We start from the raw sequence: 71,690 nt of genomic DNA, 5'->3' as shown, positions 1-71,690 counted from the left end.
GACCTAAAATTGTCACCCCCACGCCTCCTTGTCCAGTTTCTCTCTCACCACAGCACTTAACCCCAACTAACATTATACACGGTCATTTATTTATGACATGTTCTTGGTCATAAGGAGGTATGCCCCTCGATGGCATGACCTTGATTCAAAACACATCCCTACCTTTTGGAAGAGCGCTGCCCAAATAGGTGCTCAAGGAATATTTATTGGATTAGCTCACTGAATGATTTCAGCTGGGCTCATACTTGCCTCTAGGTCGTATTAACACAATTATTTAACTTATATATTGAATAAGAGCCCAAAATGCTGAAGAAACGTAAGAAGCGAATTTAGGTACCCTCTGACTTTCGCGAACACTTTTGAACGATGATTCTTCCCATCTATTCTTTGTTAGTTAAGAAAGCAACATACTAAAGAAGGTCTAACATGTGTGTAATCGTCTAATGAAATGCCACTACTAATAAAATAGCTATGCGCCATCTCCCCCAAGTAAAAATATAACCGGCAGCCTCAGTACCCCGCCCCCGCCCACCTTCCCCCTGGTAACCGTCGGTTTGTTCGTTATAGTTAAGAGTCTGGTTTTTGGTCTCTCTGTCTCTCTCTCTCTCTCTCGCCTCTGTTCGTTCTAATTGGGTTTCTGAGGTCTGTTCATGCTGATCACTTGCTGGGGTTCACTCCTCCCAAATCCCTTGTGGTATTGCATTGTCCGAATATCCCACCATGGCTCCTTCAGGGTACTTCTGAAGGAGTCGTTGCCCAAACAATTACCATTTTCTAGAGTGAAAGGGCACCGAACATCTCCAGGGGCACCACGTTAGAGCTCCACCATCCACTTGAGTGGTTGTTTAAGTTTAAAAGGATTACAGTCGAATAAAATTTAAAATTCACTTCCTGGGTGACGTGAGCCGCATTTTAAGGGCTCATCGGCCACTTGTGGCTAGTGGCTACCATATTGGAGAGGCAGATACAGAACTTTTCTGTCACAGAGTCCCATCGGACGGCGCAAGCCCAGAGTACGTGAGTAGGAACGCAAGTGGGAGACCATGAGGTAAGAAAATACCCAACCTCACTAGGAAGATCGGGCTGTCCACACCCGTTCACCCTCTGCCAACAGGACTGAAATCCCTACTGCTTCGTGATAGGTGGTTGCGAATTTAATAGCGTACTTCCAAGTTTCTGTCTTGTGTTTTTTTATCTTCCGCCTTATGTTTTGTGTCTTGTTTAATAAAACCTCCCCAAAGGTCATGAAGATATTCTCCCATGAGTTTAGTGTTTTGCCACGTATTTCTGAGACCCCCTCGGAACTGAATTTTGTCTGCGGTGTGAAATAGAGACCCCCCCATTTTTCCATATAGGAATGTGGTTGTCCCAGATCACCAAATTAAATCCTTTCTACGCTGTTTCTCAGTGTCTGCCCTATCACACATCGGGTCTGCATGTGATGTGAATAATGTCCTGGACTTTCCGTTCTGTGTCACTGGTCTGTTTGTCTGTCCCTACACCAGTATCTTGGTTGGTCTTCTATAACTTCAGGTAAGTTTTTCGGTCTGTAAGATCAAGCTTCCCCCTTTTGTTTTCTTCTTCCAAGATGTGTTGACTCTTCCTGGCCCTTTCCTCTTCCATATATGTGTTAGAATCAGGTTGTTGCCTTAAAAAAAAAAGAATCCCCTTGGTATTTTGATGGGAAATTCACCGAATCTATAGACCAGCTTGGAGAATTGCATTTTACTGTACTGACTCTTCCTCTCCACGAATATATCTTTTTGTTTTTAAGTCTACAGATTTTTTTTTAATTTTATTTTTAATTCTTTTTAATTTACATCCAAATTAGTTAGCATATGGAGCAACAATGATTTCAGGAGTAGATTCCTTAGTGCCCCTGACCCATTTAGCCCATCCCCCCTCCCACAACCCCTCCAGCAACCCTCAGTTTGTTCTCCATATTTATGCGTCTCTTCTGTTTTGTGCCCCTCCCTGTTTTTATATTGTTTTTGTTTCCCTACCCTTATGTTCATCTGTTTTGTCTCTTAAAGTCTTCACATGAGTGAAGTCGTATGATTTTTGTCTTTCTCTTACTAATTTCACTTAGCATAATACCCTCCAGTTCCATCCACATACTTGCAAATGGCAAGATTTCATTCTTTTTGATCGCCGAGTAATACTCCATTGTATACATATACCACATCTTCTTTATCCATTCATCCATCGATGGACATTTGGGCTCTTGCCATACTTTGGCTATTGTCGATAGGGCTGCTATAAACATGGGGGTGTGTGTGTCCTTTCAAAACAGCACCCCTGTATCCCGTGGATAAATGCCCCGTAGTGCAATTGCTGGGTTGTAGGGTAGTTCTATTTTTACTGTTGTGAGGAACCTCCATCCTGTTTTCCAGAGTGGCTGCACCGGCTTGCACTCCCATCCACATATATATCTTTATTTGTGTAATTTCAATTTCTTTCCATGGAGTTTCACAATTTCCTCCATAAAAGGCTGATCCATATTTGATATCAAATTGACTGCTTGAAATTTTATAAATGTTTTGCTGCAAATAGATTTTTGCCTACATTTCCTAAGAGCTTTTGTTGATTTACAGAAGTGCAACTGACTTTTGTACATTGAGTTTGATTCTATGCTCTTATGAACTTCTAACTAATTCTCTTGATTTATTTGTGGGTCTGGGGAGTGAGGGGTTTAGGTAGACCATCATGCCATCTTCAAATAGAGATGATTTTATTCTTTCATTTCTCGTGTTTATGCTTCGCTTCTTTTCCTTCTGTTTGATAACCCCCTCAGTCCTGGCTGTTTGTACACCCTCCTCCCTGCCGTCTTGTTCTAGACATAAAGAGATTGCTTTCAACATTCAAGTGTAAATATGGCCTTTGCTGTAGGATTTTTTAGATATCCTTTATCAGATTAAGAAAGATCTCTCCATGGTTCAAATTTGGCGAGGATATGTCTTATGAAGAGATGTAGAATTTTACTCCATGTTATCTGCGTGTATTGAGATTATCATAGGGGTTTTCTCTCTTATTTCGTTAACGTAGAGAATTCCATCGGTGGATTTCTCCATTGGAAGACCAACCTCGTGTTCCTAGAGCAAACCCAACTTCTTCGTGATGTATTACGTGTTTTGTATGTTACTGAGTTGATTCTGCTAAGAATCTTTGCTGCATTTTGTGTGCGATGTGAAATAGAGACCCCCACGAGTGAGACTGAGCTGTCATTCTTCTTTGTTGTTGCTAATCTGGTTTTGACACGGCAGTGAAAACAATTTCATAACACGAATTGGGGACTGGTCCTTCCTTTCCATTCTCTGTAAGAGTTGGCGCAAGATGAAATTATTGGTTCCTTGAATATTTGATAGAACTCCACTTTCAAATCATCTGGTCCTACTGCTTTTTTTGTGAAAAGGTGTTTAACCGCAGATTCAATTTCCTTAATGGTTACAGAACTATTTCCTCTCAAATCAGTTATGATAAGTTATATTTTTTCCTAGCATTTTATTCATTTAATTGAGGACTTTAAATTTATTGGCATACATGTTTTATTCATAATACCCTCATCAATTTAATCTCCGCATCATCTTTTTTTTAATTTCTAGGATAATTTATTTGTGCCTTCTTCTCTTTTTCTTAATTAACTTTGAAAGAGTTTTGTCTATTTTATTAATCATCTCAGAGAATCAACTATTGGCTTTGTTTGTCTTCCCTTATTGTATGTTTATTTTCTGTTCCATTAATTTCTACGTTTACTTGTTTTCTTCCTGAGAGTTTCCTTGGGTTTAATCAAGCTGTTCTTTTTCTCTTTCATTAAACGAGTTTCTCATTAATTTCCAGTCTTTTTCTTTTCTAATCCAAGTGGATTTCCCCCTTTTCACAACTTTAGCTTCATTCATATACCACGACATACATACCTGTGTTGTCAAACAGTTCTAAGCATTTATTTATTCTTTTGTCCCATGAATGGCTCAGCAGTATAATTTTAAATTTTCAAACATGTGACTTTGTTCTAGTTACATTTGTGTTATTGATCTCTCTAGTTATTGCGATCTGCTCGGAGATGGTGGTCTTTTGATGCGTGCGGTCCTCTGAAACCAGCCGAGGCTGCCTCAGACCGGAACAGCGGCTGTTCACCTGGACCGCACCTTTAAAGCCCCCTCGGTAGCTGTGCAGAGTCCTGGTGCCCAGGACATATTTCATTCTGGCTACATCAGATGCCTGACATCACTTGCTTTTCTTTTTTTTTTTTTTTAATGTTTATTTATTTTTGACACAGAGACAGAGGAGGGGCAGAGAGAGAGGGAGAGCTCTCAGCACAGAGCCCGACGCGGGGCTTGAACCCACGAGCCATGAGATCATGACCTGAGCCGAAGCCTGAAGCTTCACCGACTGAGCCCCCAGGCGGCCCTTTATATTTTAAACCTTAGATACGTGTTACAGTTTTATCTCAAAACATTACATCTAAAACCATCGTATTACTCTTGGAGCTTTTATTCGTATGAAATGACTATCTTAACTCCACTAGGTAATATTTTGTCTAATATTAATATAGTGTATCACTTCATTTTCGGGGGGGATTAATATTATTCTTTTATTTCTAATATCCCATGGTCTTACCTCTATTTTCCCCATATAACTCTCTAACCTCTCTCAAGCCGTACCACCCCTGAGTGTCAGTTCAGTATCCATTTTCTGTCTGTACAATAAAATAAAATGGACCTGCCTTTTTAAAAACATAGATGAGGAAAGAAAAAGACTGGAAATTAATGAGAAACTCGTTTAATAAAAGAGAAAGAGAACAGCCGATTAAACGCAAGGAAACTATCAGAGTCTGGAAGTCAGACTCTTTTCCTAATTTGAGCTCAGTTATTCCAAATAGTCAAAATTATGATGTGATATTCAGCATGAGGCTTCCAAAACACATGGTCTCAATAAGACATGTGTCCCCAGGGAGAGGGCATGGACGAGATCATGACTGCCTGGAACCATACAGGTCTGTCCATGTCCAATTTGTAAAAATCACCAAGGTCCTTCTCCCACTGCAAAGCTACTAAACCCTTGAAAAGAGCCGCATTTTAGTCAGTGTTCAAAAAAATTAATAGAGGTATAATCCCCAGTGACTGAAGGAGCGAGGCAAACCACTGCCCATCTTCTGGCAGCGGCCTCTGTGTGGGGGGCTTAGCAACTTTTCGGGGGTCCCGGTCCTCGCCGGCCCACCTCCACAAGCCTGGAGGCGCCTCGGCCAGTTGTGGGTAAGCTTTAAATCAGCTGCTGGGAAAGTCACTGGCGGAATTATCCTCAAGGATACAATTACTGTGCAAGAAAGCAAGACTGTGTTTAAGAAGTCAGAGTTCAGACATTCCCAAACTTGAAAACGTTTTCACATGCCGTCACTCAAATGCCTCATTTTTTTTTTTTTACGATTAATAAATTGTTTTCAAGGCACCTGTTGCCAATACTTAATTTTCATTGAGCAGTTTCTAGCGAACGTGGCCAAGTGTCAGAGTATAGTTCCTGCTTGATGTTGCGTATAATTTTTAGGATATTCTGAATGGCATGTGCTAATTATTTAGTACAATAGCTAATTTTATGGCGCTGAAAGACTGTAACAGAAGGGCTGTAATTACTTATAATAGGAATGTCTCGTTTTTTGTTAAAACCAAAGTGTGGGAGGCAAAAAAGAAAATAAAGGATAATTTTACACTATCCTCGGAAGAATGAAATAGTTAATATTTTCAGGACTTTGTTACTAGTAACACTGGAAGACTAACCATATGTCCTAGACTTCGAAGGAAAACATTGTAGCTTAGCGAAATTTACAGCAGTTTCTAAAATACGTGTTTAGATTTAATTTCCCAAAGCAGATGAAAATCCTTTTTAAACTGTGTCTTGTGCTACGGTTTCCTGTGTAGCATAGACGTTCCTAAGAAAGGAGGAGAAAATTGTTCCAGATTTTCATGAGCTACAGGGCCTTATTTGAGGTGCACGGAAGTAATGAAAAAGTGGCCTATCGCAGGGCAACGGAGAATTCACACAGGTAGCATTTCACTCCGTTCTCAGGACAGCGTTGTCCAGAGGGCAAGAGGGAAACTGAGGCTCAAAACCCTTTGAGAGCAGTCCCACGGGTTTTAAACTAACGCCTTTTGATGTAGGAATTCACTCCCGGGAAAAGCACCCCAAAAAACAGTCACAGATGTGGTGTCCCATTCATTTATGTATCAAACAAGAATGTTTCCCTCAGCATTTTTATAATCATGAAAAATGGGAAGCCATCTAAATATTGAGAGACCGTTTTTTAAGTTATGACGGGCCCAACCCAGGGACCTCAAGCTGTGGTTAAAATTATATTTTTTAAAATTTTTTTAATGTTTATTTATTTTTGAGAGACAGAGCTCGAGGCAGGAGGGGCAGAGAGAGAGGGAGACACAAAATCCGAAGCAGGCTCCAGGCTCTGAGCTGTCAACACAGAGCCCGACACGGGGCTCGAAATCATGAGCCATGAGATCATGACCTGAGCTGAAGTCGGACGCTTAACCGACAGAGCCACCCAGGTGCCCCTTGTTAAAATTATATTTTAATGAGTAGCTAGTAAGAGGGAGAAAGGCTCATGACTTAATACTAAATGCAAAAAACCAAACGTACATCTGTAAAAATTATATTATAAATTGATATAGCAAAAAAAAAAAAACTACTTAGAAGGAACGCATTAGAATGTTAATTTTTTCTGGGTGGAGAGTTTACAGGTAATTTTAATTTTTTTTTTCTCATACTTCCTCTATGTGTGTGTGTGTGTTTTATTCTACAATAAACGTTTTCTAGTTTCCAAGAATAAAAATACCTACTGTCTGGAGACATAAGCATTAAGGAGGCAACTCGCAGTCAAAAGCAGAGAGCTGAGCCAGACTCTCGAAGCGTCTCCGGGATCCATTCTTTTTCCAGAATCACAAGCGTCCGTGGACTCACCCCACTGAGGCCCTCTCGGATGCAGCTCTCGTTCTGTTCCATGATTTTCCACCCAACCCTCCTCCCTGCCCAACACTGTTTCCCCGGATTTCAGCCTTTTCCCTTCTGTCCATCCCTCACTCCTTGCTCCTAACCCCGCCCTGCTGGAGACCCCGCAGTCCAGCCGTCTGCAGAGCTGGCTGAGGAGACAGCACGGTGGTGGGGGGCAGCCCGCTGCCAGCCATTAATGATTCGAATGTACTCGCCAACCCCAGACAACATCCACACGACTAGGTCTGAAGGCAAGGTCACTTCTAGCTGTGCAGACGAAGAAATTAAAAATGACCTCACTGGCCACAGGACTTCAGACTGACCCATGTCTCACACACACACACACACACACACACACACACATATACATATATACACACATACATGTACATACACATACAAACATATATACACATATATACATGATAACCACAGAGGGGAGAGAGGGAATCAGGGTGTTTGCAGCAACAAGGTGACCTGATGGGTGCCCCCCAGCTGCTCCTGGCAACTGGAAGCCAGACCAAGAGGTGGAGGCTAGAGCTGGGGACACCGGAAGGCTTTGCGCCCAACCACAGGTTTCTCCGGACCTCGGTTTCTTCGTGCATCACATATGAAGAGTATCTCTCGTTCTGCCCTATGGTGTATTCAGGTAACATTTATTGAGCACCTGCTGTGTGCCGGGTGCAGGGCAGAAGAGACGAGGTCCCTGCCCCCATGGAGCCGATGCCTTAGCGGGAGAGAGTGACGACAAATACAGAAACACATGCATGTGACCCGCTGCCGCAGGAGGTGACAGGCGTCGGGAAGTAAAGCAAAGCAGGGGAGGGGTGGAGGGACGAGGGCGGGCAGGCGCCTTCTGAGGGCCTCAGGCAAGACCTTGCTGCGAAGCCGATATTGGCAAAGACCTAGAAGCGGGAAGCACGAACACTTTGAAGGTGCGACAGACGAGACTTCCTGACGAACCGGACCAGGTATGGAAGAGAAAGAGAGGAATCAAGATTATCTATCCGGTGTGGACGCGATCAGACCATGGAGGAGAGAGCACTTCACAAGCTGCGAAGCAGGAAACCGCACCGAGCAAAGGGCCTTGCAGGCGGCGAATGTTCAGTGCGGTTCCACTAAAGCATCCGCAGTCCCCGCCCCCCCCCCGCCAAGTCCTCGGTTGTCTGACCCGTGAGGTGACAGCATCGGGCTGAGCCCTGATAATGACCATGATGGTGACGATGAGGTCCAGATGATCCCGTCCACATCCGTCATCACCCCCACACTCCCACCTCCTTTTCCCAGCGGCCTTCAACGGAGGCGCCCAGCAGAAAGCTCTCCCAGGGGCTTCCTCCAAGGTGGCAGTCCGGCGGGGCTCTCAACCTTCAACACGTTTGACACAAAAATCAGCCCCTGCTTCTCCTTTCCTTCTACTGTTCAAAAAAAAAAAAAAAAAATGCTCCTATTGCTAATTCTTCTAATTTGACTTGACCCTGAGTGTGCCCAGAGACCACACTCGGTTTATTAGAGGAGAAACACAGAGAACAACTGATGTCGAAGGACCCCTGCAGAGCCGGCGAAGAGGGAAAAAGCCGTGGAGGCCCGGGATTCAGGGGCCACCCTGGGAGCCCAGCTCAAACTCACCCTCCAACCCCAACACATGGAGCACGTGACCGCCCTACCTCAAGCCTTCACCCCAAGAAGGGTGGACGATGCGATCAGGTTAAGGGGAAAGCGGTGCAAGGGGAACGGGGGCAGTTCTTGGAATATTAAAAGCCGCTCTCCCAGGGGAACCTTTTCATTCCTTCCGCTACGACCTCTTTCCTCCTCCTTGTGATTTCGTACAGAACAGCGGCACCGGAGCCGGTATAAAAATCCCCGTCTGCAAACCCCCGGCATCTAGATCTCATTTTCCGTATCTTTCCCCCAAATCACAATCCATTTGCCTGCAAAAATTACTCTGAAAACTTCAATTTTCTCCCTTGTTTATTCCTCCCCACGTTCTAACGTTGCATTACTTGTTGTTAATAAAAACGGTTAAACCATTCAGTTAACTGTTTTGTTATCAATTGCCATTTATTGTGAACAAGACTTCGGTTATTATGTTATTGAAAAAGCATTTGGTAATGTGCTTCTGGAAAACAGCTCTACAAAAGAGTTTATTAGTGCATTAATTATATGACTTTTGAACCCCCAAACAAATGCAATGATAATACGAAATATGTCAGCCTGGTTTGCCAAATGCAGAAGACTGTGATATTTCTTATCCTAAGTGCCAATAATATAAATAAGTTTGTTTTGTTAGGCAGGCGTCGAAACTAGCATATTCACTTCCAAATAGCCTTAATATTTATTATAATGCCAAAGTAATGTCAACATTATTTACAGATTAGGAAAAATAATTTAAGGCTTGAGCAAACTTGCTGTTGGACTGTAACAAGTTTCCTGATCACAGAAATATTTATTGTGATGCCATCGGTACCCACACACGACTGTTTCCAATAATGAGCAAATACGATGAACTTTTAACTGTTTTAAGTCTTGTCAAAATATTTTTCGGTAGGACTGGAATCTTCTGATGTACTGAGTAACGCTATTGATTATACTGTGTAGTTGATATAACCCCACCTTTTGTATCCAAAATTTTACAGCAAATTGTTAGCTTTCCAGAAGAGCAAATAAATCATTATACTAAATATAGGCTGTCAGGCTACCTCCGTACTTAGCACAACCTTAAAAATTAGGAGTCTTATCTGTGCTTTCTGGAAAACTACTACTTTATTTAGCAATGCATTAAAATAAAGACTTTTTGATTGGCTTGGCAGGAAACAAAGGAGGTGAAGCCGAGAGATGAGACGCATTAAGGCATCTTAAAAATTACACGATGCTGTGCGTTAAAGAATGAGTTCTGTTTAAATATTTTGGTCTTTCGTGCGGGGGTGCATGAGGGAAATGTTCCCTAAAAATCATCCAAGAGAGGCGACGGAAGGAAAACCAGCTCATCTGCAGGGGGTTTGAATGGTCTAGCTGCCCCGCAGTGAAATCAACCGGCCAACGTCAAAGCCATGTCAGAAAATTTACTTTCCCGTGGGGAATGTTTGCCTCGCTCAGGTCCACAAAGCCAGAACTTCTTCTTTCCTTTGACTTTACCAGAAGTATTTTCAAGTTTGTTTGTTTTCCTTTCTCAAACCTCCAGAGTCACATTCCTTAGCATATAGTTTTCGTTTGGTTCAATTCTTAAGACAGTCCAACCTGTTCAATTTTAAAGATGTCTTAATTAGTCTAATCCTGATTGGGCTCTTTCCAAAGCTCCTGTTGGCAAAGTCAGATTTCAATTAACATTCTGCTTCCATACTGCAAATGCCCTTGCTCAGACTTTTTTTTTTTTTTAATGTGCGATTTTGGATGCCACCTGTCTTCAGCTTTATTCTGCCTCAGAAATCATGCGGCTCCTAAAATGTTTCAAGGCACCAGGCACACGGGAGAGTTCTGGCAAGTACCATTCTTTGAAATGTTCAAGGAACAGAATTCCGTTGACCAACATCTTATTCCCTTGGTCGTAGGCTTCAAGGGGACGGCGTGTGCACATTCTTCTGGGTCTTTCAAAAAATCATGCATAAGACCCTTTCCTTTATTGGTGACAGACTGTTCAGACCGAGGCTGTGGTGACACACAATCCTGCCTCAGGTTTACCAAGCATCCACCTAGGTGTGAAAGGCTTCCAAAGGCTTTAATGCGTCCAGCCCCCGCATTAACCCTGGGAGGTGCTATTTCTTTCTGTTTCACGGATGACAATGCAGAGACAATTCAGCGTTTGACTGATTTGCCCAAGGCTCAGGGCCCATCCGTAGCTTGTGAGACTCAACAGTTTTCCACTCGGCCATACCCATGTGGCGAGGTAAATGCGCTTAGTAAAAAAAGAAATTCAAAGAGGGGGGCACCTGGGTGGCTCAGTCCGTTAGGCATCCGATTCCCAATCTTGGCTCAGGTCGTGATGTCACGGTTCGTGGGATGGAGCCCCGCCTCGGGCTGTGTGCTGACAGCATAGAGCCTGTTAGGGATGCTCCCTCTCCCTCTCTCTCTGCCCCTCCCCTGCTCACATGCTCTGTCTCTTGCTCAAAATAAATAAACTTTCAACAACATTCAAAGATAAAAGAGGAATACAGTAGTGCAATGCTCCTTCCCCAACCACTGAAGATGAGGTTCAGAACTTAAGGTGATGCCAAAGCTGATTCCCACATAGCAACTCTCTATTCCGGACTCAGATACCCTGGGTCTGAACCCCAGTGGCAAACCCTTGGACAAATGCACCTAACTCCTGTGGAGAGACCTCAGTTACTTCCTCCGTAACATGGGGTTGCTAATAAGGCTTCTTTCATACGGTTGCTCTGCAGATGCCGTGAGGCTGTCCTTCTGTCCTTGGAGAGCTCCTTCCACGTGCCCGACCCACGGCGAACACCACAGCCCCCCCGAGCAAACGTTAGCTGCATGCCACTGTTTCTCAACCTCGGCACCAAAGACCATCTGGGCCGGCTAACCCTTGGCTGAGACGCTGGCCGACGCAATGTGGGGTGTTGTGCCATTTCCCTGGCCTTAACCCACTACGTCCTGCAGCACTCCCTCCGGCTGTGACCACCCAGATGGCCCCAGGCCTTGCCAACCACCCCAGGGGGAGGCAGAACGTTGCCGTGATAGGATGTCCCAAAGCTGCCCGGTCCACTATGGCAGTCACTAGCTACACGACGCTATTGAGCCCTTGAAATGTGGCCAGTGTCACACAGTGAAATAATGGCCTGGATATATCGGGTTAAATAAAAGACATTCTCGAACCAATTCCACCCGTTTCTTTTAATTTACGTTTTCCCCGTGGCCCCTAGAAATGTGAAGATGCCACACGTGGGTTGCATTAGACCTCTGTTGGACAGCTCTGGGCCAAAGGCTCCAGTCTCCCCTCTAGAAGATACGCCTGATGGCAATCTAAGCCCGGACTCTCGCTTCTGCTTGGCCCGCGGGCGTCTCAGTTGCCTCCCAGCACGGTGTCAGAGTGAGCAGATTCGCCGCAAGACCCTTCCCCCAACCCCCCCTCGGTCAGCGAAGGCACCTTCGTCCTCCCAGGTGACCGAAGCTTGAAGACCTGACGTCATTCTCAACTCATCCCTGCCACTCAGCCGAAACCCGCTCTTCTCTTTCCCGGTCTGTCCCAGTGTTTCTGAATGTGAAAAGGGAACAACCAAAGCTAGTGTTTACGGGGAAAAACCGGAAACGACCTAAATGTCGATACGAGGGGCCTGGTGAGTAAATTACAGCCCTTCTCCACGACGCAACACCATGCAGCAATTAGAATCCCAGGTAAGAACATTGAATGGCACAAAACACGTTTACGACACACACACGGAAGGAAGCTGGTTGGGACACCGTATAAAAAAATCATCTTATTTTGGTAACAGAAGCATATCCATTGACACTTACGTGGATCTGTGCATAGAAAAAGGCGTCACACTTGTTCGAGGGGCCGCGTCTCTGCGGCCAGACAAAGAAGGACTCAGTCGCCCGTGAGTTACAAACTCAGATCAAGTCCTCCAAGGGCCCCCGACTGCATCTGCCTGACACCGAGGATCCCGGTTAAAATAAAACCTTGCTTCCTTATCCGATGCCCGACTCGCACCCCGTTAGACAATTTGCTGGAAAAAGCGTGGTCAGCCACAGGCAAGACAGGGAAGGGGAAGTAAACAGAAAGTACCTTCTCGCACTGAGAGGCGACGTCTGGGCGTGCGCGAGGCTGGGAGGGCAGAGCCATCTGCCGAGAGCGGCCGTGCTGGACCTGTTTTGTCGAGAGTCTACAGTTTTGAACACGGTTTGTCTGGCGCCCTTCACAAGCACTACATTAACTTGGGTTCATTTGAAATTCATCATTTCCAAAGAGATATGAGACACTGGGGGGTTCGTTTCCAGGATTTTAAATGTCAGGCATCCAAAATGTGCTGTGGAGACACAGCATCTGGAAGACGATGTTTTTGAAATTTATCTACAAACAGAAGCGGCTCCCCAGAGCTGGGCTTTTGCGGAAGAGAAGCATCCCTCGCCACACACGTGGCCGGAACAGACACGGCCCGGATCCCTGATGGGCATCCCTCTCAGAAACACAGAACAGGGCCGCGAAAAAGATGAAGCTTTCACTTTCGGGCTGACCTCTCCAAAGTGCCAGACAAGCCAACGCCGAACAGAAGTGCGCACCGGAAAAGGAATCTCCCTTCCACGCCCGAGGAAAAATGAAATGTCGGGCCCCCGGCCACACCGGCCTCTTTGCCGGTGCTCAGACCTTCCCAGCACACTCCTCACTCAGGGCGTGTGCCTGGGCTGCTCCTTCTAGAACGTTCCTCCCCCACATAACCACGTGGCTCCCGCCCGTGGCCTCTGACGTCTCCATTCCCATACTCTCCCCTTGGATACTGCAGTCTGTCCCTCCCCCGACCGCTCCCCCCGGCCGGCATCCCGCGCCCCTTACCCAGCTCTGACTTCTCCTTCTCCCAACACGCCACACAACCCCATTCACGCTGTGAGTCATTTGCTGTCCCCTCCTCTGAAGCGTGTAAGTTCTGGGAAGGCGGGACTTGTTTTGCTCGCTGGTGGATCCCAAGTGCCTACGGGGGTGCCAGGGAGTCGGCTGGGCATCTTCTCTGTGGCCAGTGACGCTCCTCACGGTACAGGGAGGCGGCAGAGGCGCGCACGGTCGCACTTAAGGCAATGACAAGCCACGTGAGCGAAGCCAACTGTCCAGGGCGCAGGGGTGACCGGGAGGTGCTTAGACCCGCTCGAGCTGGTTTCTGTTGCTCACAGCCAAAGGGCAGCTAAGCACGAAGACCCAACTGTCCATCGCTGCGGATTCTCAAGGCGTGCTGCGGGAATTGGGGGAGGGGGTGAACGTGAGCGTGGGCTGGAACCAAGTCTTCATGGAGGAACCGTGGAGTCTCGGGCCTGGGAAAGCACCAGCCTTCTGTCGAGTGCCTGAGCCCCCCTCCCGCCCCCACCTCCACGGCACCACCCCGTCCCTGACCAGCTCACATGACCTACTCCTCCCGACAGATCTGCCCCTTGACATGTCCGGGCCCCAGAACGGAAATGCAGAATCGCAGGGAGAGTCTGGCCATCACCACTCGGGGGGCGACACGAGGTTCCCCATTAATGCAGCCGCGTGCACTGCTCATCAGCACCAAGAAGATCTGCCCAGAGCACCGGAAGGATTCACTGAACAGAGCAGACAGGTGAGACCCTTTCCCTCGAGGGAAATACGGCCCAGGCACAGGAATACGCTCAGAGCCGGGGCTGAGCACCAGGTGCCGGAAAGCCACGGAGCTCAGCCATCAGCAGCAGGACCCCAGACGCTGGCGGGGGGGGGGGGGGGCTGAGGGCAAGGACAGAGCTCGAGAGACCGCAACGCCGAGAGTCCTTCCGTCCCCCTCTGTTCCCAAAGCACATCTGCACATTATGTCATTATCGCTAGAGTCTGGCTCCTTCGAAAGGTGAGCCGCAGAGAAGGAGGGAGGCACCCTGTGTGTTGGGTTCTTTTGCACACCAGTCAGTGCCTGGCCACCAGCAGATGCCCAGCGAATACTTTTGAGCGGATTCGGGAATGATTCACATATGCAGATATGTAGGAGTACGTGTGTGCATATGTTCACGCACGCACGCGGATATCATACGGATGTGTAAATACACATGTAACCGTGTGGTACCCAGAGCTCACATTTATACGTATATATAAATAGAAACACATATAATTCACTTTCAGAAGGACTTAAAGATTTTTATTTTGTATTAAAAATACACACACAGAATGGGGCAAAATAAATTAGAAGAGAGTAGGAAGATTGGGCTTTCAGGAAAAAGTAACGTGCCAGGAAGCAGCCTCCTTCGGGGACAGCAAGTATTTCCGAGCTTCCTACTGGCCAAGGTGATAAAGGAAACCCGCCGTGTTATTAATTCCATTGCCCCACCAGTAAGCCTACAAATTAATCTGGAAGAACAAATGTTATCTTGAAAACATCGGGGGGCGCACATAGCTCAGCTCTACCCGGGGGGCATATTTGGGCAAAATGGTGACCAACGTCATCAACAATAATTTCAAAAATCACGAAGAGATTCTGAAATTTGATTTCTTTGTTATATCAAAATCTTCTATAAAACTCAGAGGCATCACATGCAATGAATGCTCAGCAGAGACATCTTTCCCCTGATCATGGCGGTTTTAAAAATCTTGAACTGGATGCATTTGTTTTCTTCCTCTTCCCACCGACTTTTCCCTTCCTTCTCCCCCACTGATTTGGAGCTTGTAGGCGCAGGTCGCTGCCCCACTGAATGCCAGCTGGCTGCACCCTTCCCAGGAGAACGCTTGAGGACACCTCGTCCCCCCTCCATTCGATCAGTCAGCAAAACGCTGACCTCCGGCAACGGGGCACAGGCAGCGAGGTGCCGAGGGCCCTGGGGGACCTCTGTGCCCTCAGCTTGCCCACAGTCTACACCGGGTGGGCAGGGCGTACAGGATCACTTGCTGCTACGGAGGCGGAGGCGAAGCCCTGCGGGGGGTAACGTGCTGTCCCACAAGGACCACCCATCTTCCTGCGGATGCCGTGCACGGAGCGAGAGGTCATCCCTCCTGCAAGCTCACCCGCTGACAGACAGGGTCTCCGGAGGACGGAACGCCACTTTGTGTAGCATAACGAAAGGAAACGACAAAAAAGTCCTGCCCCCGCCCCTCTGGAAACTCAGAAACCCAGACACCATCCATAATGACAAGGACTGTCTTTCAGGCACCGACAACAAGGAGGGAGGTTGTGCTCCCAACAAAGCAGACGTACAATGGCAAGCCCTTTGGTGAATAGGGGCCGCGTCTGTCTAACTTTTGTGCACCATGCCCCAGACTGCCAGGTACCTGCGGGTGCTTAATAAGTGCCTTTGACGGACGATGAATGCCGTCGTCATTACATCTGCCATTATATCTTTTTAGTGAATGGACCCTCCTTATCAATCTTTATAACCACGATTTCAATGGTATTAATTCAATCATCTCCCGGAACAAGGGCTTCTCTGCGTTCTAGCCCTCAAACCTTGTCAAAAAAAAACCCCCAAAAAACAGTGCCTTTGAAATTTGCCATGTCACATGCCAGAATCAAAGAAAATGTAACTTGTATGCTGTCTTCTCACATGGTTACGGCATAATATGGCTTCTGAAGAACATAAAAGAATTGTTTCCCAGTTTCCGATCTACCTCGATACTTTTTTGGAGACTCCTTTCAACGTGCGATTTGACACTAGCGATGTGTGACTTTGGAAAACAAAGAGCCATTGTTTCTGGAAGCGGTTGCTTAAAGAGTAAATACTTGGATATTGCTTGCGAACTGCACTCATTTCCATCTTGTTATTTTTCTAGCGCTCCCCGCATAAGCCAGGGTGGGCACAAAACTGGAAAACACAGATGCCTTGTCATGAACACAAAATAGAGACCCCCTCAGTGCGACTGGTCACTGTGAACTCGACTTACCTCTTCAGCCTTCGGAGTCAAGCCGGGGACCCATCTCGGTCCCGCCCAGATAATCCCTTCCTCCCCCGAGAGTATACCCTCTATTATTTGTGGCACTCGTTTGTCAAAATGAATTCCTCTCTTCCTCTACCCCCGTCTCCCTCCTTTCTTACCTCCTCACCTCCCCTTCTGTTCCTCCCTTCCCTGGAGGAAGAGACCAGCTGGGTAAGCAGGCATCAGGGTCAACATTCAGCAATACGAATGAGGAGAAGACTGGGTCCTGCCTGCAAAGTGCTTACTGCCGCCCGGGAAGACAGATCATCAGCGACCAAGTCTAATCTCGCATGACGGGGGCCAAGGCGTCCAGGAACACAGCGCGGGGACCCGTTGGTTTGTGGGGGAACTCGGGGACAAGGAGCATTTGAAGCAGGTGGCAGGCAGAGGTGGTGGGGAAAAAGCATCCTAGATGGAGAGAAAGCCCAGTTCACGACGTGGAGACGAATCGGTACAGTGTGCTTGGGAAAGAGCCAGAGCCCCCATGCGCTCCAGCGAGCAAAGGGTCAGAGGTGGGATCTGGGCCGCTACGAAGGGGGTTACATCCCATGTTGAAAGTCTGGCTGTCCCTTGGCACAAAGGTACACACTGCGTGGCCCGTAGGAGGTAATCTGTGCGGCACACGTGCCCGCAGTGTGTGGCTCGTAGTAGGTGCTCGCTGCTCAAAACCTTAGGGAGTCATGAAATATATTTCAGCCCCACGGTGCTACAACGGGCAGATCCAGGCATTATGGGGTCTTGGAGCTCAAAGGAGTCGCGGGGCAGAGAGCTCTTGAGGAAAATGAATTTAAAAACGTACAACCCCGGGAACACGGTGGAAGGAGCCTGTGCCAGTGAATGACCCCCCTGGCTTAAACTTCTGGGGCTTCCTTAGCCTCTAGGAATGGCTGATCCTGCCGTGCAGTAAGAAACATCAGGTGAGGGGAGGAGGGCACCTGAGCAAGGGCACCAGGCTGTCTCCGGGCCCATACCCACCTCTCTCTTGTCCCAGCGTGTCCTGTGAGCCACAGGCTCATTGTCACCCCAACTCCATTAGAATTAGGTGGAAAGGTGTGTGCTGTTTTTAGCCACTGCGGGACCCCCATACAAGGCTCTAGCTACTGTGGGACCCCCATACAAGGCTTTAGCCACCGCGGGACCCCCATCCAAGGCTTTAGCCACCGCGGGACCCCCATACAAGGCTTTAGCCACCGCGGGACCCCCATCCAAGGCTTTAGCCACCGCGGGACCCCCATACAAGGCTTTAGCCACCGTGGGACCCCCATACAAGGCTTTAGCCACCGCGGGACCCCCATACAAGGCTTTAGCCACCGCGGGACCCCCATACAAGGCTTTAGCCACCGCGGGACCCCCATACAAGGCTTTAGCCACTGCGGGACCCCCATACAAGGCTTTAGCCACTGAGGGACCCCCATACAAGGCTTTAGCCACTGCGGGACCCCCATACAAGGCTTTAGCCACTGCGGGACCCCCATCCAAGGCTCTAGCCACTGCGGGACCCCCATCCAAGGCTCTAGCCACTGCGGGACCCCCATCCAAGGCTCTAGCCACTGCGGGACCCCCATCCAAGGCTCTAGCCACTGCGGGACCCCCATCCAAGGCTCTAGCCACTGCGGGACCCCCATACAAGGCTCTAGCCACTGCGGGACCCCCATACAAAGCTCTAGCCACTGCGGGACCCCCATACAAGGCTCTAGCCACTGAGGGACCCCCATACAAGGCTCTAGCCACTGAGGGACCCCCATACAAGGCTTTAGCCACCGCGGGACCCCCATACAAGGCTTTAGCCACCGCGGGACCCCCATCCAAGGCTTTAGCCACTGCAGGACCCCCATCTAAGGCTTTAGCCACTGCAGGACCCCCATCCAAGGCCTGCACGAAGGAGGCACTGGCACAGCGCTGGGTCATCCGGGAATGATGACGTCAGACGTCAGCAGACGGCCTCTCTCATACCGAGCAGGTATTACGTGCCAAGTCCTGGGAATACAGCATGGACCATGGTCAAAGGCACGGGGCTGATCACGAAGGCCTCTCTCACCGCCACTCACAGCTCACGAGAAAGACAGACGATGCAGTAATAACACTGAATAGGTCCAGAATGCCTGCTGCAAGCCAAAGTCATTTGAGTAACGTATCTCATTTAATCCTATCAACCCAGGAGTCAGGCAATATTATAACCCCCCTTACACAAATGAGGTCACGGGGCTAGTGGGTGAGGGGAGGGTCCGAACGTGAAGTCTCACTGCAGAGTCTCCATTTGTAAACACACACACACACACACACACACACACACACACCAGACAGTGTTTAACAGCAACATAAAAATATGGGTGCAGCCAAGGGCAACAGTGTTCCAACAGAGAGGAAATGGGGCACACAGGGGGACACAGCCCATTCCTGGGGGTCGGGGAGGGCTGCCACATGGAAGGCTGGAGCTCGATGTTATTTTTTTTTTTAAGTTTATTTATTTATTTTGAGAGAAGAGAGTGAGCAGGGGAGGGGCAGAGAGAGAAGGAAAGAGAGAATCCCAAGCAGGCTCGGAACCTACAAACCGTGAGATCATGACCCGAGCTGAAGCCAAGAGTCGGACGTGTAACCTCCTGAGCCACCCAGGCGCCCCTTGGGCGCTCCAGTAGAAGTTCGCCAAGCAGATGAAGGAAAAGCACTCCAGACAGAAGCAACAGCAAGCACAAAGAGAGAATTCTGAAAACCCACAGCCCCGCAGTTTCGTGCGATGGCAGAGCCACCTGAATAGGACCATGGAGGGACCTTTCTGGGTAATTCTTCACGGCTACCATGGCTAGGTCCGACAAGGGACTGCGGCAAGAAGAAAGTCGAGCGTGTCGGATGTTTCCTTTGAGGATAATTCTTCAGGAGCCCAAATGAGGCTAACAAAAGAGAAATTAAATACAATGCTGGGTCACAGCACTTTGACATAAGTGTCAAGTTGGAATTTCAAATAAAATTAGAAGATTCTTCTAATAATTATACCGGATGGCACATAAGGTCCAGGGGCAGGCCCACGGAGCAAGGAGTGACTAATCATATTTTGCAAAAAAGCATCGGGGGCTGACCCTTCTCGGGATAATATTGCAGGGAAGTCAGACCGGAGGAAAGGTTACCAGCGGTTAATGTTAAATAGTAATCCATCGGCCGTGCACCCGCTCCTCCATATTCATAGAAAGCTACCGCCCATCCATATTCATTACCGTCCAAAGAGTTCTAAAGGAGCAAATGCAAGCTTGGAAGATTTCAGTTCTAATAAAAGCGCTTCCGGTGACGAACGCCACGGGCTCCCCCCCTCCAGCCGCAAAGTTAAAGTAAACTGACCGTGGAAAAATGGCAGGCGGTAGGGCTGGGACATGCCCAGTCTTCCTTCAAGCAGCAAGAAGTGCCTCCCTTCTCCGGGCATTGGCCGGGGACCGGTCACGGTGCCCCAAAGGTTCCAAGTGCAGGCTCTGGGCTTGCAAGAGAGCCTGGGTCGGAATCCCAGCTCCACAGCTTAAGTCCGGGGGGCAAGCTGTCCCCACACACTCTGGCTCGGTTTCTCCCATGTCAACTGGCCGTGACAGGACATCCCGCAAATGCGACCATCCACGCAGCCACGCCTTTGGTCCTGTGCGTATCAGAGTGGGAGAGTGACCAGCCGCGTGGGGGTCCTGGCAATTCTGGTCTGGTGTTTGCAACAAACACTACAGGGGCCGTCGGCCCCACCGTAGAGACACGGTAGGACAGCAACATGGTCAGCTGGCCGAGAGCGGCATGCTGGTCTGCCTGTGCATCATGCCTTTCAGCTTGAGGCTCCAGAAGTTTCGGGGGACCTGAGATGTGGGGAGGGGCACCCCGCTCCACCACCTGGCTCAGTAAAGGTTCCAAGACCTCGGACTTCCTTGTACAAGTAGCTTCTGAAAACAGCAGAACAGAGTTAAAACCCTTCCAGGGACAGGGTTCAGGGACGCCTGGGCGGCTCAGTCGGTGAAGCGTCCGACTTCGGCTCAGGTCATGATCTCGCGGTCCGTGAGCTCGAGCCCCGCGTCGGGCTCTGCGCTGACGGCTCGGAGCCTGGAGCCGGCTTCGGATTCTGTGTCTCCCTTTCTGTATGCCCCTCACCCTCTTGTGCTCTCTCTCTCTAAAATAAACATTTAAAAAATTAAAAAAAAAAAAAAGAATAGAGTTCACTTCAAACATCTCCTCTGCCAGACACGGTCGGAGTTTGGCTTTTCAGTTTTCATCTAATCTCGGCTAATCAGCGAGATCCCTTCATTCTTCCACATTTATTGTGCACCTAGAGTCATTCATAACAGCTGCCCCTATCGTTGGCCTAAAATGGGGCGATTTCTGGTTTTTCAAAGTGCTTACAGATACCTGACCCTCCGATGCCTCTGCAGCAACCCTGAAGCCAAGGCAGGCAGGCGCTGTTTTGCTTTTCAGTTTTGTAGAAAAGGAAACAGAGACAAGACAAGTTAAGGAATTGGCCTAAAACTGCATCCTACATTGGGAGAATATGAATCCAGGATTTCTGACCTGGGGGAGGGCGAGTTTCTAAATTCTCCTCAGAAGTCTGACAGGCGAAGAGTCTATGGAGGGATTAGTGGTGGCCCTTAAGGTCCAGCTAGAGCAGACAGCCTTCAAACTCTTTCTATCCTACATTCTAGAAGGATCCCAAGGACCCACCGTCTGCTTGGCTATGAGGCCTGACCTTGTGGACCAGTGGGAGGTGGTGAGGCACACAGGGAATGCCTGGCTGCTGGAATCCCAGGAGGATTGGAACTGTAGGACCCAGTACAGGGTGGACAGCTCCGTGGTGCCGGGCTTGGGATTGTAGGGCTAGAAATACATACAAAGACAACAGAAACACAGGCAGGTCTAGACATCCTGGGAGAGTGTGCTGGGGCCCTGGGACACTGGTCTTTCTCTCCAAGGGGTGTTTGGGGGGCGGGGAACTAGGCTGGGGCCACGCCTTTGCCCCCATCCCCACCCACACCTCCCCGAATGAGACAAAGAGGAGCGAGACCTGAATTCGCTTTACCCTAAAGGTGAGCGAACCCACCCCACCGGGTGCCGTGGGTGGAAAGGCAGGAAGCTGCGATCGCCCCGAGATAAGCAGAGGCAGTGGCACTGGCTGATCGCGATCTGGAGACGCTTCTTCCCTGCCCTCTGCCCTGCGGAGCCCAGAGCACCAACCGCGTCCGCAACCTCAGCGCTCACCTGCGCCTGGCCGGGCGCTCGAGATGGGGGCAGATTAGGGGGCGCGCGGGGCGGAAGGGCAGGTCCGGAAAGGAAACGCACAAGGGGTGAAAAATTATACTGAATTCAGCTCAACACACGGCGGAATAAAAACACACCTCGCTCAGAAATCAAGAAAACAAAACAAAACAAAACAAAGAACTCTTGAGCCTCTGGCCAAGGTCGCGCCCCAGCCAGGTGCACAGGCCTGTAGTTCCGGGACAGTCTTGGCGTCCCCGGGTGGCAGGGCCCCCGGACCTGGCCCGCCCCGCCTCCACCTAGGCAACTCGGGGTCTGGAGAGGGGGACTGTGGCGGAGAGGAGACAGGATCTTGTCAAAATAGGCTGCTCTTTAGAAAGAGAAACGCTCGCGGTTGGCAAGTTCTCCAATCTGGGCGGATTTTCGGAAGGCGCGCGCCCGGGCAGCAGGCCTGAGCGGGTACGATGCGGCTGTCAGCGAAGGTCCCCGCGCGGCCCCTCGGATGTCACCCCCAACAGGCGCGGCGCCCTGGCGCTTGTTGGGGTTTGCAAAGGCCTGCGGGGGAGGAGGGGGCAGGGGGACTGGCCCCTGTCCCGGGGAACAGGCCACTCTGGGGACCACGGCTCCGGCCACCCACGGGCAACGGCCACTTTAGGAGAGGCCTGGAAGCCGGACAGCCAGGGGGGCTGCGTCCTTACTCCCCGGGGAGGGCGCGCCACCCGGCCCAGGCCCGGGCGCTCCAGACGCTGCAGGGCTGAGCCGGGTGACTGCCGGGTCCCTCCCCTCCTGGCCTCCCTTGTTTTGTGCGTTTTTTTTGTTGTTGTTGCTGTTGTTTTTTTTTAATGTACTGTGGTGGGGGGTGGGGCGGGAATGATTCAGTTCTGCACAGCCAGGAAGTGAGATACGTTGGATCCTGGGTGGTTGCTCACGGCGCGGGGGGGGGGGGGGGGTGGCGGGGGGGGGGGCTTGTCGCCGCACCTGCCCTCAGGCCCCCTTCCCAGGTGCCCAGGAAATGGTTGCAGCCTCCTTCCCTCCGCTTGCAGTCTTCTTTCTTCCCTCAGCTTCAGGGTTGCAAAGGCAGGCTTTCCTCAGCATCAACAGGTGGCTGGAGGCACGATCTCTTAAAGCGGGTCCTTTAAGAGACCCAGTCCTTTTCCCGCGCCACGCAGAGGCCACCGCAACGCTCCGGAGCGCAAGGGTGGGGGGGTTCTTCCCCGCATACACTGCTGGGTGTGTGCGCTTCGCGGCCTGCGGCTCCTGGGGTCCTGCAGGAGAGGGCAGCGGGTTCCCAGCTGTCCCTGGGCATTTTGTTTAGAAGGGACACAAACCGGGGTTGCTGACAAGACCCCTAAAAGCCCGCCTCGATGGGGCGCCTGGCTGGCTCAGGAGGTGCAACGTGTGACTCTTGATTTCCGGTTCCTGAGTTCTGGCCCCCACCCCCCACCCCCACCCCCATCCCCGCGTTGAGTATAGAGCTGGCTTTAAAAAGCAAACAAAGCAAACAAACAAACAAAAAAACCCAACACTTCGATTTCCAAATAGATTCATAAAACTGTAAGAGCTTGAGTGTTTTTAGGGGGGTCTTACTGTTTCTTTTTTCAAATGTGACGCTGCCGAATACGTACATCAGATAATAAAATAACCTTCTACACAAAGAGCGCAATGGGATGAAACTGTGCAGCTGCCCAGATAACTGAAAGATTTAGAACAGGTAAATATTCCTGGCGTATTTCAGGGAAATTACCGCATATTGAGCCATAATATACCATGTGATCAAGAGTGCCCTTTAAACTTGACCGGGACAGTGGATCCCCACTGGATGAGATGACCATGAGTCTACCTTGAGACCTTCAGGAAATACGAGGCCTGGAAGAATTCCCCGTCATGACCCGCCCCCCACCCCCACCCCAGGTCTCCTCCACCAGCCCTGGGGGAAATGTCAGAGGGCAAAGTTCAACGGGAGCCACCGAGTTTTATTATTTTAAGAGGTAGCAGTTCACAGCTTCCGGCATGGAAGCCTCTTCCTTTTCTTGGAGCCAAGCTTAAATGCCTTTAAAAACTTGGCCTGCCATTATTCTGTAGCTGTTAATTAAGCTTTGAAACTTTACATTATGTTTACAGTGCGCTGTGCGAATTGCAAAATAAATTAGAACCCGCAGCAAAGAAATGGGAGTTTTCCATCAGTGGAACAAAAATCAGGAGAGAGTCCCTTCTTCGACGCTAGACTCACTCTGCGATTTCTTCCAAGGGGGAAAATGGACTTTGGAAGAAGTGCATTTTACTTCCGAAACATGAAACGAAGTGCCTAAGGGTTCGGGCTTTCCCCCTGCACGGCCGTCTGGGTCCGATAATTCTGCAGACGAGATAGTGAAGAAGGAAGACGGAGAGGATGAGGGGAATGGGGAAGCAAAGCATGCCTTTGCCGTAAAGGAAACTAAAAACACAGGATGGTATAAATCATTCATACAGTTAAAAGCGACAACAGAAAACAAAATTATAATGCGGCTTAACGCAAGCTCTAAAGCAGATTCCAGGTAAATTTTACATTGGCGTTTGATTTTTTTTAAGCAACCTGTACTACATTCAGGAGGCCAAAAATAGATTTAAAAGAAAGGCATAAACAAAAGCCCACACAAGGATAAACAGCTTTGCAATGTTTTGCAAACTTCTAGCCTAGAAAGCACTCTTAAAATACATTCGTCAGAGCGTTATTACTCAATTTTTAAAATGAAATATGTATGCTTCCCTCCTTCTGTGAATTTCATTTTGGGAAAAAAGGGTTTAAGAAGCCTTGAAACCTCGCCCTAAAGATTATTGTTGTAAACTGGAGCAGATATGTCAGCTTTTATGAACAGAAGAAGGAAAGCTTGGGTTTAAATCAGATAAACTCATTAAAAGAAAAAAAATCGTGCCAAATCATTCCCAGCAATCCAATTCTTAAAATTTTCAGAGATTAAAGAGCAATCTTCAATCTGACTTCCTAAGATATTTGATAATTTGTTTTAAAATTAGGAATCCGACGTCTGCCTTCTCAAAACAGATTCAAAAATGATATAAATTTTAATCCATCCTGGCAGTTCAAGCTACATTACTTCTCCATGTCCTGTTATAAAGCTGTGAGTGAATCTAAAAATAGAGAAGAAAAGAAAGATTAAAAAATATTGGAGAAGGAATGTCTCTTAAGATGTATCTGGTTTAGATCTGCACGTATCCAGTACGTTTCCTAGGATATCCTCATATAAATGGTGGTTAGCCATGTAAATGACCTAATTCCTCCCCTCGAAAAATAATCCTATTGTGTTTCCTAATTGTAAAAACCTGGCATTTCAAAACCTTTCTAAGAATTCTAGGCAGTAGGATTCATATAACGGAGAGCCAGAGAAGAAGAGGCTTCACTGCATAGTGCACTTTGCAGACCCTCGCCCTGTCTGCCCCCAACCGAAACCGTGAACTTAATAGAGACAGAGATAACTTAGGCCTGGGCAGGTGTTTGGCTTTGTGAAAAGGAGATAAAGAAATTACAACTTTCTTTCTTTCTTTCTTTCTTTCTTTCTTTCTTTCTTTCTTTCTTTCTTTCTTTCTCTTTCTGTCTTTCTTTCTTTTCTTTCTCTTTCTCTTTCTTTCTTTCTTTCTCTTTCTTTCTTTCTCTTTCTTTCTTTCTTTCTTTCTTTCTTTCTTTCTTTCTTTCTCTTTCTTTCTCTTTCTTTCTTTCTTTCTCTTTCTTTCTTTCTCTTTCTTTCTTTCTTTCTCTTTCTTTCTTTCTTTCTTTCTCTTTCTTTCTTTCTCTTTCTTTCTTTCTCTTTCTTTCTCTTTCTTTCTTTCTTTTCTTTCTTTCTTTCTTTCTTTCTCTTTCTTTCTTTTCTTTCTCTTCGCTTCCTAAATTTCTTCCTTTCTTTTCTTCTTTTCCTTTTTTTTTTTCTTTTTAAAAATTCCCACTTATTTGAGAGATGGCCTGACAGAGTGGTGTTTGGAGCCGGGAGTCTTGAAGTCTTACATCAACTCTTGGTTCCTATGTGAGTGACTGGAGTCTAGATGCCGAATCTCACTGAAGATTCGGTTTTCCCACATGGATGTGGATAGTAACGTGGCTGTGGGTATAGACATGGACATGGACATGCATGTGGATATGGACGCGGATGTGGGTATGGATGTGGACATAGATGTGGATATGGACGTGGATATGGATGTAGATATGGACGTAGATATGGATATGGATGTAGATATGGACACAGATATGGATATGGACGCAGATGTGGACATGGATGTGGACATGGATATGGACATAAGTGTAGATATGGATATGGATGTAGATATGGATATTGACGTGGATGTGGATATGGATGTAGATATGGATATGGACGCAGATGTAGATGTGGATATGAATATAGATGTGGACATGATAAAGTTAGAGGTATAAAGAAATATAAGTATGATTGAGATACAGGTGTAGGTGTGAATACAGACAATGGAAAAATGTAGATATGGGAATATAGATATACATGTAGATACAGGAAAAAGACAAATACAAGTGCGGAAAAGAGAGACGTGGAACTTGAGACGTATGTATATAATGTGGTTTGCCTGTCTCGAAGACGCACCGTTGAACAGATGAGAGAACGCACTGTGTTGTTCTCTGTGAATTGAAAGCGTGAGAAAAATAAACAGCACCTCCACTTGGACCGAGTCTAGTGCCTTTTCGATGAATTCAATGATATGAATGCTCCATGAGTAAGAGGATTTGGGGAGAAAGTTATCATAACTGGAGTCACCCCTGCATTCATTCTTCTACGCATTTACTCACTCCACAAGCACTTACTGAGCACTTTGTAGGTAGGGAAGGGAGTTTATTTCCCTCAACTTGCTTTTAGGTAGAATTTCTAATGGTCAGATCAGTCACCTGCATTCCTTAAGTACCTTCCCTCAGCCAGACACCGTAAATCTCAAGTGGCTCCCGTCCACCGGTTGCCTATCATACCGCCTAGAAGACTAGATGGTATTTGCCCTGCTTGGCCGATAAGGAAACTGAGGCACAGAGAGCAGGCAGAGACCCACAGCTAGTCAGGGGGGCGTCTGTATACACGCTCAATCCTCAGAAGCCTTTGTTGTCCATGACCTTTAAGAAAAAAGAGAGAGAGAGAGAGAGAGAAAGCACGATTGGGAGCCTTGATTCGTCTGCAGACAGGCATGTCTCCAGACAGGGATAAATACCCAGCCAACAATTCCTAGACTTGCAAAGGCTATTTCACTGGCAGAGGTAAAGGGGAAAGGTCTTCAGGACAGGAATGTTCTAGCAGCTGCATTATTGTGATTAGGAACGCCCATGAGCACAGTCAAAGGGGACACAGCTGTGTGCACCCAACTCACCTGGAAACATCCGTGCACAGCAGACTCCTTTACCGTGCCAGACGGGGTGGCCACATCATCTGCCCTGCCTTTCCATCTGACAGAGGAGGAGACTGAGACGCAGAGACATTGAGCGGTCAGGGTCAAGCGCTAGGCGGTTACGGAAGCCCGATGTGGACCCGTGAGTCCTGGCCTCAGGTCGGAAGTCAACGCTGGCGTGTTTTTCTACGTACAAGCGGAAGGCGGAAGGGTGGAAGAGGAGAAATTTTGCTTGGATAAGAATCATGACTCTCCTAGCCGGCAAAAATCCTGCAGCCCAGGGCTCCTTGGCCTCTGATTTCACAGGAGTCCTCCCCCGGGAATAGAAACAGGCACCTGTGCTCCGAGTCCCTTGCTGATGAGTTGGAGGATGCGCCCTTCTGCCCCAGGACATCCAGCAGCACCCTCGGAGATCTGCCTGCTCTGCAAACAGTGCAGGGCTGGCCGCTGGTCGCCTGGGCTTCGTCATTCCCAGTTGTCTCTGGGCCGCGGCCCTTGTCCATTTTCTGCAATTCTCCCGTGTTCCTGGTGCTGTCCTGCAGCACAAATGACTGCAGACCAACTCCAAGCAGTGCTTCTTTGTCTCCCACACGGGCCACAAAACTGTACGCGACCTCGTGACCTCATGCCTTTTGCCCTTTGACACATGCACAGCCTCGAAGAAGAAATATTCCCGATTCTCCATGAGCAGGACAAGGATGAGGAAAGACAAAATGCCCACGCACCTTGTCACTGTCCTTGCTGGTTTGTCCATGACGTTCTTTCCATCCCCAAGACCACTGGGACCCACCCACCGTCGCTTTGAATGTCGATAATTCAGTAAAACGAGTGGAAGAAGCTTTGGACTAGAAGTTAAGAGATGAGGCGCTAGCCCAGCCCCATGTTTTTCTTCACTCTCCTCATGTACGAAGTAGGGATGTAAGAGTCTGTCCTGCCTGTATACACTGCAATGAACAGGAAGATGATAAGTTTACATCCATTTCTCACCATTATCCTATGAGGTAGAATTTCCGTGATCCCCCAGCGCATAGAGGAGGAAAACTGAGGCACCGAGGGGTCACGTGACCTATCTAAGTCACTGAGCTGGTAAAGGGCAAAAGCCTTGGGTTTCACTCCAGGTCGGTTTCGCCCTGAGACTTTCTGGGTCGCATTTGAACACGCATTCAAATATGCTTTTGCAAGGTTGGGGGAAAAAAATGCATCCACGCGCTAGAAGCTATAAAACACATTAAACTTTTGTTTGTTTGTTTGTTTGTTTGTCTGTGGTTGTGTTAATTTATAGTGTTTTAACGGGGTCTGGAGAGCTGATCTGAGTTTTTTCTTAAGTTACGTTCCCGGGCCTCGTGAACTAGAAATCTCCAAGGTCCCTTCCTTCCACCTGCGAAATTTTAAGTTTTCGCAAAATACAATGCTGGTACTCACTGGTCCGCCCCAGAGATGAGGGAAGGTTTGAGGGCAGCCGAAATGCCAACTTCTGAAACGTCACAGCTCCTCACAACGTCCATGGAGACCTTGGGCAAGGACGTGGTGCCTCTCCCGTTGGCCCCAGGCCCCTTGACCTCTAACCTGGGGGTCTAAAGCTGCCCATTGCACCGACCTGCCCGGATTGGATTAAGGACCCAGGGAGACAGCAGAGGGGAGAGGAGCAGACAGTTCTAGAAACACAAGAGATTCTTGTGTTCAGTGGTCGCTCTTGGCCTGTCCTTGGACTTTCTCCACACCTCCACCATTTTCCCCTGTTTTGTCCCCCACCAAACCCCCGGGGGTTTCCTTTAGGGGCCGTGTGCCAAAAAGGCAGGTGTCTGTCTGGACAGTGGGTGGTTCTCAATGCCCTTTATCCTCTCATCTCTGTTGATGAGCATCCTTCTTAGAACCGAGCTCTGCAATGACCCTCCCCGCTCGCTGGCTGTCCGGGGGAGACACTCCCCCACGACCCTGCATCTTCCAGAACAGACCTGGAAGCGGAAAGTTCAGAAAGGAAGGGCTCAGACTTCCCTTCAGCGGCTAGTTATGTATTCGTGATTCAGCTCCCACCGTGTGTCGGTGAAAACCAGCATCATCAGCCATCTGCACGGAGAGGGGAAAAAAAACCAAAACAACCTGAGTTAGTCTATCACTTTTAGGTTTTAGGCTAATAGCGGCTTTTACCTTTTTGCTTTGATTCATTACCTTTGCAAAAGCGTAAATCTGTCAGTTTGGCACTAACTTCTATCATGTGCATATTAATAAGAATAATAATCACAACATCAGTGATTTGGGATTTTATTACTGAGTTATTTTCCTTAAGTGTCAGGGCAGGGTTGGTTAGAAGGTGGCACAAATGTTGTCAAGGATCGTTCCCGGGAAATGCATTTCAGAACTTCACGAGCATTGTTTTTGAGTAAAGAGGGAGCTTGCCTCACAGAACTTGTCTTTTCTAAACTCAAAATTGCCCCTGCGAATAAAATGGAGCCGAACCTGCCTTCTCTGGAGGCTTCTCTGAAGCCCAGAATGATCCGCTCAGGTCGGAGCCAACCTTTCTCCAAAAGTAATCAGCCCCACCCTGACTTAAAGTCGTGTTTTAGGAAAAACACCTATATCCTGTGTATTGAAAACATTTCTAAAGGTGCCTACGAGGTGGCCAGCCCTGGGCTAGGATGTAGGGATTCGGAGCTGCCCCATCTGGTGGGTCACAGTAAGAAATCACGTCCGGAAGATTTCTGTGCTAACGTTTGTTTTACGATACGGGTAAGAGTCTTTTTTGCGGGGCAGTAAAACAATGTTTCATTAATGATGGAGACAAATTAGTGTGTGTGATCCCAGTAATTTTCACTTGAAACATCAGGCCTTCTCTTGCCGAACATTCTCACAGCAAGCTGATCACAATCTGACATGCATACAATTCAGGAAGATGGATTCATTATACAATTTTTTTTTTTAATTCCTGAATTGCGATTGTCAGATACCGATTGTTCAGCTAAGGGGTTTTGATGTTCTGAGAGTGGCCTTGTAGATCTTGCTGGCTGCATAAACTTCCAAAAATGTCAAAGTCAAATACCACGTTTGGCCCTGAAACGAGACGTTTATGACACAGAGTTAGTATAAACTCAGCACGAAAGAGTCACATCAAATCCGGATCCTCGTAGCCATTCATGCCAAATAACACGAATCGATTTGTCTTCTTGGTGCCAAGGGGTTGCGACGGGTGTCAGGCTGAGAAAAATGGACCTTTGTTGAATGTCCGCTCTGTGCCAGAAATTGGGTAAGGTGTTTTCACATTCATGAGCCACCTAGCAAGCAGAAAACCCTATCCCTTTGTGGGGATACAGAGGAAGGAAATACGAACTCAGAGATGCTAAGCTTCTTGCCTGAGATCACACTGTACCATCATGATCATGCTGCATTGCCCAATGAAGAACGAATCGATCCACTCGCAAGGCCTCAAGACAACTCCAAGGGGGCGTTGTCTGTAATGTTTTTAAGAAATGCCATAAGTTTGAGTAAAAGAAACAACATCAGTCAATCTCCAGACCGCACTGGGCGGCAGAATTTAAGCCCACTTGAAATCCGGGCACATGTGGGCTCCAAGGGCCTGGGCCATGTGGTCTGGCTCGTCCTGTTCAGTTTTTCCCTGAGCACCACCTACGCCCCTAACACGTCGCTGACAATCCTCTGCCTTTTCTCCCCCAAACACAATGGAAAGTTAATTGAATGTTTTATGCCTTCGCAATATCAAAGAAATGAAAAGAACGTAGGTTTCAACCATATTTCAATAATGAGTGCATTAATTTTTACCTTTTAACTAACCCTTGTACTAATTCCTTAAATGCTCTCTCTGGTTCTTTTTTGATCTGTCTGGCTTTGTTGGGCTGATGATGAAGGCTTACTTCAAATGCAAAAAGATTAGCTCTCTTTTCCTTAATAGCACAATTACAGATTGTGTGATGTCTCCATCATGAAAGAGAGCAGGGACAGACTTTTAAAGTCACACGAGTTTATTACAAAAGTGGCAGTAATAATTTTAATGACTTTACTCTACAAAAGGCATCGAAATTGCCCTAATTGTCTGGTGGCATTTAGAAATTATTGTGGGTAAAATGGGAGAAAAGCGTTTAAGTCGGGTTTTCCCCCATTAATGAGACTTGGGTCATTGTTTTACTCAAGTAATGTGACGCATTGTTCCTTGAGCCCAGGTGTCATAGACGCCAGGTATATGACGGTCCAGGAGAATGCAGAGTAAGTTTCTCTGCATAATATCCCAAATGAACTAGAAATGATTAGCTCTAAGTACTCTTTGGGGCTTACTATTTAAAGCCCAGGAAAAACAAAGAATAAAACCCTTGAATTTTGTCAAACGCGTACCATGTTTAAATTCAGCAGTGACTACAGTTCAAAAGACCAGATGTTCTTGCGTATTTATATAATTATTTTGCACAATAGTTTACCACTGGCAAAAAAAAAAAAAATTTTTTTTCAAAGCATATTGTTGTATTTGGCATTTCTATGCTTGACAAAAAAAAAAAAATCTAGAGACTACATTATATTCCATTAATTCTAATTTTATTAAAGCCCAAAAGAGAAAGAGAGAAATAAATGGAGAGACGGTCATATTAGCCTTACACTAAATTAAGTCCGAGAAGAAGAAGCAACATTGATCTGAGAATAAAAAGCCTCAACTCTAATGCATTTAGGTTCAGAAGCTGAAACAGCCTGACCCATTGTCAGTCTATTTTAAGATGAACATTTGTTAAATTCTAATGAAAAATGTTGCACTTAAACTCTGGCAAAGAGACAATTAGTACTTCCCCCAGCCCCTGCCAAGATTAAAAAAAAAAAAAAAAAAAAAAAAAAAAGTCCCCGGATTTAAAATTAAAAGTTAAAGAAGAAGAAGAAAAAAAAAACCCTATGAGAAATAATCACTTTTAAAATAATCTTCTGGAGGATGTTATGTTGTGATAAAATTAGATGCTTCCAACAAAAATTACCTAAAACTAAACAGCTCCTGATTTATGCTTGTGTGTGGTTGCCCAGGGAGGAGGTGACCCAGGTTCCCGTAAGGAAGGGCTTTTCTGACAGTAAATTTATTAATTAAAAGAAAAAAAAATAGGCTTTTTCAATAAAAGTGGCTCACCTAAAAGGAATGATTCTGGAATATAATAGGACGAGCGTTCTAGAGTATAACACGGTTAAAATATGAGTTAGGTTGTTAAATTTATATCTGTCTCACTCTTTGTTCACATGGATGATCGGCGTGAAAAAAAAAAAAATGTTCTGGGAGGAGACCTGATGTGAATAAATATCACATCATGAGAGAAGAGTGAAAACCTTTTCTCGTTTAATATTACCCAGATTTCGTAGCTATTTTTTTTTTCATAGACCAAAAGTAGAAAAGAAAGAAAACTCTGCTTTCACTTAAAGTCAAGAGAACCGGGGGCTCAGAGCAGCTATTTGTTTGAGAGGCAGGGAAGGGATGTTTTGGGGCTCCTGGGTCCAGATGGTTCCGTCGGAAGGACCCGCTGGACCGGGGTGAGAGTTTGGATGTTGGAACAGGAGTTGCCTTTTGAGGCAGTTCGCATTGTGGCCGTTAGACTGGTAAACGGGCCGAAACCCCTTGGTCGGCTCCAACGACCCAAGTTCTGAGCAACCTCTTTCCTCTCGCCACCTTGGCTCTGAGCGGCTGATTTTCCTTCCCGTCGATACCACCCGGCCACCGCTGAGGTCACGGCGGGCTGCGGATGTGGGTGGGTCGGGGCCATGTCGCCCCCACGAGGACGGGCACACTGCTGGCCTCCCTCACTGTCATAGCCTCCGCGCTGGACACGCAGGAGGGCTCAGTGAACCGTTGCCAGTGAAAAAAATGCACACGCAGCAGAGAAGGAGATGACACAGGTTGTCATCCTGTCTGGAAAGAAAACACTTCTCTAAAAAACACGGTGCGCAAAATGAAAAGAAACGCACGCCCTGCGCCAGGTGAAGAAACGTTGCCTTCGAAAGCCATCTCGGCGCTCGGTGCAAGAACCCTCCCCCCCTGGCCTTCTTCCCTGGCCTCAGAAAGCCTTGGACGGATGCCTCGCGGGCCGTGTAAGCCTGAACGCATGTTGGTGAACCTGGACCCTCGCTGGCCGCAGCGATACCTGCTCGGGAGAGACGTGCCTGTTCACACGAGCGCACTGTTCTGTTCGCAGTTTGCTCTGGGTGGGAAAAGATGCTTAGGCAGGCGACTCAGTCCCTGCCAGGATTTCGAATGTGTGACACCGCAAGAAAGACACCGTCAGGAGCGGTTGCTAATTTATTTTAAGTGCCCCCTGAGTTTCTCATTTATCTGGAAAAATAAATAGATAAATCCGAGGCTCTTCCTGCCAACCCGGCCCCGCACCGGCTGCGCCAGTGGCTCTGGAGGTTTGCGGGTGACAGAGACTGCCTTCAGCAAGAGGCATCGGAGTACTCCGCCAGCAACACGGGGCGAGCGTCGCCTATTCCTGGTTGCATTAGAATAGGATGTATCACATTTGTGTAGGGCTGACCTTTCCTTTTCCTAAATTGGCTGCCGACCCACATGCTAATGTTCTCCCCCCCCCCCCCCTCCTCGGAAAGTCTGCAATTCCAAACAGTACCGCAGGCTTCTCCAAGCCCGGATTCAGTGGCAAGTTTGGAATGCGATCAGTCTAGTTTAGAAATTCATTATCCCAAGTGAGGAGCCCGGCGAATATTATAGTTTCATAAATATGCAGATTTTGTTTAGTTAAACATTTTTTTTTTATTACACTTTGTGTTTTCCCTAAATTGGGTCATCATTTTAATATAATTGGAATCTGATGCGTGTGTCCTGTTTTCCTTAAAAGCCATCTGGTTCATTTTCAACGTTCGGAAAGCAAATTATTTGCGGTGATATTGGGCCTTGTTCGTGGTCTCTTTTGAACCGACCCGTTGGCCTTGAGGTGTTGGACCCAGGAAGCCCAAGGCCATTTTGAGAAGGCTAGCCTCTCACAAAAGACCTCAGAGATGGGACCCACGGCATGAAATTCTGTGGCCCACCCAAGCAAGCCGCATTCAACTGGACAGTATAAGTCAGCAGAGTCCATTGGGCACCATCTTGAATGGAGGGTGAATCACTAACAATTATCAGTGTGGTTAAGAACGGAAAACGCAACTCCTACCTTCTGTTCTCACCAGATCACGAGCTCCCTGAGGGCAGAATCTTCTGCTGTGAACAGACCCCCCCTGCTCCATCTTTCCAAGGACTGAGCACCTAGTTGGTGCTGATGATGTATTTGTTGATGCGGGTGGGTTCCGGAACCTTGAATTACAATAAAGTAGCGCGGTGTATTAGTTATCCGTTGCTGCGTAACAGATTCCTCCAAAACTCAGTGACGGAAGCAACACACATTTATTATCCCAGAGTTTCTGTGGGACCAGGAATTCAGACGTGGCTTAGCCGGGTCCCCCATTCACAGTATCTGCAAAAGCAGTCAAGCCTCTGTGGCTCTGCGGTCATGCCCCGGGTGTCCGGGGCAGGATCTTCTTCCGAGCTCCTGAGTCCTCGAAGACCGCTAGGCTGAGGGTCATTGTCAGTTCCTTGCGAGGTGGGCCTTTCCATTGGGCAGCTCACAATATGGCAGCTGGCTTCATCTGAGCAAGCGAGTGGAGGCCAAGAGAAGGTGTGTGCAAGACAGAAGTCACCTGTAACCGAATCCCAGACGTACCATCCCGTCCCCTTTGCCGGGGTAAGAAGAGACTCCAGCCCGCACGCAGCGGTCGCTTCTTTGACCAACAAATATGTATTAAACTCACCCCGAAGCAGAGCAGAATTCCAGGTGAGTCCCACTGATTCTGGTCTAGGGCGATGCGGCTCTGCGTGCCGACTAGTCACGTGTCTGTGGGCAAGCGGCTTCCTCTCTTCCTCCGTTTGCTTTACTTGTAAATGAAGATAAACACGCGCCTCCCTTATGGGCCAGTTGTCACAATGCTATGAGCTGAGACGGTGTTTTGCAAACAGTAGGCCACGACCCATTTGCGGATCTGTTATTAGTTTAGTGCGAGGCTCAGCAAACTTTTTCTTGTGAAGGGCCAGACGGTATTTTATTTGGGCTTTGCGGGTATAATGGTCTCTGTCGCAACTCTTCTGCAGTGCAAAGGCCGCCATAGGTAACATGTAGACAAATGAGTGTGGCTGTGTTCCAAAATCTTATTAACAAAAACAGGTGGCAGGCTGGATTTGGCCCAAGGGCCATAGTTCGCCAACCCTTTCCTCAGTGGATTACAACTAGCATTAAAAAAAAAAATTAAGTGGGGGTACCTGGATGGCTCAGTCAGTTAAGTGGCCAACCTCGGCTCAGGTCGTGATCTCACGATTCGTGAATTCAAGCCCCGCGTCGGGTTCTGTGCTGACAGCTCAGAGCCTGGAGCCTGCTTGGGATTCTGCGTCTCCGTCTCTCTCTGTCCCTCTCCCGCTCCCACTCTGTCTTTCTCTCTCAAAAATAAATAAACCTTAAAAAAAATTTTAAATTAAATGGAATAGAAACATCAAGGTGCATTGCACACGGCAAAAGGGACAAAGTTTTTTGACATTTTGATTTCGGCAGTGGTATAGAGATAGCTATGGCTGGACCTGCCTACCCACACGTATCATTTACTGGGTTGAAATGTGAAATGTATATATTTCTGTAGTTTGTGATTAAAAACAAAAGAAGAACAAGAAAGCCACCGAGTTCATGCACGTGGTGCCCTTCGTACGGCCCCTGGCCCATAGCACATGCACAAGAACTGTGAGCCACGTAAAATTCAATGCTAGATGCATGGGAGACACAGAGACCTGGGCTCCAACCATGTCTTCAGGAGGACACCCTCGGAAAGAAGTCGATAATTGTGAGGGCACGGGCCCTCCAAGAGGCTAATGGCGAGGGGGCTCAGGGGAAGAGGTGAGTGGGGCCACTTGCAACATGAAAAAGACACGAAGGCTGGTCCACGTCTAGCACAGTCCCAGCGAGTCCCCAGGAAGGATGCGGTCTTCCTGACGGAGAAAGACACGAGCTCCAAACTAGGCTCGGCAGGCGGGGGGGAAAGAATACGGATTTTCGGTCCCGCAAAGGCTGTCATCATTAGTTGGCCATCATCAGTTTAATTCTTTTCGACAGTTGGGCGCATTAAAGCAGTCCTTCACTCATCAGCAAATCCCCCCCTGGAGGGAGCAACGATCGCGTGGCAAGCCCTGTTTTCGGACTAGCGATATGGTGGCAAGTATAACAAAATCCCTGCCCGGAGGAGCTTCCATTCTAGCGGGAGAGACAGAAAATAAATACACAAATGTACACATGATATCAAATATCGGTGTTGGTTGTCAAATAGGGTAAGGACAGAGAGGTGGGGGCCTGGGGCAGGGGAGGACATTGGAGAGAGATGTGACAAAGCAAGGCAATGGAGCTGTGTTCCCGGGGGGAAGGGTTCTAGGCAGGGAAGAGCCCGTGCAAAGACTCCGACCCGAAGCAGCAGGCCTCCTGCATCGAGTTCTGAACGAAACGCAGAGAAGGGGAGAAGGGCCTTCAACTTCCACAAGCAGGCGGCCTCCCTCTCCCTCCATCCTTGCCGCTGAGGTGCCAGTCAAGGATTTGAGCTCTTTGTCCGGCGTGCTGGCGTGGCCGTCTCAGGAGAGGGAAGAGGGGCACCTGGACGGCTCAGTCGTTTCAGCATCAGACGCTTGGTCATGATCTCACGGTTTGTGGGTTCAAGCCCCTTGTTGGGCTCTGCGCTGACAGTGTGGAGCCTGCTTGGGATTCTCTCTCTCTGCCCCTCCCTGCTCACTCTCTCTCTCTCTCTCTCTCAAAATAAATAAATAAACTTAAAAAAAAAAAAAGGAGGAGGAGGAGGGGGGGGAGGAGAAGGAGAAGGAGAAGGAGAAGGAGAAGGAGAAGGAGAAGGAGAAGGAGAAGGAGGAGAAGAAATTCAACCACAGCAAGAATCCTGCTTTTCATTTACATCCTCTGCTAGCAACCATCATTATAATGATTAAATCAGTAAACCGGGCAACGCTGGCTGTGGATTGGAGAGCAGTACATTCTTCCACGGAAGCCCAGTTGAGAATATCCGAGAGTAGCTCTCACTGCAGTCCTTGAACAACGCAAAAACATGGGATTTTCTTTTTCTTTGTGCCTTTAGCAATGCTTTTTGGAAGGTTTTTTTCTTTGTTTTTTTCTCAAAATGAAATAAGTGAGTGTGTCTTTTTTTTTTTAAGATTTTTTTTGTTTATTTCTTTTTGAGAGAGAGAGAGACACACACACACAGTGTGCGAGCAGGGGAGGGGTAGAGAGAGGGAGACACAGAATCCGAAGCAGGTTCCAGGCTCTGAGCTGCCAGCACAGAACCCGACGCGGGGCTGGAACTCACAAACCGTGAGATCATGACCTGAGCTGAAGTCGGACACTTAACAGACTGAGTCCCCCAGGTGCCCCAAGTGTGTGTCTTTTTAATTAGCGCCTGTAACATACGTGTTGTTCGGGTTTTTTCTCTTCATTCATTTCATTAGTATTTGAATGTGGTTTTACTTGAATGGTGTATTTTGGAGAATTTCAGGAAGAAATTACTTCCATTTGGAATCTCTCCTTCCTGTTAGACTGCCTGACCCCAGCCCCCTGCTCACACACGTACGTATTCCCACAGATAAGCCTGGTCGTGAATTCTCTATTTGCACCCCTCTTGGTTACTGTAAGCGGCGTGCCGGTGAGAGTCATGTAATTTTAATATCCAAGAGGAAGCAAAGCATTTGTCTGTCAATCAACCAACGGTGAGCCAGGTTCTACCCCGTTGTCAGGTAAGCCTTCCCACTTTCAGGAAGTTCAACTCTAGCAAGGGAGACCAGATTCAGAGGACACATTGGACAGAATGTTCCCCGAGCTTCGGCAGTTGACACGTCTCTTGGGAGGTGTGTTAGCATGGGGGGCACCTGGACAACAGCACAGTATGTTCCAGGGCGTCCGAGCTTTCAACTCCTGTTTATTGAGCATCTATTATACTAATAGGAAGGGCAAGGTCTCGGGCACTCCCTATCATTATCTCACTTAACCCTGCCTTTGCCCTACAGCAAGCGCTCTGATCCCATCCCGCCGACGGGCAACGAGGATCTGAAGGTGGACTGTTTGACCACCCACCATCTCAGGCCTACTGAGCACACATGCAGGAGCTGATTTTGAATTCCGGCTCCTAAACCTTTTCTCTCTATGGCCGTGGCAAGTTGCTTACCTTAATTTATTTATCTGCACAATTAGTATAATAAAAGTTACCTTCCTGTGGTGGAGACTACTGGTTACCTACCTAGTATCTACCCTACTCTTCACCCTTATTAAATCAATCCTGGGGTTATCGAAGGCAGCAATGTACCTAGCTAGCCTCTCTTGCAGGCAGGGATGGCCAAAGACATTTAAGTGGACGTCATCACATGGGCCTCCTAGGGACGACTTTTAAAGGGAGGCAACTAGTCTGTGAGGTTTACCCTCTTGCCTTTGTCCTCGTTTCCCTTTCCGCTGCCTGGAGTGTGGGCACGATGGCTGGGGATACAGCAGCCATCTTGCCATCACGAGCCAACCTCAAAGACAGAAGTAAGGACTATGGATGGCAGAGCAGGTCCTTGGAAAGATTCTGGTCACCGTCGCATTGAAACAGAAAAGATTCAATGTGGAGTAATCATCTGCCCCACTTACTTGCAGATGAAGCAGATAAGATACCGAGAAGTGGAGGGACTTGCCTCTGGACCCACAGCTGGAGAGCTTGCTGGTGGGAAGATGGGCTTCGTGACCCGCTTCTCTCTCATCCTCAGGGCAGTGACCTTCCCGTCAGGCACTTTCGCCTCTAGTTTTCCCCGAGCCAATAAAGAAAAAGAAGAAAGACGACCATTTGGGGCGCTTTTAGCTCAACAGTGGTGAAGGACTTGCTATGCTGCAGAGCCATGACCTTGACCATGGCCGTCAACCGTAGAGCCTTTTCCTCTTGCCGAGTTTTGAGGAACCACAGAGGGGACTACAGAAGAGCTCATGGAGCGGGGGACAGGGGATGCTGGCTGTTGTACACTTATGGCTGTCGGTTGTAAGGGGGATCAGAGCTTGAACTTGGGTGAGGAACTGATGGCGGGCTTCCACGGCTTGGAACTGGCATCGTGGCCTGCCGTACGGCATGAGGTCGAAGTCGGAAGGCACAAGGGTGATTCCACAGAGTCAGGAGGCTGGCGGAAGGACGGGGAGCGCCCTGGAAACCCGTGGGCTCATCAGAAGGAGACAAGGAACTTGCCTGAAGTGAAAAACCAAAAGCAAAAACCCACAACACCATTTCTATCAGTAATTCCAAGCTTACCGTTCAATCCAAACTTTGAAATAGAGAAATGGTCGTGCGCAGCCCAGCCGTTTTTGCACGGCACATCACACTTACAACGTGTTTTATATGCTCTCACTGAGGCAGGCTAACACCATCACTCCCATCTTGCAAATGACACAGTGACGGTCAGAGACCCTAAATGATTTGCTCTGGGTCTCCCAGCTAGTAAGGCAGCCCGTGGGGATGTCATCCAGGGTCTCCTAACTCATCGCTTTGCCTTGCCATTACAGACGATTTCCCCAGACGTTGGCCAACACAAATGAGAGCAGGTGTGCCCAAGACAGTGCCACAAGCTCTGGCACTGGATAAGGGGCAGAATGGCATGGAGGCGTGAAGTCACCGGGGGGGGGGGGGGCGCGGGGAGCAATGGAAGGGAGGCAAGGTTTGAGTTCAAAGTTACAGGCTTATTGCTTGCGCTAAAATATCCTGTGGGCAATTCTAAGACAATGGAAGAGAGATCAACACATTTCCACACCGGCAATAAAGCTATGGGGATAGGACCTTCTTTCTGCCCAGCCAGAGCTGGCCCAACTCAGCCCACCCCTGCCTGCCGATCCCAGCACATAATGCCCCTGTTCCCTGAAGTGTAATTGCACAAAGATACACACGGCATTTCTTAATTGTGGGCTGTCTCTTCCTGTTGTGCAAACTGATGCTGAGTTGATTGCCATTCCAGAAAGGAAGTGTCCCAACTTGAGTCTGCCATCTTGGAATTCCAACTCTGTGTCCCAACTTTGGGACCGTGAGCTTTTACAAGGTCCAGTCTGTGAAATGGAGATTTTGAAGTTTACCTGTGGATTGTTTTGTTCATGAAGTTGGAAACTAGGCAGAAAGTTGCTGATCCCGCACCTGATAGGGAGCCAGCGTGTGGAAGTTCCAGATTGTGGACACCTCTCACTGGATACTTAGGAGGATAAGATATCCATTCCAACCAAAGGGACTTGCTATTGAAGGAGACATTTAGAGATATTTTATGGCCAATTCTCAAGCTCTGACAAAGTTATTTGTAATTTAATTCATTCATTTATTCATTCTTCGCAATAAACGTGTTTTCCTTTAAAGATGTTAATCAGGTGTCTGAAAATGTTTGTAACATTTGGTTTGGTAATTTTGCTCCTTGCACCCTAGCCCACTGGACATTTCTACATGTGAAAAATACCTGAAGTCAAGTCCACGGACACATTATTTATGGTGGTTGAAAACTGGAAACAATTGAAATGGCAAAAAGGTTAAGTATACCATGAAAGGTTTGCCCAGTGAAATAGTAGATTATCCCTTAAAAATTTCATGGAGAGGGGCGCCTGGATGGCGCAGTCGGTTGAGCGTCCGACTTTAGCTCAGGTCACGATCTCACGGTCCGTGAGTTCGAGCCCCACGTCGGGCTCTGGGCTGATGGCTCGGAGCCTGGAGCCTGCTTCCGATTCTGTGTCTCCCTCTCTCTCTGCCCCTCCCCCGTTCATGCTCTGTCTCTCTGTCTCAAAAATAAATAAACGTTAAAAAGAAAAAAAATTTCATGGAGATGGTGTTTACGGTGCCATGGGCAAATACGGAATTTATACCCACGTGTGTACACACTCACACACGTAAAAATAATCACAAAATATAGAGAAAAATTGAAACACTTAAAATATCAAATTACTAGCAATTGGCTCAAATAATTGCAGTACAGACATAAGATAAAATAGTATGCATGGTGTACAAGAATATTTAATACTCCAGAAGACTGTGACATGTGAAAGAGAAATTGTGGGTTACACAGCAGGACATATACTATGGCCCAAATATTTGTTTAAATGTCCTTATTTCTATAGCAACACAGGGCAAACTGATGTAGCCCTAAACACCTTAAGGAGTGACAAGTGAATGGCGGGATTAGAAATGACTTTTACTTCATTTGTGCTCTTCTGAGTTCACAAATACTCTCCACCAGCAACATACATTTCTCTAGAATCAGAAAAGAACCCCGCTCCCCGCCCCCCACCAGTAATAACGCACAGATAGGTGTGGGGGCCGTTCATCGGTACTTCCGGTTTTCCACTTCCACCACCTGATAGGCTGGCACTGCCAGGCCCCACCCCCGGAGAGAGCCACGTGACTAGTTCTGGCCAGTGAGCAGCGAGCAGAAGTGAAGCGTGTCACTTCCGGGGGCGGGAGCGCTAGAGTCTCAAGGCTAGAGCCCAGAGCTTCCGGTGCTAATTAAAAGGTGGGGTTTAGCAAGTGCTGGAGAAATGCTGGGGGCCCAGTGGCACCACCCCCCCAGGACTTTTCTCTTTCATAAACTCAGGAAGGTGGGGAGCAGTTGACGGAGAAATAATGCGCCACTTCCTTGACTCATGACGTTCCCGTTCTGAGCTGGGACAGACACGCTTCCGGGAAAAGCGAAATAGGACGCCCGGTCCTTTATATTTTTCCCATTTTAATTACGAAGCATTAACATCCGTTTTGTTAATAACACCCCCATTGCCTGATGACGGTGTGACCCTAAAAAGTAGAATACACGGGGGGTGTCCCTTCCACAGGTGAGACGCCTGAGTCCGAACACGGTTCCCTGGGGGTGCTTAACCCACGGGCGTCAGGGTCAGGATTTGAACTCGGATCTGCCTGCCCCCAGGTCTGACCTTGTCCACCCACGAGGCCTTCTGTTTATCATAATGGCCTCTTACTGGGGTCTTCGTGCCATTATTGGGTTCATCGGCTCGACAGAGGCTTTTCTATTTTCTCCAGATGAAATCAATTCCCCCCCCCCCCCCCCCCGCCAGTAGACTGATGTCATCACTCTAGAAACAGGGAACCCTTCTTTCCTGAAATTTAAAAAAAAAAGCATTTTCCCTTGATTATCATCCCTATCCCCCAAACACGGATTATAATATTTCTGTACATCCCCTCAGGTACCCATGTGTGTAAGTTAGGTGTTGAAGAGGAGAGCGAGACCAACGGAGAAAGCAATTGGGAGGGAAAGGGTTAAGCATTTTATTATTCTTGCTGCATTTGTAGTAAATTGTGTAATAGTTTTCATGTCTTAATTACTTAAATTTTATATTGAGCTATAGTGATATTATCTCTCTTTTTGTCTCTACACAATTGTATTTTATAATAGCTTTTATTAGAACCTACATGAATGGAATTTAAAATGAACACATCATTTCTGCTACTTGGGCCGTATAGAAAAGAGAGCACTTCTCTGATATTTGGCATGAAAAGTACTTTCCTTTGTATTTTATGACACATAGCAAGTTATATTAGGTGGGGACATATTTTGAACAGAATGGTAACTAAGGGAGACTACGGAACTCTTTTTTTTTTTCTGCTTTTAGTAACTTCCTCTGTGGAGAGGGGTTTGGGGTACTCACTATGTCAAAAAAAAAAAACCCACCCCCAGAAAAGAATCACCTAATTATAGTAAAATGCAAATGATATATATATATATATTTTTTTTTGAACTGAGGTTTTCTTTTAGAAAAATTGGACGTGGTCTACATATTAGAGGATTGTTGGAAAATTGGGTGTTAAATTGCAATATCGAATTTCATCTGTTAATGTAGCAGCTACATTTTTTTTAATCCAATAGTTAATATTATGTGTAGCAAATTGTACAAATTGTGTCCCACCCTGGCTCCTTTTAAAAGACTGTGATCTCTCCAACGTGGAGTTTTCAAAATGAACCAATAACTTGCATTCAAAGAAATGCAGCAAATGCTTCAGTACAGAGCTGAAAATGGTTTTTGTTTATATTTTCCATTCCCCCCTCCCTTTTTTTATATATAAAATCAGGGGTAAAGGAATCTGTAAATCGGAAAGTCTCTTGCATACAGAAGCTCAGATACAAAGAGGAAGAAACTCAACAAAGGATTCGGTGGGTACTTGAGAGAGGACGGCAATAGAAATAAATGTGAAGAAATATTATAGATGCATATTTAATATTGTTGTGTTTATTGCTTCATTTATAAAAGTCAACCAGCTAGAAACTGTGAATGCATAAGCTTCTCGCAGGATAGAAGTTAGAAACGGTGTGGGGTGTACCTCCACTCTTACCGTTCCCAAGGCAATTAATTTAGAAAATCATTGCTTCGTTATAATGAATGCAGTTCTTTAGGCTGGAAGGAGAAAACATGTGAAAGGAATAGGCATTTGTTCTTGGCCACTGTCTGTTCCTGCCTTTCCAGTTACTATGTTCCCCAAAATAAATCTTCTTCCCCGGCCAGCGCGCATTACCTCCTCTGTGAAGCCCCCTTGGGCTTCCTTGAAACATTTGCTTGCTCCCTATTTTGGCTCTCACTATGCCTCGAGTCTGAAGACAGGCTATATAGTTCTAGATCCCTTATAAACAGCCCTGCCCCTCCACTAAGTGGGAAGTCCTTTCTGCGGATGGACCTTGTCCGATCACGTTTCTGTCTGCAGCCCCTCATCCTGTGTCCTCTCTCACATAGGATGCTTAGAAACGATGCCGGTAGCATGCAGCTGAATTCTGCCAATGCCACGTCCCCGGCTCGGGGCAGGGCTGGGTTTTGCCACCCCACGCAAAGATTAACACACTACCTCTGCCTTCAGGAGCACGGAAAGTCTTGATTAAAGAAGCCATAAAATAATTAGATGTAAAGTGATAAAGTGCAAATTGGGGGTGACAGACTAGATTTTTTTATAATCATCAGAGGAGACGCTCAAGGGTTTGGACTCGGGGCTAGAGGGGGGCAGTATTCCAAGATGAGAATATCACTCCACAGGGCCTGGCCCAGCATATATTTCTGAAGGAGGTTGTGTGTTCTCATATGACACTCAGACAGTCACCATGTTTTACATAAAACCATATATCAAGTGGGAAGAAAGCAAGGAGGGAGGGAGGAAGGAAGGGAAGGAGGGAAGGAAGGAAGGAGGGAAGAGAGGAGGGAGGGAGGGAGGGAGGGAGGGAGGGAGGGAGGAAGGGAAGGAGGGAAGGAAGGAAGGAGGGAAGAGAGGAGGGAGGGAGGGAGGGAGGGAGGAAGGAAGGAAGGGAAGGAGGGAAGGAAGGAAGGAGGGAAGAGAGGAGGGAGGGAGGGAGGGAGGAAGGAAGGCAGGAAGGAAGGCAGGAAGAGGAAAAGAAGGGGGAAAAATACAAAAACATCAGACTCCCAGACTCTTGCCTTCTTTACAAGTTTCTTTCCATGATTTTCCAATTACCAACTCCAGTCCATTTCCAGATGCTGATTCTTTTTAATCTGCAATGCAGCGTCCCTCCCTTTACTGGAATAGACCCTCTCTCCAAATCATTGCCAGCCCATGCTTTCCTTAGTCTGTCCAGCTCAGACCCACACTTCCTTCCCTGCTCTCCATAAATCGCAGATTCCTCCTCTGAGGTCTGGTTCCTCTCCCTCACACCCCCACCCTGCCGCACCCCCCCCCCACACACACACACACATCAGTCCACTTTTATTTCTCTCTTCTTTTTATTAACATGTCCGCACTGTTCCTAAACATAAAGGGCTTCTTGAGGAACTAATTTCACCACATTTCTTTGGGTGTTATATGGATGTTCAGAATGGAGATCAAGAGGCACAAAAATAGATTTTGTTGATTTATGAGACCTGGCTGTTTTCAATTCCCCATCAGTATGGGCAGGCATGATGCAGTCAAGAGATAAAGCATCTGCTCCCCCCACGTTTCATTTGTGAACTTTAGCACCAGATGTAAATCATTCATAAAATCCCAAAGTGTTGGAAGGTATCCGTCCCTCGTTTTCGCAGACATACACTCCACATACTGTACCCGGTGCTCTCTCTCATTTGTGGCAAATGGTAGGAGCAGAATTTTAATGACTACCAGAAATAAATTTTCAGCAGCTGGAAGAAACAAACAAACAAACAAAAACCAGGTAGTTCTGGAAAGCCTAACACGTAGTCACTGCTCGTCAGAGTTCTGGAAACAAAAAGGGACTCCATGAGGTTATGGCCATGCCACGTCGCCACCTGTAAAAGACGTTAAGGGAGACGAGATATTTTGGCTGGTAGCCGCTCTTTCCGATTCCTTTTGGGGGTGTCAGGTCTGTGTTAATAAAGACTCTCTCAGCGGTGACTGCAAAGGGCGTTTGCTTCTGGTTGAGCAGTGACCCCATCTGTCGCCTTGGCCATACCTTCCACATTGCCATGACTCCATTCGGACGTCGAATGACATTTATTGAGGATCTGGATAAGATACAGTTCCTCCTTTCAAGATGTTGAGAGTCTTGCTCTAGGGGAAGAGGGACCGAGGGGAAGACGGTATGTACGTGATACGATGACACTATGGAGTGCCGTGGTGAGCCTTCTTCCACTTTGCATGTCGCATCTTCCCGAAACAACAAATCCATTCCTTTGGAAGATCCAGATGGGAAAGCCAGTTAAGGAACCCTGCCATCTTCGGACCAAGGAAAGGGCAGGTGATCCAAACAAGCTCAGATAACCGGCGGAGTAGAGTGATAGCAAGAAACAAAATGGTCAGCTGAGGCATCCCAACAGTGCTGGTTCCTGCTCCTGGGCCATCCGGGTGCTTTCCGTTCCCCTCCTTTTAAACCCCAGCTGTTCAGTCTTTCCTCTCTGACTTTGGGTGACGCCACAGCCTTACAACCAACGTTTCCATGACAATCATCGAGAGTCCATTTCAGGGGTTTGCCATGATGTTAGTTACTCTTACGGATCTCTCTGGGAAACTCCGTGATTATTAAAGAACGTACAGAATTCAAAGAGAGCACAGGGTATCCGTGTGGTCTGGACGTGGCAGGAAGCTATCCGAGAAAGCTTCCTGGAGGAGGTGGTGTTTAAAAGATCATTAGAGGAAGAACAGGAGTAGAAGCGATGGACTTTAAGCCTCTTTTGCAAAATACAGACCACGGTTGTGAGACTAAGGGCTCCAGCTGTGATGTTCAGAGGGATATAAATCCACTAGCCAATGTCGACGGAATATAGTCTTTGTACGAGGCGTCTAGAAAATACGTATTCTTTCCTTAAATCCTCCCAGCTCCACGGAGCATCGCACAACTGGAGATGCCCAAGTCCCAGCTCCTTGGACTGTGGTAGTTTGCTTCCCTGGCCCTCTCTGCAGCAGGACACCTCTTTTTCATTCCTCCCAAAAAAGAAATTCGGTAATTCCCCCAAATTCTTCTACAGTAATTATGGGGGGGGGGGTGAAGGGAGGTTCCTGCGTGGTGCATCCGTGATTGTTCTGCCTCCTACAGAAAATGGAAGAAATGGCAATCCTCAGTGAAGAATTTGGGATTTCTACAATACCATTTCCTTCTCACTTTTAGGTCAGCTAGCAGGGGAGGACCCAAGGGGATCCTGCACGAAATAGCTGAACTGAAATTTTAATGAGAGTTGCTTATTGTGCCTCTCCAAGCGTTCCCGCATCCATTCATTCGTGCATCCACTCGCTTATGTATCCATCAACCCATTCATTCTTGGCTATGCTCTTTAAAGATTAGTGTCATATAAACATGATGAAAAGCATGCCGAAGTTTCTTTCTGAAATCCTGAAAAGGTGATAGGCTAAGGAGAAAATACACTGATTGGTCTGGCCGTCCTGAGATCTGGATTCAGGTCCCAACACCTCCACTTGCTGGCTACGAGAGCTAGTCTCTACGCCCCTCCTTTCTTGAAACAGGAATCGTAATCTCCGCTCTTTCTGCACCAGAAGGTTTTCAGAAAGACTGCAGGAACTGGTCCTTTGCTTTGTAACACAGACTCCCAATCCCATGAAGCTATTGCCTGGGTTCTAGCCTGTGGCTCTTAAGGAGACGTGTGAGTTTATAAAAGTCATTTGCATTGTCTGCATCCCCTTTCCTTCCTCTGGGCTATGGGTTGGGGGGCGGGGGGTTGGAATACCGAATTACAAATATTCTTTCCAGCTCAACACACTTATAAACAGAACCCTGTGTATGGCTTTCCTAAAACTCTTGATGTCTTGCTTGCCTTTGTCTTGTTTCCTAAGACAGCCCGGACCATTCACATCCATCCAGCCTTCACATCTCACTGGCTCTCGTGTTTTATTTTATTTTATTTTATTTTTCAATTTTTTTTAGTTGTTTTTGGGAGACAGAGAGACAGAGTGGGGGAGGGGCAGAGAGCGAGAGAGGGAGACACAGAATCCGAAGCAGGCTCCAGGCTCCGTGCTGCTCAGCACGGAGCCCGACGCGGGGCTCGAACCCACGAGGCGCAGGGTCGCGACCCGGGCCGAAGTCGGACGCTCAACCGACCGAGCCACCCAGGCGCCCCTGGCTCTCATGTTTTAAATACTAGTAACAGCGAGGTGCATGGGTGGCTCAGTCGGTTGAGCGTCCGACTCTCGATCTCAGCTCAGGTCCTAATCTCAGGGTCGTAAGTTCAAACCCCGCGTTGGGCACCACGCTGGGCGTGAAACCTACTTTTAAAAAAAATTTAACAAGATTGGTGATAGCAGCTCAGCCGTGGGGAGGGCTTACTCTGGTTCTGCCACTCTGCCCGGAGCCGTGCATGCCTTATCTCCCTGAACTCTCACAAGAACATTAGGACAAAGGTCCCACGACAACTCCTCTATAATTTAGGTCTCGGGGACGTGAAGCCACCTGGCGGGCTGGTGATAGAGCCCCGCAGAACGAAGCCAGGCCTAGAGTCTAATTCTTAACCATGCGGCCTGCTGTTGCTCTTGAAAATACTTCCCCCAACTTTTTCCCCTCTTGGACTGTCTCCATCCTCTCCTTCCCTTTATGCACCCACCTTTGCTTGTGCGCACACACACGTGTTCGCACACACACACACACACACACACGTGTTCACAGGCACACGGGCAGATAAGACAATGCAAGAGGTCACCGCTTGGTCTGTCTTGAAGCCTGATACAGTCACTTGTCCTCTCTCGGTTTTAACCCTCGAGGTCCAAGTCTTTAAAATAAGGCCACCGGATATATCTCCCTGAGATCTGAACTCTGAGCTCATTTCTCAAGTGAAGAAAATTTACGCCAAACATCTGTGTTATCACTTCCATCCCTACTGTTCCGGTTTCTCCCTTAAAATGTGTAATAGTTGATCTCTTTCTCTATAAAGTGTATATGCCACGCACTCTCACATCCTTCTGCCTTTCTTCTTTGCTTTTCCATCCGAGCAGGAGTCTTGAGTTCCTCTTCTGCATCACTAATTTAAATTTCTTTACTGCCAGTTTCCTGTTTTCTACCGTAAAATCAGCGTCGACGTCATTATCCTGCCCCATTTCTAGCCCCTGACGTTGTTTGCTCGTTTGCTTTGGAAAGTGATCGGAAAACGAGAAAGAAAATTGTCCTGGATGCCCCAAGCCATCATTGATGGGCGTCTGGTCTCTCTTTTGCGCAGATGCAGAAGGCCTGTCGAGGGGGCGTGTGCGCGTGCGTGCACGCACAGGTGTGCACACGCGTGTGTGGCCACGGGGAGAGGTGGAGGAAGTGCCACTTCCCGCAGGAGAGGAAGCCACCAACTGGCGCGTCGTGTCCGGGTAAGTGAGTGAGGTTTCCAGGTGGCTGTTTCCACCTCCGTCACCGCTCACGCCCCTCCGCGCCCACACCGTCTTCCTCCGGGATGATCGGCTCTGGATTGAGTCACTGTGCTCTGTAGGAAGCGTGAGGACGCTCAGCGGCGGGGACTTCACAGGAAGCTTGGCAGGCTGCCGCCCGAGCCACAGCACAGGGAGTTTAGATGTCAAGGTTTGGGAACTAAAAATACAAAGGGAATATGCAATGGGCAGATGCACGGGGGCCGACGCTCCCGGTGATTTTGTTCTGTAACCCCCTAGAACTTGCCAGAAGAAAGACGGTGCCCCCCCCCACCCCAATGCCAATCACCCATCAAGGCCCTGAGGCAGCATAGAACGTGCTTTTCCACGTTCGAGGCTCCCTTGTGCTTCCCTTGGAAGGCTGGAGAAACGCAGGCAAATTCTCCTTCGGAAGTTCCAGTGCACCCGATGAAGGAGCCCGAGGGTCCCCCTCGTCCCCACATAGCTCAGAGCAAGGGGCTTTGCCACCTGTGCTGGGGATGACTCAGGGAGCGTTCTTCCTGTTTTAGCTGATGCTGTGAGCCATCCGGTGTGACATGTTTCTCCTTGTGATGAATCACACAGCCACACACAGGAAGCTGGCCCTACAGGAAAACGTGGCTCAAAAGGAGCTTGTCTGTGTGTCAGGGGCCTGGGGTGAAAGGCTGCTCCTCAGAAGCATTTCTACTATTCCTTTTCCAAAACCCCTCGGCCTTTGTCAAAGTTCCTCTGAGTTATTTGAAGAAATGCTCTTGGTTCATGCGGCCATGGCCCTCGATGCCAGGCCTCTGCCTATAATTTGCAAAGACGTTGACCTCACAGGTAGACCCCAGCTTCTGTGTGGTCAGAAACCTGGAGTAGAGGGGCGCCTGGGTGGCTCAGTCGGTTAAGTGTCCGACTTCGGCTCGGGTCATGATCTCGCGGTTCATGAGTTTGAGCCCCGCGTCGGGCTCTGGGCTGACAGCTCGGAGCCTGGAGCCTGCTTCCGATTCTGTGTCTCCCTCTCTCTCTGACCCTCCCCCCCATTCATGCTCTGTCTCTCTCTGTCTCAAAAATAAATAAACGTTAAAAAAAAAAAAAAAGAAACCTGTAGCAGATAGTGCAGTCACCTTTGTAGATCCAGCATGGTCAAGTTTGGAACTCAGGGACCAGCTAGGTCAACCTCTTGCTTTCCAGTCGATGAAACCCTGATATTCAAACCGCATGAAGCACCCCACCTCCAGGCTGCCTCCTCGACCCTTGTCAGTGCACCAGTCTTGTGTCATTGTGATCGACAAAATAATGGCCTCCCAAAGATGTCCACATCTCAATCCCCAACACCTGTGAACATGTCACCATACCTGGCAAAGGGACTTTGCAGATGTGACAAGGTTGAGATCTTAACAGACCCTGGACGGTGCAGGTGGGCCTGAGGGCCTACGACTGTCCTATAAGGGTGGGGCAGGAGGGTGGGAGACAGCATGTGACAATGGAAGCAAGAGTTGCATTGCTGATGACCCACAAGCCGAGGAACGCAGGTGCCTCCGGAAGCAGGAAAAGGCAAGGAAACAGATTGTCCCCGGGGAGTCTCCAGAGAAGAACACAGCCCTGCCAACCCACTTTGGTCTTCTGACCTCCAGTGTAGTGAAATAACAAAGTCCTCTTGTTTGAGGCCCCTCTTTTTGCTTTGTTACAGCAGCCACCGGGAGCTAATACCGTCCATTTCTCTTTCCCGTCAGTTTCCGGCTTGGGACTGAGAGCAGAGTTGACAGCAAGAGCTGGGCCTCATCCGTTCTGTGACCTAGCACAGCGCTTGACACATAGTAGGTGTTCGCTTCATGGGTCTGAGACCACCCGGAGCCCTTGGGGGGAGGGGCGGGGGCGGGGGGCTGGTCCCGAAGCCGGGAAGGAGCAAAGACAGAGCGGAACCCCGCACCTGGTCTCCCCCAGCGTCCTTTCTCCTGCACGCTCCCGCTGAGGACACGTGCCCTGCCTCTTCAGGACATACCCCGGCCTCTCCCCTGAGCTGCCCGGCCCGTGGCGGGCAAAGGAGCCAAGAACGGACATTACTCCCACCCCAGCCCTACCTGTTGGCCAGGACTCTGGCTGCAGTCCATCGAATGCTCTCTGTAGGCCAGGCACTGAGCTAAGCCCTTTGCTGGACTTAATTAAATCCTCACAATGACCACGTGGGGCAGGTCAATGATGATCCTCATTTTTTTAACATGGGAACTAAGGCTCAGAGAAGTAGAAGAAGCACGAGAAGATAAAACACCGTGGTTCCGTCTGACTCGCACGTTAACGTTGCTGTTAACCTGTGCCCCGCTCGTCTTTGAAACTCTATTCCTCCCCCGACACGTGGAGACGAACGCCCACGTCGGAGGGTGCGGCCATCGCCCTCCTTCACTCAGCCGTTCAGTCTAGAACTTTTGCTGGGTATCGACTCGGTCCCGGACCCCGCGCTAGGCGGCGGGGAATGCAGACGGAGGCTCTGCCCTGAGAAACCGGAGAAGTCACGTCACTCACAAATAAACCAGCGCGGAACGCAAAACATCAGGGGAAGGCTAGGGAGGATGTTTTCAATTAAATGAGACAACGTTAGAGAAGTGAGGACAGTGCCCGGCACGTAGGAGGTGCCCGAGAAACGTTGGCCGAACGTCTGCCTGGCCCTTCGGGCACCAGATTGATTCCCTCGCTCGGGAGCATCTACTGTCCCCGGGTGCTGGTGGGCTGGGGACAGAGCGGGAGAGGCACCCAAGGGACCCCTCGTCTGAGAACTGGAGGCTGTGGCATCATGGTTGGGCTCCTGAGGATCCCGCCCCGATGGCAGTTAACTCATGATTGGCACCCACAACGAAGGAGCCCCAGTAATGCCCTTGCAACAGCCCCCAGGCCCTTTCCCCTGCCTCTGCCTCTCGCTCTCCACGCTGTCCCAGTGGGGATCCTTGACCCAAAATTGCAGACCAAGTTCGTTTCCTCCATCGTCCGAGGGGCAGCCACACAGTCACGAGTCTACACGGGCAGGCCCAGGGCAGCATGCCAGGCGTCAAGGGCATTCAGGAGGTAAAAACGGTGAAAACGACCGTTTTCCCCCAGAGAAATCGGCGGTTTCACTCACAGATTTTCAATGTTAGTAACTTGAAACATCATCGGCCATGACAATTTGCCCGATCCGAGGTGACGCTCCGTGGGGGCCAAACTGCACCCCCAGCTGGGCACGGAGGCAAGAACACGTGGTCGGCCACAATGATCAGGGTCATGATGATGAGAGTAGTCTGAAGCACGAGCCCCTGCCTGCAGCGTTGTGTTTTATAAGTAGTGCGACGCCTGTTTCTCTAATTGTCCCCATTTTCAAGATGGGGAGACAGAGGCTCAGAGGCGTGAGTTGGCTTTCTCACGTCCTGGCAGCCGGTGCCCGTGGCAGGTGTCTAACGGGGGGGTGCCACGCTACCTCTCGACAGCGGCTGCACACAGGCGAGCTGGGCTGCACGAAGAACGCCGAGAGAGCCAATAACCTTCAGGTGCGCCCTCCCTCCAGAGCTGGGTGTTGGGACCGTGGCCAAAGACGGGAACCGTCCTGCAGGGCCTGAGGGTCCCGGTCCGGGTGCCTGTGTGAGGCACACAAGGGCTGATCATGCCCCTATTGACTTCCCTCAATGCCATGCCCATTCGTTTTATTCAGAGCCCTGTATGTGTTTGAAAATACTCCTCTTCATTATTCATATTGTGCCACAAGAATGATATATTTGAAGAAATCATCATGAATAAAGTGGCCAATTTAGCAGGGAGATTTACTAGGAAAATACTCAGTAAAAAATAGTCAGCCACCACATTTTCTGAAAGAGAGGGGGGAAGAATGCTGTTTGGGCCTTAATAGTTATGGAACAACGCTCATAGCTGCGGGATCCTATTCAATAATGTTTCCTCTGACAATCCTCGGACAAAGAAAGAAAAATTTATTTTTAATAATGATAAAAGAGGAAGTAAAGTGGCTTCGATTCTAATTAAACCTAGTTGCAGCAAGAGAAAGCATTCTCTTCTCCCCTATCGCTCCGAAATAGTTTCGGGGGAGGGCAAACACGTGTGTACATTAAAAATAGAATTGCTAATAATCCTGTAAGTAAGTGTTCTGGGTTTGGGAGGCCAGATGGCAGGGCGGTAGGAGCAGGAGTCAGGAGCCCTTCTCGGCTCACTTCTCACTCGTTCTGCAGTCCGGGGGGAAGCTAGCTACACGCCTGCACCCCTGTATCCTCGCCCCTGCAAAGGGGTTATTATTATACCCAGCAGAGATGGCCAGCCGCCCTCTGTGACTCACGGACCCTTCCATCGTGCGCCGTTGTCACGGGAAGGGGCCGGCACTGTGTGGGTAAACCATCTCACTGGAAACAAATCAAAGTGTTTACCAAATGCTGTGGTGCATATACCCCACTCTCGCCAATTTCCAGCCCCCGACATGACGTCACTCCCCAAATGCGGAGTTGGGAAAGGACGCACACAGTCAGTTCGTGAAGGCCCTGGAGGGCAGTGACCCCACACCACGTTCCCAGCCAGCCTCCCATCCCGTTCTTAGCTGTAGTCCTGTGGCTGTTCTCACCAGTCTGTGTCGCTTCCCCTGCAAGCTGTGAAGAGGTGGGGCTGCCTCCTCCGTGTTCACACTTCTTTCCTCCCCCTGGACCATCAGGCGATGGCGGGCCCACAAGGCAGAAGAAGCCCGAGTCCCCAAAACACGGCACGGAGGAAGCTGTCCCTAGGCAGAAACACCCACCCTGAACTGCGACATGGCTTGAAAATATCCTTTTGTGCTCTTCTTCTTCTTCTTCTTGTAGCATCTAATATTATCCTAACTAATGAACTGGCCTATGGGGATGATAATAATAGTCCTGACCTCAGAGAAATCTGTGGAAAGCACTTAGCTGGGTGCCCGGCACATGGGGACACCAAATGTTGTCCCTGTTACCAGAAAGTCACGAGAGAGAGAATCATTACAGTCATACGTTATCACACAGAGAGAAGCTGTCTACTTTTCTCAGATATAAATATGCTGTCGTTCGCAGCTATCTGCTAATTAATTAAGCCCACTTACTGAACATCTACTACTTGCAAAGGTGAAGAAGTCACCTTTTCCTTCCACGAGGCATGTACGTGCCAGTGGGGAGAGAGTCCCGTCCATCCATGGCCATGTGAGATAGGATGGGCGAGGGCTCCAACGAGACAGTGATCCAGAGTAACCACTCAGTAGCGTCTAGGCACAGAGAAGTCCCTGGCACCTACTTGAGCACCTACCTTAGGGCAGGTTTTGTGGTCATCCCCATTTTACAGATAAAGAAACAGAGTCTCGGTAATTATCAGAACCGGGGTTCAAACCCCAGTCTGAATCCAGAGCCGACGCTCTGAGACACTGCACAGTACGACTCCCTGAACAGGGATCCAAGATAGCACGGGGGCTCCCGAGAGATGAGATGCTTTGGGGGTGGAGGGGTGGGCCAGGCCACGTGAACTCGAGGGCCGTGGCAACGGTCTGGGCCACAGTAGCTTGGGAAGAAGGTGGGCTCCTGACTGTGGAGGGCCCCAGATGCCTGGTTACGGGGTTTGGACTTGACTCCAAAAATCAAGGAACTTGAAAATAAATTCAAGACAACCAGACAGGGCTTGGATGATTCGGCTTCCCTGCGAACGACTCCCGGGCTTTAACTCCAAGTCGGAGAGATTTCTCTGATTAGCTCGCATTCCCATACACTTAACAGTTTCTCTCCAGGACTCAGATTTATTTAAGTTCACCATTAAAATGCAAGCTGGAATCTGCTTTAACATCTCCATAGCAATGAATGTCCTTAAAACCAGTGCCAATTTTAATGATTAAATTATCTTTATTTTATTTTCGGGCCCATATCTGCACATTTCCCCACACTTGATTATACTTTGACTAATTCAATTGTACGTTGCCAACACCAGTGAGGTGAGACCCTCCCCAAAGAGATCAATTCCAGCTGTGAAATATACATAGTTAGGACATTTCCAAACACCGTAATTTTAGGGGGTGGTTATGGGGCTTCTTATCACAATAGTTTTGAATCACAATTTATAATCTGGAATTACACGGAAAAAAACTCTTCAGCCCAAGGAAGTTACAATGTGATTGCAGGGAGTGGTAAACGATGTCATCTCGGAGAAGCGCTTTCTTCCCCGCAGTGTTTTGCAAAATACTTACGAGGAATTAATGCTGTTTGGATGGCGGCTGTGGACGGGGGCAACCTCAGAGGCCACATACACATCACGGAGTGAGCCTGATGTTATCATTAACATAATGTAGATTAAAAAATAACAGCCACAGATGGGCCTCTGCCAGGTACCCGTTGGCAAAAGCTTTCCCGACACCCAGAGCGTTTTGACCCTCTCTCAAGGTCAGAATCTGCCTCAGTGGAATCACATTGCTGCAAGCTCAGAAACACGTATAAAATATTGTAAAACCTTACCTTATTCACCTGCTGAACGCTTTCTGACCTGACCCTGCCGACTCCCGTTCACTCCTTTGGGTAGCCCTATAGACATCATCTCCCCCAGGAAGCCTTCCACACACCTGATCCCTGGGACTCACCTGTCTGCTCTGGGTTCCTGGCATTCTTCACAACCATAGCACTCTCCCTGGGAACATTCTAGGGTGGGAATTTTTCACAGTGGGTTGTAGCTTATCCTCTGAGCTGTTCGTCTTTCTCTCCCTCCTCTGGACCAGGGTCTCACCGGGGGGTCCGACATCCAGCTCAGTAAGTGCAGATGGTGAAGCCCCTCCTTGGACCTCTGGCTCCTGAGCGGTCCAGTGAAACTCCAGGCAAGCCGGCCGGGGAGGGGAGGGTGTTGGAACCCACCAGGATCCCTGGCTACTCTAGGCCCCCACCAGTCTCTCTACAGGCTTCGAGGGAGTCAACTGCCCTGACCGGGGCCCAGCAGCACTGGGGTTTCTGATTTGCTAGTTCGAAGGGCAATTCTCTTGGAACAAGCTGATCGGTTGAATCCAGGCGGGAGCCTTAACACCACCACCCTCCCCCCCGAGGGAGGAGGGAGGACGCAGGAGGGATGCAGACAGCCTTCCAAAGGCCTGCATGGCAGCTTTCTCTCCAAGGACGCTTCGCCCGCGCCTGGCATGAGATGGGGGTTGTTTTACCATTGGAAGGAAAGGACGGGGACCTTTACCTAAAATAAACAAGCCTCCCAGCAAAAAGAAATACCATTTCTCGTAACCTAGCTCTCTCCTTCAATCGTTCACTTCATGGTCATTTTTATTAGAGCCTCACTGGGGAGCCTGGGTGGCTCAGTCAGTGAAGCCTCCGGCTTCAGCTCGTGATCTCACGGCCCATGAGTTCGAGCCCCACGTCAGGCTCTGTGCTGACAGCTCAGAGCCTGGAGCCTGCTTCGGATTCTGTGTGTCTCTCTCTCTCTCTCTCTCTCTCTCTCTCTGTCCCTCCCCCTGATTCTGTGTCTCCCTCTCCTCTGCCCCTCCCCCACTCATGCTCTGTCCATCTCTCCCAAAAATAAATAAACGTTGGGGCTCCTGGGTGGCTCAGTCGGTTGAGCGTCCGACTTCGGCTCAGGTCATGATCTCTCAGTCTGTGAGTTCGAGCCCCGCATCGGGCTCTGTGCTGACAGCTCAGAGCCTAGAGCCTGTTTCAGACTCTGTGTCTCCCTCTCTCTCTGCCCCTCCCCTGTTCATGCTCTGTCTCTGTCTCAAAAATAAATAAACGTTAAAAAAAAATTAAAGAAACAAACAAAAACAAAAAACAGAGCCAGTCTTGACTCAGCTTCTTATTTGCCAGGTACTGTCCTAGCCCGACTTTACTTACTTTTCCTATAAGGGAGAAATTTTCTTATCCCATTTCTCAGGTGAGGAAACTAAGTCACAGGACCAATAAGTACCTTTCCCAGAGTCAGGGCTGCTAAGTGGCCGTTCTGAGATTCAAGCCCAACAACCAGACTGTTAACTACTCCTTCAAGTAAAACTGTCATTCATCACAATACAATGGGCTAATTGCCCCAATCAGGTATATAGGTAAACATTGATTCTGAAGGAGCTCTTAAAAAAAAAAAAAAAAAAAAAAAAGATCAAATTACTGTATGTGGGCGCGAGGAGATGAAGAAACATTTCTCAGAAAGAGAAGTCATTTTGTTGGGGTTTTGAAGGATGAGTAGGAGTTAGCCGGGGCAAGCCATGGAGGAAAGGGCATTCCATGTTTGAAGACTAGAGGAAAGTTTTATATGACTGATGTGTAGGGGGTGGAAGGAGCAGAGGAAAGGGCAAAAGAGGAGACGCTAGAGAGTTCATCGGTGGTCAGACTGAGAAGAACCTTGTATCAAATGTTAAGAAACCAATTATTCCACCAAAGTTAACAAGAACTGATAATCGGTGTTTGGATTTTTACCTCATTTCCCTTCCTTTCCTACCCATCTCTTATAAGCATTAAAGAAAGAACTCTGGAAAGCTGTAGGGATGTGGCAGGTGCATTCAGATAACCCTGGCTGTGGACCTCAGGGCTGAGGAGGCAGAAGGCAGAGCAATGCCTCAAAGAGCCCACAGTGTAGACAGGGAGACCTGTAAGGACACAGCCCCCTCCCTGGACAGGGCAGGCAAGGATGGGGCAAAACCGTCTCAGATATAAAGATTTATAGTCTTTATATAGTCCCCATTGTTGACAATCAGGAAACCCCAGAAGCCCAGATAATCTGTAACCTAGATTATGACTCCTGAAATAGCAAAGAGCATTATTCTTCCACAAAGTTATTTTTAAAATGTACTTATCGGATGTATTTATACCCTGCATCTTTCAATTAAAAAAAAAAAAAAGGATTTGAGGCAGCTTAAACAGCCAACATGAAATAAGATTAATAAAATAGGAATAGAAATTTTTTTTAATGTGGCTTTATTAAGCAAGGGTCAGCACAGTTGCTGGGACTGATTTAGAACCTGGCTCTGAGTTTCCTAGTGGCCAAAGCAAAGAAGGAAACTGAATGGTCTATAACTTGGATTGTCCGAAAGCAACGAATGATGCCAGCTCCCCGAGGGAGACAGACTCTTTCCGGGTTCGAAACTCTGAATGAAATACCGCAAATTATTTCCCAGGAAATGCAGAAGTAGCATCGTACGGCTCCTGGTAACCTTTGCGTAAAAGTTAGAGACGTGACCCTGGAAGCAATGTGCAGGAGAAAGGGGCTGCGGTCAGCACATGAGATTTCTCCGGATCCCAAATTTCACCCTGCATTGGTTCATCCCTCCACTAACAGCTATTGATGGCTGTTAAATGCCGGATTGTCTTGCAGAGGGAACAGACCACAGGGAAAAAGAAACTTCTGAGAGACATAAGGTGGCCCGACCGATGCTTGAAAAACGAAGAGCGTTGCCGAGCAGAGGCGAGCAGCAAAGTGTGAAAGGGCTTTGCACACTCTGGGGTGGGGCCGGGGGCAGCGTGGGCCTGTCCCAATGCCCAGCTGTGACAGTGGACAGGGCGGTGCCCGCAGTGGACATGGTGGAAGGCTGACCGCAGCCCCGGCTCTGATCCCAGCTCATCGTGGGACTTTGCACGAGCCTCCTTGCCAGCCCTGTGCCAGCTTTTCTTCATCTACAGAAAGACAGGATTGACCCTAGAATATCCGTGTCTGTCTCTTCCTGCAAGAAAATTCGGATTCCGTGTATGTGTCCTCGAGCCACAGGGCAGGACTTCCTGAGCCAGTGATAAATCAATGAACTCTCAGTGTTTCAAAAGGACCCAAGGTGGGGCGCCTGGGTGGCTCGGGTGGTTAAGTGTCCGACTTCAGCTCAGGTGGTCATCTCACAGTTCATGAGTTCGAGCCCCGCGTCGGGCCCTGTGCTGACAGCTCAGAGCCTGGAGCCTGCCTCGGATTCTGTGTCTCCCTCTCTCTGCCTCTCAAAAATAAATAAACATTAAAAAAAAAAAATTTTTTTAAATTTAAAATAAAAGGACCCACAGTGCCGGGCTCAGCCCAGCCTTCCTCCTCAAGCTTCACAACCACCTCGGTGGATGTTTTCCTTCCCGTATCAGGTGTTTGTACCCAGCGGCCAAATCCTTGGAGATGAATCGTCCAGGAACCCAAATACACATGTTACATGCTCGCAGGGTGACTTCATATTGAATCTAACCCACATATAATTACATTGTTCATCACCGGGGTTGCCTTCCTGCCTCTACGATAGCCATCCATCTTCCTAACGAGATAATTTCATCAGTTACCAATTAGGAGCTTTCCGGCTGTCCATTTAGGGACCAAGTGACCTGTAGTGCAGTGAGAGGGCCACAGCAGGGTTCCCTTGCTCCTGACTCAGTAAGGGCTCCACCAGCCCGTAGGAATTTCGCTTTGACTGTACAGCATCGGGAAGGCACAGGTGCATTATCTGGGCAAGGTGGCCACGGTTCCGGCGACATGGAGCCCAAGGCACAGTGCCGTTACCATTGTCTGACTGTCGTTCAGCGGCTCGGGGCTGTCTTCAGATCTCCCTCTCGTGTGTTATAATAACTTGAGAAAAATGTAGATGCCGTTCCGGGTGAGAACCTTCCTGGTTTGTACGTGACGTCTCCTCTCTGTGTCCTCACGGGGCAGAGAGAAGTTGTGGGATCTCTCGCGCTTCTCATAAGGACACTAATCCCATCCCGGGGCTCTACCCTCACTCATGGCTTCATCTTACCCTAACCCCCTCCTAAAGACCCCGTCTCCTAATACTGTCGCATTGGGGGTTAGGACCTCCACATAGGAGTTTTAGGAGGATATCGACAATCAGTCCACCATATGGGGTCTGTGCCGGGTCGGGGGGCAGTGCCCTGGGCTGTTGGGAGAGGAAGGATGGAGTTGCCCAGAGTCGGCAGGACCTCCTAGCACGTAACTGGGCACATGGGAGGTTCCCAGATGGATTAAATATTGACTGGCTGCTTAACCAATTAACCTATGTATTCCTCTGGGTTCTTGGCTTAAATCAGTAGAAACTTAACTCTGGCTGATTTCTGCCCGAAAGGCAGAGGGAACTTACTGGAAGAATGTTGGGGGTGGACAGATCTGATGGGAGGCTGAGGACTAGGCTTGGGCAGGACCCCAGGAGCACACACAGCATCAGCAGTCATGCACAGACCCCCAGGAGCCACCACGGGCAAAAGCTGCCTCTCGGGGCTGAGCCAAGGTCATGAGCCTGCCCTCTGTATGCACAACCCAACTGGTGAGGGAAGGATCTAGGAGCCTTGCTTGGAGCTTGGGAGGGGAAGGGGCAGAGGGAAGTGGGCGCCCTGAACTGTTCAGCTGCTGAGTCCATTTCTGGAAATCCAGAATTTCCACCAAAAGGAGAGAAGTATAACTACAGAGGGCTGGGTGATGCTGGCAGCCAGAAAATTAGAACTATTCTTGTCCTCGGTCCCTGCAACGCTCCTCTGGCTATTCTGATTTTGTGCACTTGGCATCCACCCTGAATAAAGCAGCTCCCACAGGAAAAGGGTCACGGGCAGCGGTGAGAATGTCCAGGACCACCACGGTGAGTTAACCCTGCACCCTCCAGCCGCTGAACCTGACTGGTCCAAACATCCTACAAGGCCACGGCCGCTGCGTGTTTCCAACTTGATTCTCTTCAGCCTGGAGTGTGGGGCTTGTCCTTGCTTCTGCGTATGAGCTTCTTGGATGTACTCAATAATTTTTAATGTATATATTTTTTTGCATAAAAGCCATTCTCCTAAATTTTTTGCATGCTATAATATCCTAGCTGCTATACCCAGTCATGGAAACCTGCCCGTAATTCTTCCATTCGTCAATTCATCTGTTGGTTTGCTCATCCCCTCGGCCAATTCTTCCATTCATCGATTCATCTGTTGGTTTGCTCATCCCCTCGGCCAGTTGGTGGTCAGTCAGCGGGTAAACCCATCCCGAGCACCTGCTCCGGGCCGGCCTCTGCCAGGTGCCAGGACATAGCGACGGGCAGGCCAGGTCTCATGCCCTCAAGGAGCCGAAAGTCTAGTCAGAGAAGCAGATGTGCCAACCATAAAGTTATACCACAAGGGTGACCGCCGCAGGGATGGCATGTTTCCAGAGGGCCCTGGACAGAGGTGCGGCGGGGGGGGGGGGGGGGGGGGAGGGGGCGGACCTGGGGAGGAAGAGCCTTGCGAGAAGAAAGGGCCTCCTGAAGGAGCCCCGAAGGACAAGTCAGAGCTCCCCAGGTGAGTCATTTCTAAGGATGGAAAGGTCCCCTCCCGGCGAGGGTTTGTAAGCAGAACGATGGCATCATCAGTGTGGCCCTTTTACAAAGACAATTCCGCTACGGGTTTAGAGGCCGTCACACGGTGCTGCCGGTTTCTGGGCACGAATGGGGATTAGCGGGACTCAGTGAGACGCGCTAACAGCACATCCAATGAAAGCTGGAGAGACTCCTGAGTTCCTACACGGGAGGGACCCAGGTGGCTCTCTGGGTGGAAAGGAGACCCAATACTCTGGCTTTAAAGCTAAAGCACCATGGGAAGCACGCTGGGGGACCGGGTGCGGGTAGGGTTTTCGGAGGGAGGGTGTGAAAGCCTCCAAGCCATGCCTTCCAATTAAAATTAAAAATGAGGGCTGCCTGCGTGGCTCAGTTGGTTGAGCTTCTGACTCTTGGTCTCAGCTCAGGTCAGGATCTCACGGTTCGCGGGTTCGAGCCCCGCATCCGTCTCTGCGCTGATCGGGCACAGCCTCCCTGGGATTCTCTTTCTTTTTGCCCCCACCCAACTCATGATGCTCTCTCTCTCTCTCTCTCTCAAAATAAATAAACTTAAAAATTTTTGTGATTACAAACTAAATCAATACGCTAGGCGACCTGGCCCCTGGGCACCCAAACAGAGCCCAGCTAGGGCGGAAAACAGAGAAGGGGAGCGTGCCCTTCTGATAGGGCGACGGGCAAAATGCAGGAGGCCCGGTTCAATTTGAAGTGCAGACGCGCAACGAAGAATTCTCTGTTTAGTGCTTGTCCCAAATATCGCATTGTCTATGTGTATCTGACATTCCGATTTAACTGGCGGCCTATATTTTTATGTGCCAAATCTGGCCACCCTACCTTCTGGGCTGCCTCCAGATGGCACATTTCTGCTCCCCTGTATGCCACCTTGTGACTAGAAGTCTTGGCTTTCTGTCCCCGGGGGCGTCTTTCCATTTCCAGCTCAACAGAAACTAACTTCGGACATTTTCTGGCTAAGGTGTCCCAAGGGAGCCATTCGCACGGTGACACTTCCATGGCGCTTGGGTCCTTTTGGGGGCTTTATTGCCCCTTCACAGCACCGGAGAGCGGGGCAAGAGGGCCTCCTGGCTTTGGGAGACTGTTTCATTGGCATTTCCAAGGAAAACAAGATGGAGGACGAGGGGGAAGAATTGACAAGAGATATACCACCAGGAGCGAGAGGTTTTCCACGGCATTGAGAATGACCCAGAAGCCAAGGCAGCAAGATGCCTGCACCATCCCCGACCTGGAGACAAGCCCGAGAGCTAACGTGAGGCCCAGGAGACACGGCTGACTCACCCCTGCCTCCAGGGCCTCCAGTTCATGCCCCACTGAGGCCGGACAGAACGACCCTCCCCAGGCCCCCACTCTTGCTGTCCGCCAGGTTCGCTCCCTCCCTGAGTGCAGAGGGACGGGGTAATTGTACCTCCCCGCGGAAGCACCAAACAGGGTTGAGAGAGCTCACGCGGGCAAGCTCTTCAGCCATGCAGGGGCGCCCAAATCATAGTAGGTGCTCAGTAAATCTTTGCCGCATCTGAACCTGAAATGAGGAAGCGCTAGGCTCCGTTGTCTGTGCCGTCCTGATTATGGGGATAAATAAATGGGCTTTTCCATAACAGCAGATGCCATTCACTACAAAATTCACTTTGAAGCACAGGGGGTAAAAAAAAAAAGGCCCTCTCCATCCTCTGTCACCACTGAGGAAAGAGATAAGGCTTCTACTCAGAATGGATTCCGGCTTATATTTATGTAGAGAAGTAATCAGACCATCAAAGCAGAACCAGAAAGTGAAAGAGGGTTAAGACAAATGAATTTAAAAGCACACAATACCCCGTCCCTGATTTGCTTTCCCAGGCAATGAAATATTTCAGAAGATTAAAAATGGTTATGTAACACCCAGAATCCACATTGTCAAAAAGATTTGTAACTCAATGTTTTCCTACCCAGGTACCAAATGAAAGAATTTCATCTAGGTTTTGATCATGGCAATTTTTTTAAAGATATAAAATATATTGAAATATTTAAATTGCTTGTCAAATGTAAACTCGCCTGTGTCCTGACACTTTTAAAATATAACGTGGCTTCAAACATCGCTTCTCCTGATAGGATTTTTAAAGTTGTTTTATAATGCATTAATAGTGCAGATCAGACTCTGAAAGACTACTGTATTTGTAAAATTCACTTTTTTTTTTTCCCCTCATCCCCTATAATTTCCAGAATGTAACTCTGCCCCCAGCTGGTTAAAACATCTCTGACATCAGAGAAAAATGGGAATCTTCTAAACATCTCCCTTCATCAGGATGCACCGGGGAGGAGAAGGGCGTTTTGGTCTGCGGAGTTAACAGCTACATTCCGGAAAGAGATCCCCCAACTCTGCCTTGTTTGTTTGAAGCGAGTACACGGTATTTTCTCTTTGCACAAACAAGGACCCCCAGAAAAGAAAGGAGAATGCCTTGCAGCGGGACGCAGGTTTGCGATTCCCGCGCCCGAGCTCGCCATGAATGAGGTATCGATTGCCTGGCTATGATCATTGTCACCAGAGATCAAGCAAGACGGAAAGTTAAAAAAGATGGCTATCAACGCCAAGGCCTGCGTCCGGAGACACGCCGAGAACTCAGATTTGTTGTCTTAATGTGCGCGTTTTTGCCTTTTCCATTAAGTTCGCTAAAATTTATTCTGCCTTGGCCGTGTCCTGTGCGAGCTGCGTGACCGGGCTCCCTTCATGCAGCCCGGAGGTCCCTTCTCAGCCCACAAGGCCAAGACCACGTGTGGCCTGGATGGCAGGGGGGGGCTTGTGTTTATACAGGCTGTGCCTTTGACCCTCCGGTTCCTGGCGGAGGGAGGGGATTTTACAGCGTCTGTTCCACCAAGGGTCTGTGGATGAGCTCGGGATGAGACCTAAAGCCTAAGGCTCAACGTAAGAGACTGGAGACTCTGGAGACCCAAGAAAGCTCAGAAGATTTTAGGCAGAATGGCTGCTTTGAAACTAGTGGCAGTGGGGCGCCTGGGGGGCTCAGTCGGTTGAGCGTTCGACTTCGGCTCAGGTCATGATCTCAGGGTCCGTGAGTTCGAGCCCCGTGTCGGGCTCTGTGCTGACAGCTCAGAGCCCGGAGCCTGCTTTGGATTCTGTGTCTCCCTCTCTCTCTGCCCCTCCCCTGCTCATGCTCTGTCTCTGTCTCAAAAATAAATAAAACATTAAAAAAAATTTTTTTTTTAACTGTAGTGGCAGAATCAATGGAACACTCTGGAAAATCACGGCATTCCTATCTTCCTGTCATCTGGTCACAAGGTGACCAAACCGGGCACAGAAGACAAAGGGCAGGCTCCGGGATGACCTTGGAGGCCACTGGAGGTCTTGGGTCTCCTTTCACAAAATCGTGGTCGAGATTAAAATGATAACACCGTGCCTAGCACGGAGTAGGCACTCAGTGAATATAAACGCTCATTCTCCGCCCAGAATTTCAAACGGGGGCAGGCAAATGTTTTTGTTTTGTTTTGTTTTGTTGCAAAAGGCCAGAGAGTAAATATGTGAGGCTTTGCAGGCCAAGAGGCAAAGTCAAAGACATCCTATGTAAGTACCTGTCTGATAAGAGAAGACAACATTTTCCTCAAATGTTTATTGATGTCATAGAAAGTATAATAATTGAGTCTATTTTACAGAAGAAGAATTGCTTTTTTTTTTTTTTGGAAACAACGGATTTTTTAACTGACATTCAAAGTTAGTTTCTCTTATCCTCAAATCCATTGCAAATGTTCATCGTAAAGACCATTCTCAGCCTGCAAGCCACGGGCTGGATTTGACCACAAGCTGTGGCTTGCCAATCCTGGTTTACGCCAGGCAGGCAGACGCCGACAGACACTTCTCTCTCTCTGCCCATGTTCTCTGATGTCCTGGGTTCCTGACAAAAGGTTTGCCCTCCAGTCTTTTACCACCAAAACCCTGCGGCTCTGTCACCTCCCCCGGGAAGCCTTCCCTGATCCCACCTCGCCCACGGTAGGTGATAGAACGAATGAATATGGCCCCTGCGCTCAACACAGCCTCCTGGGGGGGACCGGCAGGGAGGCGGTGAGCCCCTTGAGGGCAGGCCCAGATTTTCTTGTTCAGCTTAGTCAGTAGGTGTATCCCCAGCCCCTGCAGAGTAAAGCGTGTGTCACTGGGGCAGGAAGCGAGGGAGGGACAGAGGAGCTAAGTCTGGACCATGCTGGGGCAAGGATCCCGCCTCTTCCCAGTCATGGGGATCGATAACAATTCTAAGGGGTATGGGGTCACCTGCGGGGGGAGCAGTTGTTCAAGCGTCCGACTCCTGATGGCGGCTCAGATCGTGGTCTCGTGGTTTGTGGGTTCGAGCCCTGCGTCGGGCTCAGCACCACTGCTGTGGGACCTGCTTGGGATTCCCTCTCTCTCTCTCTCTCTCCCTCTCTCTCTGCCCCTCCCCTGCTCGTTAGCTCTCCCTCTCTCTCACTCTGTCTCTCTCAAAAATAAATGAATAAACTGAGAAAAAAAATACTCAGGGCTGTAGTGTTCGCTCCTAAGTAGGGTCCTGATCATTTCAGCTAGTCCTCACACATATGTGGCGTCCTGTTATCTCATATATGTCCTGTTATCTCTCCATTTTACAGACGAGAAAAGTTGAGGTCAGATGGTTTGTGCACGTTCCCGTGGTTAGGGTCTGGTGGAGCCAGGGTTCAAGCCTCTGGCCGCCTCCCCCCCCACCCCATCCCCCCAACCCCCACTCCATCCCCCCATCCCCCCCCCGCCCCCCCCCCCCCCCCCGCCAATCTCGCCCGTTCAGCCACCAGGGCTGTTGCTGATTCACTGGCAACTCCTCCCCTGGCGTCCTGCCCCAGCCCTACAGCCCGGTCAGCTTCCCAGAGAGGACCATTTCCCCACCACGTCCCTTTCCATCCTCCGTCACTGAGAGCTCGAAGCCAGAGGGCCAAGAAGCTCGCGACAAGAGTCGAAGACTGTCGTGACGCTGCCCTTGCTGTGGCCCCGCCCGAAGAGGTAAAAGCAGGTGGAGGGAGCACTGAATGGCGGTCCCGGAGGCGGCCTCGGCAACGGGAGGGGGGCACTGAGGCCCAGAGAGGCGGGGCTTGCCCCAGTCCACAATGGTAGGAGTCAGCCTGGGAGAACAGCCGCCCGAGCAGACAAACGACTAAAGCTTGGTTGGGCACCGGGCGTCTGGGGGAGACTTGCCCTGGGTCAGCTATGGCAGCCCCACGAGAGGCCGAAGCACTGGGCACGATCAGAATGTCCTCCAGGGGCGCCCGGGTGGCTCAGGTGGTCGAGCATCCGACTCTTGATTCCGGCTCAGGCCACGATCTCACGGTTTGCGGGTTCGAGCCCCGCGTCGGGCTCTGTGCTGACAGCTCGGAGCCTGGAGCCTCCTTCGGATTCTGTGTCTCCCTCTCTCTCTCTCTGCGCGCCCCCACCCCCCACGTTCTCTCTCTGTCTCTCAATCTCTCAAAAATAAATAGACATTAAAAAAAATTACAAAAAACCCAAAAAAGAGTGTCTTCCGGAAGTGCGGCCAGTCAACTGTGGGTAAGTGGACGCCCTTCACCAGCTGGCTCCCAGCCCCTGAGGGGAAGGTGGGGGTGGGGCGCTGGGCCACCTTGGGGTGCAGGGTGGGGACCCCAGCCTCAGGAGCCACGCCCCCCCCGCTCTGTCATTCAAAGCAATTTCCACTAAACAGAGCCAGTAGGGTCAGGAGCTACAGACCCCTGTCCTGCCTTTGCCTCTTCCTGGGGTTCGGGGCAGGCCCTGTGTCCTCCTCTGTGAAAGGGACCCGGGGCTCAGGCCCGGAGCCGCATTTCTGCATCTCCAGCGCCCCCCTCCCCTGAGTCGCCTGTAGGCCTGTGCCTTGCACGGCTCCAGACTTGGTCCCAGCCTCTCTCGTCCCCTCCTGGGCGTCCCCCACCCATCGCACGGGGTGTGCGGGGCTCCCTCACAGGCCCGGCTGGGGGCGCGATACAAGTGTGGACCAGACACCGTCCTTGCCCCCGATGAGCTGGCCGGCTGCAGAGGGGGTGCAGGATAGGTCTGCTTCCGGGGAGGGAGTGACCAGTGACACGCAGGGAGGCATATACTGCCGGGAGGGCTTGGGGGTGGGGAGGTCTCTTTAAGTTGGAAGAGAGTCGGAGGAGAGTGGGCAGGCTTCCTGGAGGGGGCGGCGTGGAAACTAGGCCTTGAAGGCTGGTAGAGTTGACTTGGAGATTTGGGTGATGGGGGAAGATACTGGAAAGAACCCATTATACAGGGCTGCCTCCCCCCCCCCCGCCCCCAGAGGGGCTTCAACATGTGGTTGTCTTGAGGTGGGGGTGCTTCACACCTGGGTCTCCTTTACTTCCCCCTTCATAAGCTTTGTGCTTTATATGAGATCCATTTGACAGGGTTGGTAGATGAGGAAGGGGCCCCCTTGCAAGACTGTGGGCCAGAACGGATTGTGACACTCCCTCCATCTCGCCCGGGCTGTGGGGCTTTGACCAGGTCACCTGCCCCTGGAGCCCCGTTCCCGCATCAGGAAAATCAGTAACCATCTTCTGTCCAAGTGACCCCATCACTGGGTCCTTGAGAGCCACCCACCTGTCCAAAAGAGCTTTGGGGAATATAAGTTATTAGACAAAACCTGAGACTTTGTTATTAGGGCAGAATTTATTATTATTAATTGTCTGCTCGCTCTGTGCGCAGCCCCATGGGACACTGGGGGGCAGGGGTGGGGGCAGAAGGAAGGATGAAAACACGGGGAGGCCCTGCCGTGTGCTCAGCTTGGTGACCCTCTGTCTCACTTGACCCTTCACCCTAGCCCTTGTTTTTCAGAGAGACTGAAGCTCAGACAGGTGACGTGCCCTGGCCGAGGTGACACAGCCCGGAAGTAGCAGAGATGGGCTTTCATACTTGGTCTCTCTTCTCACTCCATCACGTGTCCCTGGGGCGGAAGCTCCTAGAACGTGACTTTTCCATGGTCCGTAAAGTGCTTGCAATGACATCGCGGAGTGAAGGTGTGCCTCATTCGTTCATTCAACTATTGGTTCGTGCATTCATCCATTGACCATTGGAATGGATGACCATTCATCCATTGCAATCAATAACCGAGCATCCCTCCACGAGGGCCCTCGGTGTGCACGACGACGACGCCGGGAGGTACATAACAGACGGATGATGCAGTCTTGGATGGGGGCCACGGCTGATGGTGAAAGCCACCAGAAACATGGGAGTCTCGAGGCAGAAATAAAATTCTGGGCTGCTCCCCACCGCACTGCTCTCAAGCTACGTTGAATGGTCTTAGGGCCCCTCTCCTCCCTATTGCACAGTCTCCGCCCCCACCTCCCCCTCGCCCCGCACCCCGTCTCGTCCAGGGCCGGGACCTTCGATGCCTCTGTGAGGATGACTCCCGCCTTCCTATCTCCTGTGACTTCAGATCCTCAGATCCAGCTGCCTTATCAACATCACCCCTGGACACATGAGAGGAAGCTCACCCACAACACGAGGAAAACAGAAGTGGCGCTGCCTAAACGCCGCCCCCCAAACCGATAAAATGAGACAAAGTCACGTCCAGCCTTTCCATCTACGCAGGTGGCCGCTCTAAAGGCAAGAGCCTCGGCGTCCCCCTCAAGCGTCTCCCCCACGCTCCACGTTCAAATGCTCAGCGAAATCGGCTCTGCTCTCCACACAGATGCAGAATCGGACCCCCTGCAGCCTCGCCTCCAGCCACCCCTGCAGCCACGCCCCGCCTCCTCGCCCCGCCCCCACCCTGGCCCAGCAGGTGAATCTCCTCCCCCAGGCAGGTGTCGCCCTTCCTCTCCTCCCTACCCTCCCACCTCAGAGCCAATGCCACACCATGACAGCGGCCTCCAGAGGGCCACGATCCTGTCCCTCAACCTCGCCAACATCGCCCCCGTGCTCCGCCCTTGATCCTCTCTGCCCCAGCCGCTCTGGGCCTGTTCTTGAACCCACTGAGCCAACGTCTGCCTCGGTCTTTGCCCTTCGTGCTCCCTCCGCACCGCCGTTGGATGTCTGCCCTCCGAAATTCTGCACCGTGCTCACACCTCTGAGCAGCCCCCGATAAAACACCACCTCCCCAAACGCACGGCAGGCTCATGGTTCTCTTTACCCTACTTAATTCTCCCCCGCTGTTCTCAGCACGCTTGTCATGTTGTAAATACACCCGTGGGTTAGTTACCTGTCTTCTTCCGCTTGGACGGAATGTCCAGGAGGCAGGGAACGTCTCTGCTTGTTCACTGATCTTGACGCCGTGACCTGGCAGAGGGTGGGAGCTCCATGAGGATGTGTTGGAAAGGAGAGGAGGGAAGGAGGCAGGCAAGGAGGGAGGCAGGGGGGAGGAAGGCAGGGAGGAAGAAGGGAAGGGAGGGAAAACAAAGGAGGTACTGCACCCGTCGGGGTCTCAGCAGGAAACAGAACCCACCACAGATGATCCAAATGAAAAAGCTCCTAACAGAGGTGAGGGTGTTAGGAGACCGAACCAGGAATGGAGTGGGCACTCAGACAGGAGCAGCAGCAGGAAAGTCTTAGAACCCCTGGACTGGGGGGACAAGGCCAGAAGAATGGAGGTGACCTGTGCAGGAGGAGACACCAGCTGAGAGCCAGATTGTGCAGGAGAGCTCTTGCCAGAGGTGCAGAGATGGGGGGGTGGGGGGGGTGGGGAGGGAATATCTAACCTCACCCTCCCGCCCACCTGTCTTTTTCTGGTGCCTTCCACCGTCTGACTCCATTGGAATTCAGCTGTCAAGAGAGCCTAGGCGCGAGTGGAGGCAACAGGACGTGGTTTGCACAACAGAAGCAGCATGTGCAAAGGCCCTGTGGCAAGAATGAGTCTGGCGGAGTGGGAGAAAGTAAAGACATCCGTGGAGGGGGCATGCCAAGCCCAGGAGGGGCCAGAACTTGGGAAGAGCCTGGAGAGGGACGCCAGAGCCAGACCACGCCAGGTGGGTCTTATGGGTATGTGACCCCACCTCCAGCCGTTATCTGGGATAGTCGTCAATGTCCCCTGAGGTGGGATTAGTAAGGAGCCCTCCCTCGCCCTGCTTCACTCTCCCAGAGGGCCCTGGTTTAGTCAGTAACCACTCTGGTTGGCCTTCTACAGAGTGTGTTGAAGAGTTCCATCTTTACTCTAAGAGCAAGGGGACCGGACTGGACCGGGAAGGGCCTATTTGCATTTGTAAACAGCAGTCAAGTTGCAGTGAAGCAAATGAGTTTCAGGGGCCATGGTGGGGGATGAACAGAGATGCCATTGAAGCCACCCAGGTCACCCTCTGAAGTAGGTATGATCACTGGGCCAGCCTTTGCACCCCCAAGGGCTCCAGATGCAAACCCAGACGCCTCTCTTGTCATCTGGCCCACCCTGCCCTTCCAGGTTCAGCCCCTGCCAGCCCCGGCCGGGCATCGTGGGCCGAACTCCTCCCCACAAATCCTCCCCTGCACCCAGCGCCTATGTGTGCCATTCCAACCGGAGAAGGGACTGCCCTTCTCCTCCCTTGCAGCAAAGCTCCCTTCGTCAGGGAGACGCAGGCTTTTCTGATGCATCCGGTGTCCATTAAGGACCTGCTCACATCGTTCTGTCCTCATCTGTCTCCATTTCTCCCTTATTAGGCCTCAAACTGCAGGAGCGCTGAGGGCTTGTCTCCTTCTCCAGGACCGAGAGCATATGTAGCCTAGTGCCAGGGAGAAAAGATTGTAGGAAAGAAGGACAGAAGAGAAAGGGAGAGGGGAAGGAGGGAGGGAGGAGATGGAAGGAGGGAGGAGGGGAAATGGGGAGGGAGGGGGAGAGGAAGGAGGGAGAGGAGAGAAGGGAGGAGGAAAGAGGAGAAGGTAGGGAGAGAGAGAAGGGAAGGGGAGGGAGGGGAAGGGAAGGAGGGAGAGAGAAAAGGGAAAGGGGACTGAAGGAGGAGGCGAAGGAGGGAGAGGGGAAGGAGAGAGGAGAGAAGGGAGGAGGAAAGAGGAGGAGGGGAAGGGAGGGAGAGAGAAAAGGAAAGGGGAGGGACAGGGGAAGGGAGGGAGAAGGTGGGGAAGGGGAGAGAGGGAGAGGAGAGGGGAGGGGGAGAGAAGGAGGGAGAAAGCAAACGGAGGGGGAGGGCAGGACAGATGCTGCTAAGCTACTTGAGCTGCTTCTTTGCAACTTACCAGGAGTCTGGAAGCTAACTTCTAAGACCCGTAACTTTTCCTTCCATGGAGCTTCTCTGCAACACTTTCTCTTTGTTCTGAGTTTTCTATCCGGCAACCTTTCCACGTCCCACACTCTGAGTTCCACAGAAGCACACTCCAGTGCAAAAACTTCCCCTCGCAATCTTGTTGTCTCAAGCATCCTAAGGTTGTATAGTAACCAAATGTCTTTGTTCTCACGATGGGGGCATGCATCAGAAATCAAAGAAGCAGGAGGAAGAGGAACGTTCCAGGCTATTACTGTAACAATCCAATTACAATGCCTATCAAACTTAACTTCACAGGTTATAGCTCCTAATTGCCTGACAAAAATTGACACTTCAGTCGCAACGGCATAATATAATCAGAGTCCAAATTAA

General features: G+C 49.5%; 1 long non-coding RNA gene across 1 annotated transcript; it reads left to right on the top strand.

The window, feature by feature from the left end:
- The first annotated feature begins 34,492 nt into the window (after window positions 1-34,492).
- On the top strand, window positions 34,493-51,071 carry LOC122239308. Its single transcript, XR_006218275.1, has 4 exons — window positions 34,493-34,926; window positions 48,778-48,916; window positions 50,671-50,754; window positions 50,882-51,071. It is a non-coding gene; the product is annotated as an uncharacterized LOC122239308 (long non-coding RNA).
- The last annotated feature ends 20,619 nt before the right edge of the window (window positions 51,072-71,690 follow it).

Source organism: Panthera tigris, chromosome B3 (genome assembly GCF_018350195.1).
Source record: "Panthera tigris isolate Pti1 chromosome B3, P.tigris_Pti1_mat1.1, whole genome shotgun sequence".
Taxonomy (NCBI): Eukaryota; Metazoa; Chordata; class Mammalia; order Carnivora; family Felidae; genus Panthera; species Panthera tigris.
Note: the sequence above shows the minus strand (reverse complement) of the source record. Positions and strands in the feature narration are given on the sequence as shown.